A 72,089-nucleotide genomic window follows, 5' to 3' on the forward strand; every position below is an offset into this window, starting at 1 on the left:
GGAGCTAGTACCTCCCCATATATATGTATGGAGTGGGGTTTGCAACTGAAAATAAATAATGTGTTCCCAACAAGCTAGGTGAAGGACGGCTTCACACACACTTATCTCTCAGAACTGAGCATGTGGAGAGACGTTCGTTCATCTAGCACCAAGGGAACGGGTTGCAGGAGAAACTTTTACTCTGGATTCTCAATCTGTTTCCTATTGCCGGTTTGAATTTCCTGCAGTTTTCTCTGTAATTTCGAGTTAGAGCTAAAACGTCACCTTATATATGTATGGAGTGGGGTTTGCAAGTGAAAAGAACCATTGTGTTCCCAACAAGCCAGGTGAAGGACGGCTTTCACACACACTTATTTCTCAGAAGGGAACATGTGGAGAGACGTTCGTTCATCTAGCACAAAGGGAATGGGTTGCAGGAGAAACTTTTAGCCTGGTTTCTCAGGCTGTTTCCTAGTGCCGGTTTGAAGTTCCTGCAGTTTTCACTGTAAAATCGAGTTGGGGATAGTACCTCCCCATATATATGTATGGAGAGATGTTTGCAACTGAAAAGAAACTTTGTGTTCCCAGCAAACTAGGTGAAAGACGGCTTTCACACACACATTTCTCTCAGAATTGGCATGTGGATAGAAGTTCGTTCATCTAGCACCAAGGGAACGTTATGCAGGAGAAACTTTTACTCAGGTTTCTCAGTCTGTTTCCTAGTGCCAGTTTGAAGTTCCTGCAGTTTTCACTGTAAAACCGAGTTGGAGCTTGTACCTCCCCATATATATGTATGGAGTGTAGTTTGCAACTGAAAAGAAAATTTGTGTTCCCAACAAGCTAGTTGAAGTACGGCTTCACACACACTTATCTCTCAGAACTGAGCATGTGGAGACACGTTCGGTCAGCTAGCACCAAGGGAAATGTTTGCAGGTGAAATTTTACTCTGTTTTCTCCGTCTTTTCTTAGTGCCGGTTTGAATTTCCTGCAGTTTTCACTGTAAAACCGAGTTGGAACTAGTACCTCCCCATATATATGTATGGAGTTGAGTATGCCACTTAAAAGAATCTTTGTGTTCCCAATAAGCTAGGTGAAGGACGGCTTTCAAACACACTTATCTCTCAGAATTGAGCATGTTGAGTTACGTTCGTTAATCTAGCAACAAGGGAACGGTTTACAGGAGAAACTATTACTCTGGTTTCTCAGTTTGTTTCCTAGTACCGGTTTGAATTTCCTGCAGTTTTTACTGTAAAACCGAGTTGGAGCTTCTACATCCCCATATATATGTATGGATAGTTGTTTGCAACTGAAAATCAACTTTGTGTTCCCAACTAGCTAGGAGAAGGCCTGCTTTCACACAACATTTCTCTCAGAACTGAGCATGTGGATAGACGTTCGTTCATCTAGCAACAATGGAACGGGTTGCTGAGGAAATTTTTACTCTGGTTTCTCAGTTTGTTTCCTAGTGCCGGTTTGATTTTCCTGCAGTTTTTAATGTAAAACCGAGTTGGAGCTTGTACCTCCGCATATATATGTATGGATTGGCGTTTGCAACTGAAAATCAACATTGTGTTCCCAACAATCTAGGAGAAGGACTGCTTTCACACACACTTATCCCTCGGAACTGAGCATGTGGATAGACGTTCGTTCATCTAGCACCAAGGGAACGGGTTGCACGAGAAAATTTTACTCTGGTTTCTCAGTCTGTTTCCTAGTGCCGGTTTGAAGTTCCTGCAGTTTTCACTGTAAAACCGAGTTGGAGCTTGTACCTCCCCATATATATGTATGGAGTGTAGTTTGCAACTGAAAAGAAACTTTGTGTTCCCAACAAGCTAGTTGAAGGACGACTTTCACACACACTTATCTCTCAGAACTGAGCATTTGGAGAGACGTTCCTTCATCTAGCACCAAGGGAACGGGTTGCAGGAGAAACTTTAAATGTGGTTTCTCATTCTGTTTCCTATTGCCGGTTTGAAGTTCCTGCAGTTTTCACTGTAAAACCGAGTTGGAGCTGGTACCTCCCCATATAAATGTATGGAATGGAGTTTGCTACTGAAAAGAAACTTAGATTTCCCAACAAGCTAGGTGAAGGACGGTTTTCACACAGAATTATCTCTCAGAACTGAGCGTGAGGAGAGACGTTCGTTCATTTAGCACCAAGGTAAAGGGTTGCAGGGGAATCTTTTACTCTGTTTTCTCATTCTGTTTCCAAATGCCGGTTTGTAGTTCCTGCAGTTATCACTGTAAAACAGTGTTGGAGCTAGTACCTCCCCACATATATGTATGGAGTGGTGTTTGCAACTGAAAATCAACATTGTGTTCCCAACAAGCTAGGAGAAGGACTGCTTTCACACACACTTATCTCTCAGAACTAAGCATGTGGAGAGACGTTCGTTCATCTAGCACCAAGGGAACGGGTTGCAGGAGAAACTTTTACTCTGGATTCTCAATCCGTTTCCTAGTGCCGGTTTGAAATTCCTGCAGTTTTCACTGTAAAACCGAGTTGGAGCTAGTACCACCCCATATATATGAATGGAGTTGAGTTTGCAATTTAAAAGATTCTTTGTGTTCCCAACAAGCTAGTTGAAGGACGGCTTTGAAACACACTTATCTCTCAGAACTGAGCATGTGGATTGACTTTCGTTAATCTAGCAACAAGGGAACCGCTTGCAGGAGAAACTTTTACTCTGGTTTCTCAGTTTGTTTCCTAGTGCCGGTTTGAATTTCCTGCAGTTTTTACTGTAAAAAGGAGTTGGAGATTGTACCTCCCCATATATATTTATGGATAGGATTTTGCAACTGAAAATAAACTTTGTGTTCCCAACAAGCTAGGAGAAGGACTGCTTTCACACAACATTTCTCTCAGAACTGAGCATGTGGATTGACGTTCGTTCATCTAGCACCAAGGGAACGGTTTGCAGGAGAAACTTTTACTCTGGTTTCTCCGTCTTTTCTTAGTGCCGGTTTGAATTTCCTGCAGTTTTCACTGTAAAACCGAGTTGGAGCTTGTACTTCCCCATATATATGTATGGATTGCCGTATGCTACTGAAAATCAACATTGTGTTCCCAACAAGCTAGGAGAAGGACTGCTTTCACACACACTTATCCCACAGAACTGAGCAGGTGGAGAGACTTTCGTTCATCTATCACCAAGGGAACGGGTTGCAGGAGAAACTTTTTCCCTGGTTTCTCAATCTGTTTCCTAGTGCCTGTTTGAAGTTCCTGCAGTTTTCACTGTAAAACCGAGTTGAAGCTTGTACCTCCCCATATATATGTATGGAGTGGAGTTTGCAACTGAAAAGAAACTTTGTGTTCCCAACAAGCTAGATTAAGGACGGCTTTCACACACACTTATCTCTCAGAACTGACCATGTGAAGAGATTTTCGTTCATCTAGCACCAAGGGAACGGGATGCAGGGAAAATTTAACTCTGATTTCTCAGTCTGTTTCCTAGTGCTCTTTTGAAGTTATTGCAGTTTTCACTGTAAAACCGAGTTGGAGCTAGTTCCTCCCCATATATAAGTATGGAGTGGAGTTTGCAACTGAAAAGAAACATTGTGTTCCCAACAAGCTATGTGAAAGACGGCTTTCAAACACCCTTATCTCTCAGAACTGAGAATGTGGAGAGACGTTCGTTCATCTAGCACCAAGGGAACGGGTTGCAGGAGAAACTTTTACTCTGGTATCTCAGTCTGTTTCCTAGTGCCGGTTTGAAGATACTGTAGTTTTCAGTATAAAAAATAGTCGGTGCTTGTACCTCCCCATATATATGTATGGAGTGGAGTTTGCAACTAAAAATAAACTTTGTGTTCCCAACAAGCAACGTGAAAGACTGCATACACACACTCTTATCTTTCAGAACTGAGAATGTGGAGAGACGTTCGTTCATCTAGCACCAAGGGAACGGGTTGCAGGAGACTTTTACTCTGGGTTCTCAGTCTGTTTCCTAGTGCCGGTTTGAAATTCCTGCAGTTTTCACTGTAAAACCGTGTTGGAGCTTGTACCTCCCGATATATACGTATGGATTGGAGTTTGCAACTGAAAAGATGCATTGTATCCCTACAAGCTAGGTGAAGGACGGCTTTCACACACTCTTAACTCTCAGAACTGAGCATGTGGAGAGACGTTCGTTCATCTAGCACCAAAGGAACGGTATGTAGGAGAAACTTATAGTCTGGTTTCTCAGTCTGTTTCCTAGTGCCGGTTTGAAGTTCCTGCAGTTTTCACTGTAAAACCGATTTGGAGTTATTACCTCCCCATATATATATATGGAGTGGAGTTTGCAACTGAAAATGAATTTTTTTTTCCCAACAAGCTAGGTGAAGGTCGGCTTTCACACACACTTATATCTCAGAACAGACCATGTGGAGAGACGTTCTTTCATCTAGCCCCAAGGAAACGGGTTGCAGGAGAAACTTTTACTCTGGTTTCTCAGTCTGTTTCCTAGTGCCGGTGAGAAGTTCCTGCATTTTTCACAGTAAAACCGAGTTGGAGATAGTACCTCCCCATATATATGTATGGAGTGGAGTTTGCAACTGAAAAGAAACTTTGTGTTCCCAACAAGCTTGGTGAAGGACTGCTTTCACACACACTTATCTCTCAGAACTGAGCATGTGGAGAGACGTTCGTTCATCTAGCAACAAGGGATCGGGTTGCAGGAGAAACTTTTACTCTGGTGTCTCAGTCTGTTTCCTAGTGCCGGTTTGAAGTTCCTGCAGTTTTCACTGTGAAACCGAGTTGGAGCTAGTACCTCACCATATATATGTATGGAGTGGAGTTTGCAACTGAAAAGAACTTTGTGTTCCCAACAACCTAGGTGAAGGACGGCTTTCACACACACTTATATCTCAGAACTGAGCATGTGGAGAGACTTTCGTTTATCTAGCACCAAAGGAACGGGTTGCAGGAGAAAGTTTAACTCTGGTTTGTCAGTCTGTTTCCTAGTGCCGGTTTGAAGTTCCTGCAGTTTTCACTGTGAAACAGAGTTGGAGCTTGTACTCCCCCACATATATGTATGGAATGGAGTTTGCTACTGAAAAGAAACATTGTGTTCCCAACTAGCTAGTTGAAGGACGGCTTTCACACACACTTATCTCTCAGAACTGAGCATGTGGAGAGACTTTCGTTCATCTAGCACCAAGGGAACGGGTTGCAGGAGAAACATTTTATCTGGTTTCTCACTCTGGTTCCTAGTGCCGGGTTGAAGTTCCTGCAGTTTTCACTGTAAAACCGAATTGGTGCTTGTACCTCCCCATATATATGTATGGAGTGGAGTTTGCAACTGAAAAGAAAATTTGTGTTCCCAACAAGCTAGGTGAAGGACGGCTTTAACACACAATTATCTCTCAGAACAGAGCATGTGGAGAGACGTTCGTTCATCTAGCACCAAGGGAAAGGGTTGCAGGAGAAACTTTTACTCTGCTTTCTCAGTCTGTTTCCTAGTGCCTGTTGGAAGTTCCTGCAGTTTTCACTGTAGAACAGAGTTGGAGTTAGTACCTTCCCATATATTTGTATGGAGTGGAATTTGCAACTGAAAAGAAACTTTGTATTCCCAGCAAGCTAGGTGAAGGATGGCTTTAACACACACTTATCTCTCAGATCTGAGCATGTGGAGAGACGTTCGTTCATCTAGCACCAAGGGAACTGGTTGCAGGGGAAACTTTTCTCTGGTTTCTCAGTCTTTTCTTAGTGCCGTTTTGAATTTCCTGCACTTATCACTTTAAAACCGAGTTGGAGCTAGTACCTCCCCATATATATGTATGGAGCGGAGTTTGCCACTGAAAAGAGCTTTGTGTTCCCAACAAGCTAAGTGAAGGACGGCTTTCACACACATTTATCTCTCAGAACTGAGCATGTGGAGAGAGTTTCGTTCATCTAGCACCAAGGGAACTAGTTGCAGGGGAAACTTTTCTCTGGTTTCTCAGTCTTTTCTTAGTGCCGTTTTGAATTTCCTGCACTTATCACTGTAAAACCGAGTTGGAACTTGTACCTCCCCATATATATGTATGGAGTGGAGATTGCTACTGAAAAGAATCTTTCTGTTCCCAACAAGCTAGGTTAAAGACGGCTTTCAAACACACTTATCTCTCAGAACTGAGCATGTGGAGAGACGTTCGTGGATTTAGCACCAAGGGAACGGGTTGCAGGGGAAACTTTTACTCTGGTTTCTCAGACTGTTTCCTAGTGCCGGTTTGAAGAACCTGCAGTTTTCACTGTAAAACCGAGTTGGAGCCTGTTCCTCCCCATATATATATATGAATTGGTGTTTGCAACTGAAAAGAAGCTTTGTGTTCCCAACAAGCTAGATGAAAGACGGCTTTAAAACACCTTTATCTTTCAGAACTGAGAATGTGGAGAGACGTTCGTTCATCTAGCACCAAGGGAACGGGATGCAGGAGAAACTTTTACTCTGAATTCTCAGTCTGTTTCCTAGTGCCGGTTTGAAGTTCCTGCAGTTTTCACTGTAAAACCGAGTTGGAGCTTGTACCTCCCCATATGTACGTATGGAGTGGAGTTTGCAACTGAAAAGAAACTTTGTGTTCCCAACAATCTAAGTGAAGGACGGCTTTCACACACACTTTTCTCTCAGAACTGAGCATGTGGAGAGACGTTCGTTCATCTAGCACCAAGGGAACGGGTGGCAGGAGAAACTTTTTTTCTGTTATCTCAGTCTGTTTCCTAGTGTCGGTTTGAAGTTCCTGTAGTTCTCACTGTAAAATAGATTTCTAACTAGAACCTCCGCATATATAATTATGGATTGGGGTTTGCAACTGAAAAGAAAATTTGTGTTCGAAACAAGCTAGGTGAAGGACGGCTTTCACACACTCTTATCTCTCAGAACTGAGCATGTGGAGAGACGTTCGTTCATCTAGCACCAAAGGAACGGTATGCAGGAGAATTTTATTGTCTGGTTTCTCACTCTGTTTCCTAGTGCCGGTTTGAAGTTCCTGCAGTTTTCACTGTAAATCTGTGTTGGAGCTAGTACCACCCCATATATATGTATGGAGTGGAGTTTGCAACTGAAAATGAATTTTTTGTTCCCAACAAGCTAGGTGAAATTCGGGTTTCACACACACTTATCTCTCAGAACATACCACATGGAGAGACGTTCGTTCATCTAGCCCCAAGGAAACGGGTTGCAGGAGAAACTTTTACTCTGGTTTCTCAGTCTGTTTCCTAGTGCCGGTGAGAAGTTCCTGCATTTTTCACAGTAAAACCTAGTTGGAGATAGTACGTCCCCATATATATGTATGGAGTGGAGTTTGCAAATGAAAAGAAACTTTGTGTTCCCTACAAGCTAGGTGAAGGACTGCTTTCACACACACTTATCTCTCAGAACTGAGCATGTGGAGAGACGTTCGTTCATCTATCAACAAGGGAACGTGTTGCAGGAGAAACTTTTACTCTGGTTTCTCAGTCTGTTTCCTAGTGCCGGTTTGAAGTTCCTGCAGTTTTCACTGTAAATCCGTGTTGGAGCTAGTACCTCACCATGTATATATTTATGGAGTGGAGTTTGCAAGTGAAAAGAAACTTTGTGTTCCCAACAAACTAGGTGAAGGACGGCTTTCACACACACTTATATCTCAGATCTGAGCATGTGGAGAAACGTTCGTTCATCTAGCACCAAGGGAACGGGTTGCAGGAGAAAGTTTTACTCTGGTTTCTCAGTCTGTTTCCTAGTGCCGGTTTGAAGTTCCTGCATTTTTCACTGTAAAACCGAGTTGAAGCTTGTACTCCCCCATATATATGTATGGAGTGGAGTTTGCAACTGAAAAGAAAATTTGTGTTCCCAACTAGCAATTTGAAGGACGGCTTTCACACACACTTATCCCTCAGAACTGAGCATGTGGAGAGACGTTCGTTCATCTAGCACCAAGGGAACGGGTTGCAGTGAAGCTTTTACTCTTGTTTCTCAATCTCTTTCCTAGTGCCGGTTGGAAGTTCCTGCAGTTTTCACTGTAAAAGCGAGTTGGAGCTTGTACCTCCCCATATATATGTATGGAGTGGAGTTTGCAACTGAAAAGAAACTTTGTGTTCCCAACAAGCTAGGTGAACGACGGCTTTCACACACACATATCTCTCAGAACTGAGCATGTGGAGAGACGTTCGTTCATCTAGCACAAAGGGAACGGGTTGCAGGGGAAACATTTACTCTTGTTTCTCAGTCTGTTTCCTAGTTCCTTTTTTATTTTCCTGCAGTTTTCACTGTAAAGCCGAGTTGGAGATAGTACCTCCCCATATATATGTATGGAGTGGATTTTGCCACTCAAAAGAATCTTTGTGTTCCCAACATGCTAGGTGAAGAATGGCTTTCACACACACATATCTCTCAGAACTGAGCATGTGGAGAGACTTTCGTTCATCTAGCACCAAGGGAACGGGTTGCAGGAGAAACATTTAACCTGGTTTCTCAGTCTGTTTCCTAGTGCCGGTTTGAAGTTCCTGCAGTTTTCACTGTAAAACAGAGTTGGTGCTTGTACCTCCCCATATATATGTATGGAGTGGAGTTTCCAACTGAAAAGAAACTTTGTGTTCCCAACAATCTAGGTGAAGGACGGCTTTCACACACAATTATCTCCCAGAACTGAGCATGTGGAGAGACTTTCGTTCATCTAGCACCAAGGAAACGGGATGCAGGGGAAATTTTTACTCTGGTTTCTCAGTCTGTTTCCTAGTGACGGTTTGAATTTCCTGCAGGTTTTACTGTAAAACCGATTTGGAGTTACTACCATCCCATATATATGTATGGATTGGAGTTTGCAACTGAAAAGAAACTTTACGTTCCCAACAAGCTAGGTGTAGGACGTCTTTCACACACACTTATCTCTCAGAACTGAGCATGTGGAAAGACGTTCGTTCATCTAGCACCAAGGGAACGCTCTTGCAGGAGAAACTTTTACTCTAGTTTCTCAGTCTCTTTCCTAGTGCCGGTTTGATTTTCCTGCAGTTTTCACTATAAAACCTAGTTGGAGCTTGTACTTCCCCATATATATGTATGGAGTGGGGTTTGCAACTGAAAAGAAACTTTGTGTTCACAACAAGCTAGGTGTAGGATGGCTTTCACACACACTTATCTCTCAGAACTGAGCATGTGGAGAGACGTTCGTTCATCTAGCACCAAGGGAACGGGTTGAAGGAGAAAGTTTTCTCTGGTTTCTCAGTCTGTTTCCTACTGCCGGTTTGAAGTTCCTGCATTTCTCACTGTAAAATAGAGTTGGAACTAGAACTCCCGCATATATATGTATGCAGTGGAGTTTGCAAATGGAAAGAAGCTTTGAGTTCCCAACAAGCTAGGTGAAGGACGGCTTTCACAAACACTTATCTCTCAGAACTGAGCATGTGGAGAGACTTTCGTTCATCTAGCACCAAGGGAAAAGTTTGCAGGGGAAACTTTTACTCTGTTTCCTCAGTCTGTTTTCTAGTGCCGGTTTGAAGATCCTGCAGTTTTCACTGTAAATATAGTCGGAGCTTGTACTTTCCCATATATATGTATGGACTGGAATTTGCCACTGAAAAGATACTTTGTGTTCCAACAAGCTAGGTGAAGGACGGCTTTCACACACACTTATCTCTCAGAACTAAGCATGTGGAGAGACGTTCGTTCATCTAGCATCAAGGCAACGGGTTGCAGGATATACTTTTACTCTGGTTTCTCAGTCTGTTTCTAAGTGCCTGTTTGAATTTCCTGCAGTTTTCACTGTAAAACCGAGTTGGAGCTAGTATCTCCCCATATATATGTATGGAGTGGATTTTGCCACTGAAAAGAATCTTTGTTTTCCCAACAAGCTATGTGAAGGAAGGCTTTCAAACACCCTTATCTCTCAGAACTAAGCATGTGGAGAGACGTTCGTTCATCTAGCACCAAGGGAACGGGATGCAGGGAAAATTTAACTCTGATTTCTCAGTCTGTTTCCTAGTGCTCTTTTGAAGTTATTGCAGTTTTCACTGTAAAACCGAGTTGGAGCTAGTTCCTCCCCATATATAAGTATGGAGTGGAGTTTGCAACTGAAAAGAAACATTGTGTTCCCAACAAGCTATGTGAAAGACGGCTTTCAAACACCCTTATCTCTCAGAACTGAGCATGTGGAGAGACTTTCGTTCATCTATCACCAAAGGAAAGGGTTGCAGGAGAAACTTTTACTCTGGTATCTCAGTCTGTTTCCTAGTGCCGGTTTGAAGATACTGTAGTTTTCAGTATAAAAAATAGTCGGTGCTTGTACCTCCCCATATATATGTATGGAGTGGAGTTTGCAACTAAAAATAAACTTTGTGTTCCCAACAAGCAACGTGAAGGACTGCTTACACACACTCTTATCTTTCAGAACTGAGAATGTGGAGAGACGTTCGTTCATCTAGCACCAAGGGAACGGGTTGCAGGAGACTTTTACTCTGGGTTCTCAGTCTGTTTCCTAGTGCCGTTTTGAAATTCCTGCAGTTTTCACTGTAAAACCGTGTTGGAGCTTGTACCTCCCGATATATACGTATGGATTGGAGTTTGCAACTGAAAAGATGCATTGTATCCCTACAAGCTAGGTGAAGGACGGCTTTCACACACTCTTAACTCTCAGAACTGAGCATGTGGAGAGACGTTCGTTCATCTAGCACCAAAGGAACGGTATGTAGGAGAAACTTATAGTCTGGTTTCTCAGTCTGTTTCCTAGTGCCGGTTTGAAGTTCCTGCAGTTTTCATTGTAAAACCGAGTTGGATCTTGTACCTCCCCATATATTTGTATGGAGTGGAGTTTGCCACTGAAAAGAAACTTTGTGTTCCCAACAAGATAGGTGAAGGACGGCTTTCACACACACTTTTCTCTCAGAACTGAGCATGTGGAGAGACGTTCGTTCATTTAGCACAAAGGGAACGGGTTGAAGGAGAAACTTTACTCTGGTCTCTCAGTCTGTTTCCTAGTGCCGGTTTGAAGTTCCTGCATTTCTCACTGTAAAATAGAGTTGGAACTAGAACTCCCGCATATATATGTATGCAGTGGAGTTTGCAAATGGAAAGAAGCTTTGAGTTCCCAACAAGCTAGGTGAAGGACGGCTTTCACAAACACTTATCTCTCAGAACTGAGCATGTGGAGAGACTTTCGTTCATCTAGCACCAAGGGAACAGTTTGCAGGGGAAACTTTTACTCTGTTTCCTCAGTCTGTTTTCTAGTGCCGGTTAGAAGATCCTGCAGTTTTCACTGTAAATATAGTCGGAGCTTGTACTTTCCCATATATATGTATGGATTGGACTATGCCACTGAAAAGATACTTTGTGTTCCAACAAGCTAGCTGAAGGACGGCTTTCACACACACTTATCTCTCAGAACTAAGCATGTGGAGAGACGTTCGTTCATCTAGCACCAAGGGAACGGGTTGCAGTGAAACTTTTACTCTTGTTTCTCAATCTCTTTCCTAGTGCCGGTTGGAAGTTCCTGCAGTTTTCACTGTAAAAGCGAGTTGGAGCTTGTACCTCCCCATATATATGTATGGAGTGGAGTTTGCAACTGAAAAGAAACTTTGTGTTCCCAACAAGCTAGGTGAACGACGGCTTTCACACACACATATCTCTCAGAACTGAGCATGTGGAGAGACGTTCGTTCATCTAGCACAAAGGGAACGGGTTGCAGGAGAAACAATTACTCTTGTTTCTCAGTCTGTTTCCTAGTGCCTTTTTTATTTTCCTGCAGTTTTCACTGTAAAACCGAGTTGGAGCTAGTACCTCCCCATATATATGTATGGAGTGGATTTTGCCACTCAAAAGAATATTTGTGTTCCCAACAAGCTAGGTGAAGGACGGCTTTCACACACACTTATCTCTCAGAACTGAGCATGAGGAGAGACGTTCGGTCATCTAGCACCAAAGTAACGGGTTGCAGGAGAAACTTTTACTCTGGTGTCTCAGTCTGTTTCCTAGTGCCGGTTTGAAGTTCCTGCAGTTTTCATTGTAAAACCGAGTTGGAGCTTGTACCTCCCCATATATTTGTATGGAGTGGAGTTTGCCACTGAAAAGAAACTTTGTGTTCCCAACAAGATAGGTGAAGGACGGCTTTCACACACACTTTTCTCTCAGAACTGAGCATGTGGAGAGACGTTCGTTCATTTAGCACAAAGGGAACGGGTTGAAGGAGAAACTTTACTCTGGTCTCTCAGTCTGTTTCCTAGTGCCGGTTTGAAGTTCCTGCATTTCTCACTGTAAAATAGAGTTGGAACTAGAACTCCCGCATATATATGTATGCAGTGGAGTTTGCAAATGGAAAGAAGCTTTGAGTTCCCAACAAGCTAGGTGAAGGACGGCTTTCACAAACACTTATCTCTCAGAACTGAGCATGTGGAGAGACTTTCGTTCATCTAGCACCAAGGGAACAGTTTGCAGGGGAAACTTTTACTCTGTTTCCTCAGTCTGTTTTCTAGTGCCGGTTTGAAGATCCTGCAGTTTTCACTGTAAATATAGTCGGAGCTTGTACTTTCCCATATATATGTATGGATTGGAATTTGCCACTGAAAAGATACTTTGTGTTCCAACAAGCTAGGTGAAGGAAGGCTTTCACACACACTTATCTCTCAGGACTAAGCATGTGGAGAGACGTTCGTTCATCTAGCATCAAGGCAACGGGTTGCAGGAGATACTTTTACTCTGGTTTCTCAGTCTGTTTCTAAGTGCCAGTTTGAATTTCCTGCAGTTTTCACTGTAAAACCGAGTTGGAGCTAGTATCTACCCATATATATGTATGGAGTGGATTTTGCCACTGAAAAGAATCTTTGTTTTCCCAACAAGCTATGTGAAGGACGGCTTTCACACACCCTTATCTCTCAGAACTGAGCATGTGGAGAGACCTTCGTTCATCTAGCACCAAGGGAACGGGTTGCAGGTACAACCTTTACTCTGGTTTCTCAGTCTGTTTCCTAGTGCCGCTTTGAAGTTCCTGCAGTTTTCACTGTAAAACAGAGTTGGAGCAAGTACCTCCCCATATATATGTATGGAGTGGAGTTTGCAACTGAAAAGAAACTTTGTGTTCCCAACAATCTAGGTGAAACACGGAATTAACACACACTTATCTCTCTGAACTGAGCATGTGAAGAGACTTTCGGTCATCTAACACCAAGGTAAAGTGTTGCAGGAGAAACTGTTACTCTGGTTTCTCAGTCTGTTTCCTAGTGCCGGTTTGAAGTTCCTGCAGTTTTCATTGTAAAACAGATTTGGAGCTTGTACCACCCCATATATTTGTATGCAGTGGATTTTGCAACTGAAAAGAAACTTTGTGTTCCCAACAAGCTAGGTGAAGGACGGCTTTGACACACACTTATCTCTCAGAACTTAGCATGTGGAGAGACTTTCGTTCATCTAGCACCAAGGGAAAGGGATGCAGGAGAAACTTTTACTCTGGATTCTCAGTCTGTTTCCTAGTGCATGTTTTAAGTTCCTGCAGTTCTCACGGTAAAACCGAGTTGGAGCTAGTACCTCCCCATAAAAATGTATGGATTGGAGTTGAAAACTGAAAAGAAACTTTGTGTTCCAAACAATCTAGGTGAAGGACGTCTTTCACACACACTTATCTCTCAGAACTGAGCATGTGGAGAGACGTTCGTTCATCTAGCACCAAGGGAACGGATTGCAGGAGAAACTTTTTCTCTGGTTTCTCAGTCTGTTTCCTAGTGCCGTTTTGAATTTCCTGCAGGTTTTACTGTAAATCCGATTTGGATCTAGTACCTCCCCATATATATGTATCGATTGGTGTTTGCAACTAAAAATATACATTGAGTTCCCAACAAGCTAGGTGAAAGACTGCTTTCACACACACTTATCTCTCAGTACTGAGCATGTGGAGAGACATTCTTTCATCCAGCACCAAGGGAAATGTTTCCAGGAGAAACTTTACTTTTGTTTCTCAATCTGTTTCCTAGTGCCAGTTTGAAGTTCCTGCAGTTTTCACTGTAAAAGCGAGTTGGAGCTTGTACCTCACCATATATATGTATGAAGTGGATTTTGCAACTGAAAAGAAACTTTGTTTTCCCAACAAGCTAGGTGAAGGACTGCTTTCACTCACATTTATCTCTCAGAACTGAGCATGTGGAGAGACCTTCGTTCATCTAGCACCAAGGGAACGGATTGCAGGAGCAACCTTTACGCTGGTTTCTCAGTCTGTTTCCTAGTGCCGGTTTGAAGTACCTGCAGTTTTCACTGTAAAACAGATTTGGAGCAAGTACCTCCCCATATATATGTATGGAGTGGAGTTTGCAACTGAAAAGTAATTTGTGTTCCCAACAAGCTAGGTGAAACACGGAATTAACACACACTTATCTCTCAGAACTGAGCATGTGGAGAGACGTTCGGTCATATAGCACCAATGTAACGGGTTGCAGGGGAATCTTTTACTCTGTTTTCTCAGTCTGTTCCCTAGTTCCGGTTTGAAGTTCCTGCAATTTTCATTGTAAAACCGAGTTGGAGCTATACCTCCCCATATATTTGTATGGAGTGGAGTTTGCCACTGAAAAGAAACTTTGTGTTCCCAACAAGCTAGGTGAAGGACGGCTTTCACACACACTTATCTCTCAGAACTGAGCATGTGGTGAGACGTTCGTTCATCTAGCACCAAGGGAACGGGATGCAGGAGCAACTTTTTCTCTGGTTTCTCAGTCTTTTTCCTAGTGCCGGTTTGATTTTCCTGCATTTTTTACTGTAAAACCGAGTTGGAGCTAGTACCTCCCCTTATATATGTATGAATTGGAATTTGCAACTGAAAAGAAACATTGTGTCCCAACAAGCTAGGTGAAGGACTGCTTTCACTCACATTTATCTCTCAGAACTGAGCACGTGGAGAGACGTTCTTTCATCTAGCAAAAAGGGAACGGCTTGCAGGAAAATCTATTACTCTGTTTTCTCAGTCTTTTTCCTAGTGCCGGTTTGAAGTTCCTGCAGTTTTTACTGAAAATCTGAGTTTAAGCTTGTACCTCCCCATATATATGTATGGAGTGGAGTTTGCAACTGAAAAGAAACTTTGTGTTCCCAACAAGCTAGGTGAAGTACGGCTTTCACACACACTTATCTTTCAGAACTAAGCATGTGGTGAGACTTTCGTTCATCTAGCACTAAGGGAACGGGTTGCAGGAGAAACTTTTACTCTGGTTTCTCAGTCTGTTTCTTGAGTCGGTTTGAATTTCCTGTAGTTTTTACTGTAAAACCGAGTTGGAGCTAGTACCTCCCCATATATATGTATGGATTGAAGTTTGCAACTGAAAATAAACATTGTGTTCCCAACAAGATAGGTGAAGAACTGCTTTCACACACACTTACCTCTCAGAACTGAGCATGTGGAGAGACGTTCGTTCATCTAGCACTAAGGGAACGGGTTGCAGGAGAAAGTTTTACTCTGGTTTCTCAGTCTGTTTCCTAGTGCCGGTTTGATGTTCCTGCAGTTTTCACTGTAAAACCGAGTTGGAGCTTGTACCTCCCCATATATATGTATGGAGTGGGGTTTGCAACTGAAAAGAAACTTTGTGTTCCCAAAAATCTAGGTGAAGGACGGCTTTCACACACAGTATTCTCTCAGAACTGAGCATGTGGAGAGATTTTCATTCATCTAGCACCAAGGGAACGGGTTGCAGGAGAAACATTTACTCTGGATTCTCAGTCTTTTCTTTGTGCCGGTTTGAATTTCCTGCAGTTTTCACTGTAAAACCGACTTGGAACTAGTACCTCCCCATATTTATTTATGGAGTGAAGTTTGCCACTGAAAAGAAACTTTGTGTTCCCAACAAGCTAGGTGAAGGACGGCTTTCACACACACTTATCTCTGAGAACTGAGCATGTGGATAGACATTCGTTCATTTTGCACAAAGGGAACGGGTAGCAGGAGAAACTTTTACTCTGGTTTCTCAATCTTTTCTTAGTGCCGGTTTGATTTTCCTGCAGTTTTCACTGTCAAACCGATTTGGAGCTAGTACTTCCCCATATATATGTATGGAGTGGAGTTTGCCACTGAAAAGAAACATTGTTTTCCCAACAAGCTAGGGGAAGGACGGCTTTCACACACACTTATCTCTCAGAACTGAGCATGTGGAGAGACGTTCGTCCATCTAGCACCAAGGGAACGGGATGCAGGAGAAACTTTTACTCTGGTTTCTCAGTCTTTTTCCTAGTGCCGGTTTGATTTTCCTGCATTTTTTACTGTAAAACCGAGTTGGAGCTAGTACCTCCCCTTATATATGTATGAATTGGAATTTGCAACTGAAAAGAAACATTGTGTCCCAACAAGCTAGGTGAAGGACTGCTTTCACTCACATTTATCTCTCAGAACTGAGCACGTGGAGAGACGTTCGTTCATCTAGCAAAAAGGGAACGGCTTGCAGGAAAATCTATTACTCTGTTTTCTCAGTCTTTTTCCTAGTGCCGGTTTGAAGTTCCTGCAGTTTTTACTGAAAATCTGAGTTTAAGCTTGTACCTCCCCATATATATGTTTGGAGTGGAGTTTGCAACTGAAAAGGAACTTTGTGTTCCCAACAAGCTAGGTGAAGTACGGCTTTCACACACACTTATCTTTCAGAACTAAGCATGTGGTGAGACTTTCGTTCATCTAGCACTAAGGGAACGGGTTGCAGGAGAAACTTTTACTCTGGTTTCTCAGTCTGTTTCTTGAGTCGGTTTGAATTTCCTGTAGTTTTTACTGTAAAACCGAGTTGGAGCTAGTACCTCCCCATATATATGTATGGATTGAAGTTTGCAACTGAAAATAAACATTGTGTTCCCAACAAGATAGGTGAAGAACTGCTTTCACACACACTTATCTCTCAGAACTGAGCATGTGGAGAGACGTTCGTTCATCTAGCACCAAGGGAACGGATTGCAGGAGAAACTTTTTCTCTGGTTTCTCAGTCTGTTTCCTAGTGCCGTTTTGAATTTCCTGCAGGTTTTACTGTAAATCCGATTTGGATCTAGTACCTCCCCATATATATGTATCGATTGGTGTTTGCAACTAAAAATATACATTGAGTTCCCAACAAGCTAGGTGAAAGACTGCTTTCACACACACTTATCTCTCAGTACTGAGCATGTGGAGAGACATTCTTTCATCCAGCACCAAGGGAAATGTTTCCAGGAGAAACTTTACTTTTGTTTCTCAATCTGTTTCCTAGTGCCAGTTTGAAGTTCCTGCAGTTTTCACTGTAAAAGCGAGTTGGAGCTTGTACCTCACCATATATATGTATGAAGTGGATTTTGCAACTGAAAAGAAACTTTGTTTTCCCAACAAGCTAGGTGAAGGACTGCTTTCACTCACATTTATCTCTCAGAACTGAGCATGTGGAGAGACCTTCGTTCATCTAGCACCAAGGGAACGGATTGCAGGAGCAACCTTTACGCTGGTTTCTCAGTCTGTTTCCTAGTGCCGGTTTGAAGTACCTGCAGTTTTCACTGTAAAACAGATTTGGAGCAAGTACCTCCCCATATATATGTATGGAGTGGAGTTTGCAACTGAAAAGTAATTTGTGTTCCCAACAAGCTAGGTGAAACACGGAATTAACACACACTTATCTCTCAGAACTGAGCATGTGGAGAGACGTTCGGTCATATAGCACCAATGTAACGGGTTGCAGGGGAATCTTTTACTCTGTTTTCTCAGTCTGTTCCCTAGTTCCGGTTTGAAGTTCCTGCAATTTTCATTGTAAAACCGAGTTGGAGCTATACCTCCCCATATATTTGTATGGAGTGGAGTTTGCCACTGAAAAGAAACTTTGTGTTCCCAACAAGCTAGGTGAAGGACGGCTTTCACACACACTTATCTCTCAGAACTGAGCATGTGGTGAGACGTTCGTTCATCTAGCACCAAGGGAACGGGATGCAGGAGCAACTTTTTCTCTGGTTTCTCAGTCTTTTTCCTAGTGCCGGTTTGATTTTCCTGCATTTTTTACTGTAAAACCGAGTTGGAGCTAGTACCTCCCCTTATATATGTATGAATTGGAATTTGCAACTGAAAAGAAACATTGTGTCCCAACAAGCTAGGTGAAGGACTGCTTTCACTCACATTTATCTCTCAGAACTGAGCACGTGGAGAGACGTTCTTTCATCTAGCAAAAAGGGAACGGCTTGCAGGAAAATCTATTACTCTGTTTTCTCAGTCTTTTTCCTAGTGCCGGTTTGAAGTTCCTGCAGTTTTTACTGAAAATCTGAGTTTAAGCTTGTACCTCCCCATATATATGTATGGAGTGGAGTTTGCAACTGAAAAGAAACTTTGTGTTCCCAACAAGCTAGGTGAAGTACGGCTTTCACACACACTTATCTTTCAGAACTAAGCATGTGGTGAGACTTTCGTTCATCTAGCACTAAGGGAACGGGTTGCAGGAGAAACTTTTACTCTGGTTTCTCAGTCTGTTTCTTGAGTCGGTTTGAATTTCCTGTAGTTTTTACTGTAAAACCGAGTTGGAGCTAGTACCTCCCCATATATATGTATGGATTGAAGTTTGCAACTGAAAATAAACATTGTGTTCCCAACAAGATAGGTGAAGAACTGCTTTCACACACACTTACCTCTCAGAACTGAGCATGTGGAGAGACGTTCGTTCATCTAGCACTAAGGGAACGGGTTGCAGGAGAAAGTTTTACTCTGGTTTCTCAGTCTGTTTCCTAGTGCCGGTTTGATGTTCCTGCAGTTTTCACTGTAAAACCGAGTTGGAGCTTGTACCTCCCCATATATATGTATGGAGTGGGGTTTGCAACTGAAAAGAAACTTTGTGTTCCCAAAAATCTAGGTGAAGGACGGCTTTCACACACAGTATTCTCTCAGAACTGAGCATGTGGAGAGATTTTCATTCATCTAGCACCAAGGGAACGGGTTGCAGGAGAAACATTTACTCTGGATTCTCAGTCTTTTCTTTGTGCCGGTTTGAATTTCCTGCAGTTTTCACTGTAAAACCGACTTGGAACTAGTACCTCCCCATATTTATTTATGGAGTGAAGTTTGCCACTGAAAAGAAACTTTGTGTTCCCAACAAGCTAGGTGAAGGACGGCTTTCACACACACTTATCTCTGAGAACTGAGCATGTGGATAGACATTCGTTCATTTTGCACAAAGGGAACGGGTAGCAGGAGAAACTTTTACTCTGGTTTCTCAATCTTTTCTTAGTGCCGGTTTGATTTTCCTGCAGTTTTCACTGTCAAACCGATTTGGAGCTAGTACTTCCCCATATATATGTATGGAGTGGAGTTTGCCACTGAAAAGAAACATTGTTTTCCCAACAAGCTAGGGGAAGGACGGCTTTCACACACACTTATCTCTCAGAACTGAGCATGTGGAGAGACGTTCGTCCATCTAGCACCAAGGGAACGGGATGCAGGAGAAACTTTTACTCTGGTTTCTCAGTCTTTTTCCTAGTGCCGGTTTGATTTTCCTGCATTTTTTACTGTAAAACCGAGTTGGAGCTAGTACCTCCCCTTATATATGTATGAATTGGAATTTGCAACTGAAAAGAAACATTGTGTCCCAACAAGCTAGGTGAAGGACTGCTTTCACTCACATTTATCTCTCAGAACTGAGCACGTGGAGAGACGTTCGTTCATCTAGCAAAAAGGGAACGGCTTGCAGGAAAATCTATTACTCTGTTTTCTCAGTCTTTTTCCTAGTGCCGGTTTGAAGTTCCTGCAGTTTTTACTGAAAATCTGAGTTTAAGCTTGTACCTCCCCATATATATGTTTGGAGTGGAGTTTGCAACTGAAAAGGAACTTTGTGTTCCCAACAAGCTAGGTGAAGTACGGCTTTCACACACACTTATCTTTCAGAACTAAGCATGTGGTGAGACTTTCGTTCATCTAGCACTAAGGGAACGGGTTGCAGGAGAAACTTTTACTCTGGTTTCTCAGTCTGTTTCTTGAGTCGGTTTGAATTTCCTGTAGTTTTTACTGTAAAACCGAGTTGGAGCTAGTACCTCCCCATATATATGTATGGATTGAAGTTTGCAACTGAAAATAAACATTGTGTTCCCAACAAGATAGGTGAAGAACTGCTTTCACACACACTTATCTCTCAGAACTGAGCATGTGGAGAGACGTTCGTTCATCTAGCACCAAGGGAACGGATTGCAGGAGAAACTTTTTCTCTGGTTTCTCAGTCTGTTTCCTAGTGCCGTTTTGAATTTCCTGCAGGTTTTACTGTAAATCCGATTTGGATCTAGTACCTCCCCATATATATGTATCGATTGGTGTTTGCAACTAAAAATATACATTGAGTTCCCAACAAGCTAGGTGAAAGACTGCTTTCACACACACTTATCTCTCAGTACTGAGCATGTGGAGAGACATTCTTTCATCCAGCACCAAGGGAAATGTTTCCAGGAGAAACTTTACTTTTGTTTCTCAATCTGTTTCCTAGTGCCAGTTTGAAGTTCCTGCAGTTTTCACTGTAAAAGCGAGTTGGAGCTTGTACCTCACCATATATATGTATGAAGTGGATTTTGCAACTGAAAAGAAACTTTGTTTTCCCAACAAGCTAGGTGAAGGACTGCTTTCACTCACATTTATCTCTCAGAACTGAGCATGTGGAGAGACCTTCGTTCATCTAGCACCAAGGGAACGGATTGCAGGAGCAACCTTTACGCTGGTTTCTCAGTCTGTTTCCTAGTGCCGGTTTGAAGTACCTGCAGTTTTCACTGTAAAACAGATTTGGAGCAAGTACCTCCCCATATATATGTATGGAGTGGAGTTTGCAACTGAAAAGTAATTTGTGTTCCCAACAAGCTAGGTGAAACACGGAATTAACACACACTTATCTCTCAGAACTGAGCATGTGGAGAGACGTTCGGTCATATAGCACCAATGTAACGGGTTGCAGGGGAATCTTTTACTCTGTTTTCTCAGTCTGTTCCCTAGTTCCGGTTTGAAGTTCCTGCAATTTTCATTGTAAAACCGAGTTGGAGCTATACCTCCCCATATATTTGTATGGAGTGGAGTTTGCCACTGAAAAGAAACTTTGTGTTCCCAACAAGCTAGGTGAAGGACGGCTTTCACACACACTTATCTCTCAGAACTGAGCATGTGGTGAGACGTTCGTTCATCTAGCACCAAGGGAACGGGATGCAGGAGCAACTTTTTCTCTGGTTTCTCAGTCTTTTTCCTAGTGCCGGTTTGATTTTCCTGCATTTTTTACTGAAAATCTGAGTTTAAGCTTGTACCTCCCCATATATATGTATGGAGTGGAGTTTGCAACTGAAAAGAAACTTTGTGTTCCCAACAAGCTAGGTGAAGTACGGCTTTCACACACACTTATCTTTCAGAACTAAGCATGTGGTGAGACTTTCGTTCATCTAGCACTAAGGGAACGGGTTGCAGGAGAAACTTTTACTCTGGTTTCTCAGTCTGTTTCTTGAGTCGGTTTGAATTTCCTGTAGTTTTTACTGTAAAACCGAGTTGGAGCTAGTACCTCCCCATATATATGTATGGATTGAAGTTTGCAACTGAAAATAAACATTGTGTTCCCAACAAGATAGGTGAAGAACTGCTTTCACACACACTTACCTCTCAGAACTGAGCATGTGGAGAGACGTTCGTTCATCTAGCACTAAGGGAACGGGTTGCAGGAGAAAGTTTTACTCTGGTTTCTCAGTCTGTTTCCTAGTGCCGGTTTGATGTTCCTGCAGTTTTCACTGTAAAACCGAGTTGGAGCTTGTACCTCCCCATATATATGTATGGAGTGGGGTTTGCAACTGAAAAGAAACTTTGTGTTCCCAAAAATCTAGGTGAAGGACGGCTTTCACACACAGTATTCTCTCAGAACTGAGCATGTGGAGAGATTTTCATTCATCTAGCACCAAGGGAACGGGTTGCAGGAGAAACATTTACTCTGGATTCTCAGTCTTTTCTTTGTGCCGGTTTGAATTTCCTGCAGTTTTCACTGTAAAACCGACTTGGAACTAGTACCTCCCCATATTTATTTATGGAGTGAAGTTTGCCACTGAAAAGAAACTTTGTGTTCCCAACAAGCTAGGTGAAGGACGGCTTTCACACACACTTATCTCTGAGAACTGAGCATGTGGATAGACATTCGTTCATTTTGCACAAAGGGAACGGGTAGCAGGAGAAACTTTTACTCTGGTTTCTCAATCTTTTCTTAGTGCCGGTTTGATTTTCCTGCAGTTTTCACTGTCAAACCGATTTGGAGCTAGTACTTCCCCATATATATGTATGGAGTGGAGTTTGCCACTGAAAAGAAACATTGTTTTCCCAACAAGCTAGGGGAAGGACGGCTTTCACACACACTTATCTCTCAGAACTGAGCATGTGGAGAGACGTTCGTCCATCTAGCACCAAGGGAACGGGATGCAGGAGAAACTTTTACTCTGGTTTCTCAGTCTTTTTCCTAGTGCCGGTTTGATTTTCCTGCATTTTTTACTGTAAAACCGAGTTGGAGCTAGTACCTCCCCTTATATATGTATGAATTGGAATTTGCAACTGAAAAGAAACATTGTGTCCCAACAAGCTAGGTGAAGGACTGCTTTCACTCACATTTATCTCTCAGAACTGAGCACGTGGAGAGACGTTCGTTCATCTAGCAAAAAGGGAACGGCTTGCAGGAAAATCTATTACTCTGTTTTCTCAGTCTTTTTCCTAGTGCCGGTTTGAAGTTCCTGCAGTTTTTACTGAAAATCTGAGTTTAAGCTTGTACCTCCCCATATATATGTTTGGAGTGGAGTTTGCAACTGAAAAGGAACTTTGTGTTCCCAACAAGCTAGGTGAAGTACGGCTTTCACACACACTTATCTTTCAGAACTAAGCATGTGGTGAGACTTTCGTTCATCTAGCACTAAGGGAACGGGTTGCAGGAGAAACTTTTACTCTGGTTTCTCAGTCTGTTTCTTGAGTCGGTTTGAATTTCCTGTAGTTTTTACTGTAAAACCGAGTTGGAGCTAGTACCTCCCCATATATATGTATGGATTGAAGTTTGCAACTGAAAATAAACATTGTGTTCCCAACAAGATAGGTGAAGAACTGCTTTCACACACACTTATCTCTCAGAACTGAGCATGTGGAGAGACGTTCGTTCATCTAGCACCAAGGGAACGGATTGCAGGAGAAACTTTTTCTCTGGTTTCTCAGTCTGTTTCCTAGTGCCGTTTTGAATTTCCTGCAGGTTTTACTGTAAATCCGATTTGGATCTAGTACCTCCCCATATATATGTATCGATTGGTGTTTGCAACTAAAAATATACATTGAGTTCCCAACAAGCTAGGTGAAAGACTGCTTTCACACACACTTATCTCTCAGTACTGAGCATGTGGAGAGACATTCTTTCATCCAGCACCAAGGGAAATGTTTCCAGGAGAAACTTTACTTTTGTTTCTCAATCTGTTTCCTAGTGCCAGTTTGAAGTTCCTGCAGTTTTCACTGTAAAAGCGAGTTGGAGCTTGTACCTCACCATATATATGTATGAAGTGGATTTTGCAACTGAAAAGAAACTTTGTTTTCCCAACAAGCTAGGTGAAGGACTGCTTTCACTCACATTTATCTCTCAGAACTGAGCATGTGGAGAGACCTTCGTTCATCTAGCACCAAGGGAACGGATTGCAGGAGCAACCTTTACGCTGGTTTCTCAGTCTGTTTCCTAGTGCCGGTTTGAAGTACCTGCAGTTTTCACTGTAAAACAGATTTGGAGCAAGTACCTCCCCATATATATGTATGGAGTGGAGTTTGCAACTGAAAAGTAATTTGTGTTCCCAACAAGCTAGGTGAAACACGGAATTAACACACACTTATCTCTCAGAACTGAGCATGTGGAGAGACGTTCGGTCATATAGCACCAATGTAACGGGTTGCAGGGGAATCTTTTACTCTGTTTTCTCAGTCTGTTCCCTAGTTCCGGTTTGAAGTTCCTGCAATTTTCATTGTAAAACCGAGTTGGAGCTATACCTCCCCATATATTTGTATGGAGTGGAGTTTGCCACTGAAAAGAAACTTTGTGTTCCCAACAAGCTAGGTGAAGGACGGCTTTCACACACACTTATCTCTCAGAACTGAGCATGTGGTGAGACGTTCGTTCATCTAGCACCAAGGGAACGGGATGCAGGAGCAACTTTTTCTCTGGTTTCTCAGTCTTTTTCCTAGTGCCGGTTTGATTTTCCTGCATTTTTTACTGAAAATCTGAGTTTAAGCTTGTACCTCCCCATATATATGTATGGAGTGGAGTTTGCAACTGAAAAGAAACTTTGTGTTCCCAACAAGCTAGGTGAAGTACGGCTTTCACACACACTTATCTTTCAGAACTAAGCATGTGGTGAGACTTTCGTTCATCTAGCACTAAGGGAACGGGTTGCAGGAGAAACTTTTACTCTGGTTTCTCAGTCTGTTTCTTGAGTCGGTTTGAATTTCCTGTAGTTTTTACTGTAAAACCGAGTTGGAGCTAGTACCTCCCCATATATATGTATGGATTGAAGTTTGCAACTGAAAATAAACATTGTGTTCCCAACAAGATAGGTGAAGAACTGCTTTCACACACACTTACCTCTCAGAACTGAGCATGTGGAGAGACGTTCGTTCATCTAGCACTAAGGGAACGGGTTGCAGGAGAAAGTTTTACTCTGGTTTCTCAGTCTGTTTCCTAGTGCCGGTTTGATGTTCCTGCAGTTTTCACTGTAAAACCGAGTTGGAGCTTGTACCTCCCCATATATATGTATGGAGTGGGGTTTGCAACTGAAAAGAAACTTTGTGTTCCCAAAAATCTAGGTGAAGGACGGCTTTCACACACAGTATTCTCTCAGAACTGAGCATGTGGAGAGATTTTCATTCATCTAGCACCAAGGGAACGGGTTGCAGGAGAAACATTTACTCTGGATTCTCAGTCTTTTCTTTGTGCCGGTTTGAATTTCCTGCAGTTTTCACTGTAAAACCGACTTGGAACTAGTACCTCACCATATTTATTTATGGAGTGAAGTTTGCCACTGAAAAGAAACTTTGTGTTCCCAACAAGCTAGGTGAAGGACGGCTTTCACACACACTTATCTCTGAGAACTGAGCATGTGGATAGACATTCGTTCATTTATCACAAAGGGAACGGGTAGCAGGAGAAACTTTTACTCTGGTTTCTCAATCTTTTCTTAGTGCCGGTTTGATTTTCCTGCAGTTTTCACTGTCAAACCGATTTGGAGCTAGTACTTCCCCATATATATGTATGGAGTGGAGTTTGCCACTGAAAAGAAACATTGTTTTCCCAACAAGCTAGGGGAAGTACGGCTTTCACACACACTTATCTCTCAGAACTGAGCATGTGGAGAGACGTTCGTCCATCTAGCACCAAGGGAACGGGTTGCAGGAGAAAGTTTTACTCTGGTTTCTCAGTCTGTTTCCTAGTGCCGGTTAGAATTTCCTGCAGTTTTCACTGTAAAACCGAGTTGGAGATTGTACCTCCCCATATTTATTTATGGAGTGGGTTTTGCAACTGAAAAGAAACTTTGTGTTCCCAAAAATCTAGGTGAAGGACGGCTTTCACACACACTAATCTCTCAGAACTAAGCATGTGGAGAGACGTTCGTCCATCAAGCACCATGGGAACGGGTTGCAGGAGAAACTTTTACTCTGGTTTCTCAGTCTGTTTCCTAGTGCCGGTATGAATTTCCTACAGTTTTCAGTGTAAAACCGTTTTGTATCTAGTACCTCCCCATATATATGTATGGAGTGGTGTTTGCCAATGAAAAGAAACATTGTGTTCCCAACAAGCGAGGTGAAGGACGGCTTTCACACACACTTATCTCTCAGAATTGAGCATGTGGAGTGACTTTCGTTCATCTAGCACAAAGGGAACGGGTTGCAGGAGAAATTTTTACTCTGGATTCTCAGTCTGTTTCCTAGTGCCGGTGTGAAATTCCTGCAGTTTTCACTGTAAAACCGAGTTGGAGCTAGTACCACCCAATATATAAGTATGGAGTGGAGTTTGCAACTGAAAACAAACTTTGTTTTCCCAACTAGCTAGGTGAAGGACGGCTATCACACACACTTATCTCTCAGAACTGAGCATGTGGAGAGACGTTCGTTCATTTAGCAACAAGGGAACGGGTTTCAGGAGAAACTTTTACTATGGTTTCTCAGTCTGTTTCCTAGTGCTTGTTTGAATTTCCTGCAGTTTTCACTGTAAAACCGAGTTGGAGCTAGTAACTCCCCATATATATGTATGGAGTGGAGTTTGCAACTGAAAAGAAACTTTGTGTTCCCAAAATTATAGGTGAAGTACGGCTTTCACACACACTTTTCTCTCAGAACTGAGCATGTGGAGAGACTTTCGTTCACCTAGCAACAAGGGAATGGGTTGCAGGGGAAACTATTACTCTGGTTTCTCAGTCTGTTTCCTAGTGCCGTTTTGAAGTTCCTGCAGTTTTCACTGTAAAACCGAGTTGGAGCTTGTACCTCCCGTATATATGTATGGAGTGGAGTTTTCCACTGAAAAGAAACTTTGTGTTCCCAACAAGCTAGTTGAAGGACGGCTTTCACACACACTTATTTCTCAGAACTGAGTATGTGGAGAGACGTTCGTTCATCTAGCTCAAATTGAACGGGTTGCAGGAGAAACATTTACTCTGTATTCTCAGTCTGTTTCCTAGTGCCGGTGTGAAGTTCCTGCATTTTTCACTGTAAAACCGTGTTGGAGCTAGTACCTCCCCATATATATGTATGGAGTGGAGTTTGCAACTGAAAAGGAACTTTGTGTTCCCAACAAGCTATGTGAAGGACGGCTTTCACACACACTTATTTCTCAGAACTGAGCATGTGGAGAGACTTTCGTTCAACTAGCATCAAGGGAACGGTTTGCAGGGGAAATTTTACTCTCGTTTCTCAGTCTTTTCTTAGTGCCGGTTTGAATTTCCTGCAGTTTTCACTGTAAAACCGAGTTGGAGCTAGTACATCCCCATATATATGTATGGAGTGGAGTTTGCAACTGAAAAGAAACATTGTGTTCCCAAGAAGCTAGGTGAAGGACGGCTTTCACACACACATATCTCTCAGAAATTAGCATGTTGAGAGACTTTCGTTCATCTAGCACAAAGGGAACAGGTTGGAGGAGAAACTTTTACTCTGGTTTCTCAGTCTGTTACCTAGTGCCGGTGTGAAATTCCTGCAGTTTTCACTGTAAAACTTAGTTGGAGTTAGAACCTCCCCATATATAATTATGGAGTGGAGTTTGCAACTGAAAAGAAACTTTGTGTTCCCAACAAGATAGGTGAAGGACGGCTTTCACACACACATATCTCTCAGAACTGAGCATTTGGAGAGACGTTCGTTCATCTAGCACAAAGGAAACGGGTTGCAGGAGAAACTTTTACTCTGGTTTCTCAGTCTGTTTCCTAGTGCCGGTATGATGTTCCTGCAGTTTTCACTGTAAAACAGAGTTGGATCTAGTACCACTCCATATATATATATGGAGTGGAGTTTGCAACTGAAAAGGAGCTTTTTGTTCCCAACAAGCTAGATGAAGGACGGCTTTCACACACACTTATCTCTCAGAACTGAGCATGTGGAGAGACGTTCGTTCACCTAGCACAAACGGAACGGGTTGCAGGAGTAACTTTTACTCTGGTTTCTCAGTCTGTTTCCTAGTGCCGGTTTGAATTTCGTGCAGTTTTCACTGTAAAACCGAGATGGAGCTAGTTCCTCCCCATTTATATGTATGGAGTGGAGTTTGCCACTGAAAAGAAACATTGTGTTCCCAACAAGCTATGTGAAGGACGGCTTTCGCACACACTTATCTCTCAGAACTGAGCATGTTTAGTGACATTCGTTCATCTAGCACAAAGGGAAAGGGTTTCAGGAGAAACTATTACTCTGGTATCTCAATCTGTTTCCTAGTGCTGGTGTGAAAATCCTGCAGTTTTCACTGTAAAACCGAGTTGGAGCAAGTACCACCCCATATATAATTATGGAGTGGAGTTTGCAACTGAAAAGAAGCATTGTGTTCCCAAAAAGCTAGTTGAAGTACGGCTTTCACACACACTTATCTCTCAGAACTGAGCATGTGGAGAGACGTTCGTTCACCTAGCACCAAGGGAACGGGTTGCAGAGGAAACTTTTACTCTGGTTTCTCAGTCTGTTTCCTAGTGCCGATTTGAAATTCCTGCAGTTTTCACTGTAAAACCTAGTTGGAGCTATTACCACCCCATATATATTTATGGAGTGGAGTTTTCCACTGAAAAGAAACTTTGTGTTCCCAACAAGCTAGTTGAAGGACGGCTTTCACACACACTTATCTCTCAGAACTGAGCATGTGGAGAGACGTTTGTTCACCTAGCACTAAGGGAACGGGTTGCAGAGGAAACTTTTACTCTGGTTTCTCATTCTGTTTCCCAGAGCCGGTTTGAAGTTCCTGCAGTTTTCACTGTAAAACCGAGTTGGAGCTTGTACCTCCCCATATATATGTATGGAGTGGTGTTTTCAACTGAAAAGAAACTTTGTGTTCCCAAAATTCTAGGTGAAGGACGGCTTTCACACACACTAATCTCTCAGAACTGAGCATGTGGAGAGACGTTCGTTCAGCTAGCACCAAGGGAACGGGTTGCAGGAGAAACTTTTACTCCGGTTTCTCAGTCTGTTTCCTAGTGCCGGTTTGTAGTTCCTGCAGTTCTCACTGTAAAATAGAGTTGGAACTAGAACTAACGCATATATATGTATGGAATGGATTTTGCAACTGAAAAGAAACTTTGTGTTCCCAACAAGCTAGGTGAAGGACGGCTTTCACACACACTTATTTCTAATAACTGAGCATGTGGAGAGACATTCATTCATCTAGCACCAAGGGAACGGGTTGCAGGGGAAAATTTATCAGTGGTTTCTCAGTATGTTTCCTAGTGCCGGTTTGAAGTTCCTGCAGTTTTCTCTCTAAATCCGAGTTGGAGCTAAAACCTCACTTTATATATGTATGGAGTGGAATTTGCAATTGAAAAGAACCTTTTTGTTCCCAACAAGCTAGGTGAAGTACGCCTTTCACACACACTTATCTCTCAGAACTGAGCATGTGGAGAGACGTTCGTTCATCTAGCACCAAGGGAACGGGATGCAGGAGAAACTTTTACTCTGGTTTCTCAGTCTGATTCCTAGTGCCGGTTTGAAGTTCCTGCAGTTTTCACTGTAAAATCTTGTTGGAGCTAGTACCTCCCCATATATATGTATGGAGATGTATTTGCAACTGAAAAGAAATTTTGTGTTCCGAACAAGCTGGTGAAAGTCGGCTTTCACACACACAATTCTCTCATAATTGAGCATGTGGAGAGACGTTCGTTCATCCAACACCAAGGGAAAATTTTGCAGGAGAAACTTTTTCTGTGGTTTCTCAGTCTGTTTCCTATTGCCGGTTTGAAGTTCCTGCAGTTTTCTCTGTAAATTCGAGTTGGAACTAGAACCTCACCTTATATATGAATGGAGTGGAGTTTGCAAGTGAAAAGAACCTTTGTGTTCCCAACAAGCTAGGTGAAGGACGGCTTTCACACACACTTATCTCTCAGAACTGAGCATGTGGAGAGACGTTCGTTCATCTAGCACCAAGGGAACGGTTTGCAGGAGAAACTTTTACTCTGGTTTCTCAGTCTGATTCCTAGTGCCGGTTTGAAGTTACTGCAGTTTTCACTGTAAATCCGAGTTGGAGATAGTACATCCCCACATATATGTATGGATAGGAGTTTGCAAATTAAAAGAAACTTTGTGTTCCCAAAAAGCTAGGTGAAGGACGGCTTTCAAACACACTTATCTCTCTGAACGGAGCATGTGGAGAAAAGATCGTTCATCTAGCACCAAGGGAACGGGTTGAAGGAGAATCTTTTACTCTGGTTTCTCAGTGTGTTTCCTAATGCCGGTTTGAAGTTCCTGCAATTTTCACTGTAAAATCGAGTTGGAGCTAGTACCTCCCCATATATATTTATGGAATGGAATATGCCACTGAAAAGAATCTTTGTGTTCCCAACAAGCTAGGTGAATTACGGCTTTCACACACACTTATCTCTCAGAACTCAGCATGTGGAGAGACTTTCGTTCATTTAGCACCAAGGGAACGGGTTGCAGGAGAAACTTTTACGCTCGTTTCTCAGTCTGTTTCTTAGTGCCAGTTTGAATTTCCTGCAGTTTTCACTGTAAAACAGAGTTGGAGCTAGTACCTCACCATACATATGTATGGAGTGGAGTTTGCCAATGGAATGAAACTTTGTGTTCCCAACAAGCTAGGTGAAGGACGGCTTTCACACACCTTTATATCTCAGAACTGAGCATGTGGAGAGACATTCGTTCATCTAGCACAAATGAAAGGTTTGCAGGAGAAATTTTTACTCTGGTTTCTCAGACTGTTTCCTAGTGCCGGTGTGAAGTTCCTGCAGTTTTCACTGTAAAACCGAGTTGGAGCTTGTACCTCCCTATATATATGTATGGAGTGGTGTTTTCAACTGAAAAGAAACTTTTTGTTCCCAAAATTCTAGGTGAAGGACGGCTTTCACACACACTAATCTCTCAGAACTGAGCATGTGGAGAGACGTTCGTTCAGCTAGCACCAAGGGAACGGGTTGCAGGAGAAACTTTTACTCCGGTTTCTCAGTCTGTTTCCTAGTGCCGGTTTGTAGTTCCTGCAGTTCTCACTGTAAAATAGAGTTGGAACTAGAACTAACGCATATATATGTATGGAATGGATTTTGCAACTGAAAAGAAACTTTGTGTTCCCAACAAGCTAGGTGAAGGACGGCTTTCACACACACTTATTTCTAATAACTGAGCATGTGGAGAGACATTCATTCATCTAGCACCAAGGGAACGGGTTGCAGGGGAAAATTTATCAGTGGTTTCTCAGTATGTTTCCTAGTGCCGGTTTGAAGTTCCTGCAGTTTTCTCTCTAAATCCGAGTTGGAGCTAAAACCTCACTTTATATATGTATGGAGTGGAATTTGCAATTGAAAAGAACCTTTTTGTTCCCAACAAGCTAGGTGAAGTACGCCTTTCACACACACTTATCTCTCAGAACTGAGCATGTGGAGAGACGTTCGTTCATCTAGCACCAAGGGAACGGGATGCAGGAGAAACTTTTACTCTGGTTTCTCAGTCTGATTCCTAGTGCCGGTTTGAAGTTCCTGCAGTTTTCACTGTAAAATCTTGTTTGAGCTAGTACCTCCCCATATATATGTATGGAGATGTATTTGCAACTGAAAAGAAACTTTGTGTTCCGAACAAGCTGGTGAAAGTCGGCTTTCACACACACAATTCTCTCATAATTGAGCATGTGGAGAGACGTTCGTTCATCCAACACCAAGGGAAAATGTTGCAGGAGAAACTTTTTCTGTGGTTTCTCAGTCTGTTTCCTATTGCCGGTTTGAAGTTCCTGCAGTTTTCTCTGTAAATTCGAGTTGGAACTAGAACCTCACCTTATATATGAATGGAGTGGAGTTTGCAAGTGAAAAGAACCTTTGTGTTCCCAACAAGCTAGGTGAAGGACGGCTTTCACACACACTTATCTCTCAGAACTGAGCATGTGGAGAGACGTTCGTTCATCTAGCACCAAGGGAACGGGTTGCAGGAGAAACTTTTACTCTGGTTTCTCAGTCTGATTCCTAGTGCCGGTTTGAAGTTCCTGCAGTTTTCACTGTAAATCCGAGTTGGAGATAGTACATCCCCACATATATGTATGGATAGGAGTTTGCAAATTAAAAGAAACTTTGTGTTCCAAAAAGCTAGGTGAAGGACGGCTTTCAAACACACTTATCTCTCTGAACGGAGCATGTGGAGAAAAGATCGTTCATCTAGCACCAAGGGAACGGGTTGAAGGAGAATCTTTTACTCTGGTTTCTCAGTGTGTTTCCTAGTGCCGGTTTGAAGTTCCTGCAATTTTCACTGTAAAATCGAGTTGGAGCTAGTACCTCCCCATATATATTTATGGAATGGAATATGCCACTGAAAAGACACTTTGTGTTCCCAAAAAGCTAGGTGAATTACGGCTTTCACACACACTTATCTCTCAGAACTCAGCATGTGGAGAGACTTTCGTTCATTTAGCACCAAGGGAACGGGTTGCAGGAGAAACTTTTACTCTCGTTTCTCAGTCTGTTTCTTAGTGCCAGTTTGAATTTCCTACAGTTTTCACTGTAAAACAGAGTTGGAGCTAGTACCTCACCATACATATGTATGGAGTGGAGTTTGCCACTGGAATGAAACTTTGTGTTCCCAACAAGCTAGGTGAAGGACGGCTTTCACACACCTTTATATCTCAGAACTGAGCATGTGGAGAGACATTCGTTCATCTAGCACAAATGAAAGGTTTGCAGGAGAAATTTTTACTCTGGTTTCTCAGACTGTTTCCTAGTGCCGGTGTGAAGTTCCTGCAGTTTTCACTGTAAAACCGAGTTGGAGCTAGTACCTCCCAATATATATGTATGGAGAGGTGTTTGCAACTGAAAAGAAACTATGTGTTCCCAACAAGCTAGGTGAAGGACGGCTTTCATACACAATTTTCTCTCAGAACTGAGCATGTGGATAGACGTTCGTTCATCTAGCACAAAGGGAATGGTTTGCAGGAGAAACTATTACTCTGGTTTCTCAGTCTGTTTCCTAGTGCCGGTTTAAAGTTCCTGCAGTTTTCACTGTAAAATCGAGTTGGAGCTTGTACCTCCCCATATATATGTATGGAGAGGTGTTTGCAACTGAAAAGAAACTTTGTGTTCCCAACAAGCTAGGTGAAAGACGGCTTTCACACACACATTTCTCTCAGAATTGAGCATGTGGGGAGACGTTCGTTCATCCAACACCAAGGGAACAGGTTGCAGGAGAAACTTTTACTCTGGTTTCTCAGTCTGTTTCCTAGTGCCGGTTTGAAGTTCCTGCAGTTTTCACTGTAAAACTGAGTTGGAGTTAGTACCTTCCCATATATACGTATGGAGTGGAGATTGCATCTGAAAAGAAACTCTGTGTTCCCAACAAGCTAGTTGAAGGACGGCTTTCACACACACTTATCTCTCAGAACTGAGCATTTGGAGAGACGTAAGTTCATCTAGCACCAAGGGAATGGGTTGCAGGAGAAACTTTTACTCTGGTTTCTCAATCTGTTTCCAAGTGCCGGTTTGAAGTTCCTGCAGTTTTCACTGTAAAACCGAGTTGGAGCTGGTACATCCCCTTATAAATGTATGGAATGGAGTTTGCTACTGAAAAGAAACTTTGTGTTCTGAACAAGCTAGGTGAAGGACGGCTTTCACACAATCTTATCTCTCAGAACTGAGCATGAGGAGAGACTTTCGTTCATCTAGCACCAAAGGAAAGGGTTGCAGGGGTAACTTTTACTCTTGTTTCTCAGTGTGTTTCCAAGGGCCGGTTTGAAGTTCCTGCAGTTTTCACTGTAAAACCGTGTTGGAGCTAGTACCTCCCCACATATATGTATGGAGTGGAGTTTGCAACTGAAAAGAAACTTTGTGTTCCCAACATGCTAGGTGAAGGACGGCTTTCAAACACACTTATCTCTCAGAACTGAACATGTGGAGAGACGTTCGTTCACCTAGCACCAATGGAAAGGGTTGCAGTAGAAAATTTTACACTGAATTCTTAGTATTTTTCCAAGTGCTTTTTTGAAGTTCCTGCAGTTTTCACTGTAAAACTGAGTTGAAGCTTGTACCTCCCCATATATACTTATGGAGTAGAGTTTGCAACTTAAAAGTAACTTTGTGTTCCCAACAAGCTAGGTGAAGGACGGGTTTCACACACACTTAGATCTCAGAACTGAGCATGTGGAGAGACGTTCGTTCATTTTGGACGAAGTTAACGGGTTGCAGGGGAAAATTTTACTCCGGTTTCTCAGTCTGTTTCCTAGTGCCGGTTTGTTGTTCCTGCAGTTCTCACTGTAAAATAGGGTTGGAACTAGAACTAACGCATATATATGTATGGAATGGATTTTGCAACTGAAAAGAAACTTTGTGTTCCCAACAAGCTAGGTGAAGGACGGCTTTCACACAGACTTATTTGTAATAACAGAGCATGTGGAGAGACATTCGTTCATCTAGCACCAAGGGAACGGGTTGCAGGAGAAAATTTATCTGTGGATTCTCAGTCTGTTTCCTAGTGCCGGTTTGAAGTTCCTGCAGTTTTCTCTCTAAATCCGAGTTGGAGCTAAAACCTCACCTTAAATATGTATGGAGTGGAATTTGCAAGTGAAAAGAACCTTTTTGTTCCCAACAAGCTAGGTGAAGGACGGCTTTCACACAATCTTATCTCTCAGAACTGAGCATGAGGAGAGACTTTCGTTCATCTAGCACCAAAGGAAAGGGTTGCAGGAGTAACTTTTACTCTTGTTTCTCAGTGTGTTTCCAAGGGCCGGTTTGAAGTTCCTGCAGTTTTCACTGTAAAACCGTGTTGGAGCTAGTACCTCCCCACATATATGTATGGAGTGGAGTTTGCAACTGAAAAGAAACTTTGTGTTCCCAACATGCTAGGTGAAGGACGGCTTTCAAACACACTTATCTCTCAGAACTGAACATGTGGAGAGACGTTCGTTCACCTAGCACCAATGGAAAGGGTTGCAGTAGAAAATTTTACACTGAATTCTTAGTATTTTTCCAAGTGCTTTTTTGAAGTTCCTGCAGTTTTCACTGTAAAACTGAGTTGAAGCATGTACCTCCCCATATATACTTATGGAGTAGAGTTTGCAACTTAAAAGAAACTTTGTGTTCCCAACAAGCTAGGTGAAGGACGGGTTTCACACACACTTAGACCTCAGAACTGAGCATGTGGAGAGACGTTCGTTCATTTTGGACGAAGTTAACGGGTTGCAGGGGAAAATTTTACTCCGGTTTCTCAGTCTGTTTCCTAGTGCCGGTTTGTTGTTCCTGCAGTTCTCACTGTAAAATAGGGTTGGAACTAGAACTAACGCATATATATGTATGGAATGGATTTTGCAACTGAAAAGAAACTTTGTGTTCCCAACAAGCTAGGTGAAGGACGGCTTTCACACAGACTTATTTGTAATAACAGAGCATGTGGAGAGACATTCGTTCATCTAGCACCAAGGGAACGGGTTGCAGGAGAAAATTTATCTGTGGATTCTCAGTCTGTTTCCTAGTGCCGGTTTGAAGTTCCTGCAGTTTTCTCTCTAAATCCGAGTTGGAGCTAAAACCTCACCTTAAATATGTATGGAGTGGAATTTGCAAGTGAAAAGAACCTTTTTGTTCCCAACAAGCTAGGTGAAGGACGGCTTTCACACAATCTTATCTCTCAGAACTGAGCATGAGGAGAGACTTTCGTTCATCTAGCACCAAAGGAAAGGGTTGCAGGAGTAACTTTTACTCTTGTTTCTCAGTGTGTTTCCAAGGGCCGGTTTGAAGTTCCTGCAGTTTTCACTGTAAAACCGTGTTGGAGCTAGTACCTCCCCACATATATGTATGGAGTGGAGTTTGCAACTGAAAAGAAACTTTGTGTTCCCAACATGCTAGGTGAAGGACGGCTTTCAAACACACTTATCTCTCAGAACTGAGCATGTGGAGAGACGTTCGTTCATCTAGCAACGAGGGAACGGTTTGCAGGAGAAACTTTTACTCTGGTTTCTAAGTCTGCTTCTTATTGCCGGTTTGAAGTTCCTGCAGTTTTCTCTGTAAATCCGACTTGGATCTAAAACCTCCCCTTATATATATATGGATTGGAGTTTGCAATTGAAAAGAACCATTGTGTTCCCAACAAGCTAGGTGAAGGACGGCTTTCACACACACTAATTTCTCAGAACTGAGCATGTGGAAGGACGTTCGTTCATCTAGCACCAAGGGAATGGGTTGCAGGAGAAATTTTTACTCTAGTTTCTCAGTCTGTTTCCTAGAGTCGGTTTGAAGTTCCTGCAGTTTTCACTGTACAACCGAGTTGGAGCTATACCTCCCGACATATATTTATGGAGTTTAGTTTGAAACTGAAAAGAAACTTTGTGTTCCCAACAAGCAAGGTGAAGGACGGCTTTCATACAAACTTATCTCTCAGAACTAAGCATGTGGAGAGACGTTCGTTCATCTAGCACCAAGGGAACGGTTTGCAGGAGAAACTTTTACTCTGGTTTCTAAGTCTGTTTCCTAGTGCCGGTTTGAATTTCCTGCAGTTTTCACTGTAAAACCTAGTTGGAGCTTGTACCACCCATATATATGTATGGAGTGGAGTTTGCAACTGAAAAGAAAATTTGTGTTCCCAAAAATCTAGGTGAAGAACGGCTTTCACACACAAATATCTCTCAGAACTGAGCATGTGGAGAGACGTTCGTTCATCTAGCACCAAGGGAACGGGTTGCAGGAGAAACTTTTACTCTGGTTTCTCAGTCTGTTTCCTAGTGACGGTTTGAAATTCCTGCAGTTTTCACTGTAAAACTGATTTCGAGCTAGTACCTCCCCATATATATGTATGGAGTGGAGTTGGCAACTGAAAAGAAACTTTGTGTTCCCAACAATCTATTTGAAGGACGGCTTTCACACACACTTATCTCTCAGAACTGAGCATGTGGAGAGACGTTCGTTCACCTAGCACCAAGGGAACGGGATGCAGTAGAAATTTTTACTCTGGTTTCTCAGTCTGTTTCCTAGTGCCAGTTTGAAGTTCCTGCATTTCTCACTGTAAAATGGAGTTGGAAATAGAACCTCCGCATATATATGTATGCAGTGGAGTTTGCAAGTGAAAAGAACCTTTGTGTTCCCAACAAGCTAGGTGAAGGATGGCTTTCACACACACTTTTCTCTCAGAACTGAGCATGTGGAGAGACGTTCGTTCATCTAACACCAAGGGAAGGGGTTGCAGGGGAAATATTTACTCTGGATTCTCAGTCTCTTTCCTAGTGCTGGTTTGATGTTCCTGCAGTTTTCACTTTATAAGCGAGTTGGAACTTGTACCTCCCCACATATATGTATGGAATGGAATTTGCAACTGAAAAGAAACTTTGTGTTCCCAACAAGCTAGCTGAAGGACGGCTTTCACACAAACTTATCTATCAGAACTGAGCATGTGGAGAGACGTTCGTTCATCTAGCACCAAGGGAACGGTTTGCAGGACAAAGTATTACTCTGGTTTCTCAGTCTTTTTCCTATTGCCCGTTTGAATTTCCTGCAGTTTTCACTGTAAAACAGAGTTGGGGCTAATACCTCCCCATATATACGTATGGAGTGGAATTTGCAAGTGAAAAGAAACTTTGTGTTCCCAACAAGCTAGGTGAAGTACGGCTTTCACACCCACTTGTCTCTCAGAACTGAGCATGTGAAGAGACTTTCGTTCATCTAGCACCAAGGTAACGGGTTGCAGGAGGAACTTTTACTCTGGTTTTTCAGTCTGTTTCCTAGTGCCGGTTTGAAGTTCCTGCAGTTCTCACTGTAAAATAGAGTTGGAAATAGAACATCCGCATATATATGCATGGAGTGGAGTTTGCAACTGAAAAGAAACTTTGTGTTCCCAACAATCTAGGTGAAGGACGGCTTTCACACACACTTATGTCTCAGAACTGAGCATGTGGAGAGACGTTCATTCATCTAGCCCCAAGGGAACTGGTTGCAGGAGAAACTTTTACTCTTGTTTCTCAATCTGTTTCCTACTGCCTGTTTGAATTTCCTGCAGTTTTCTCTGTAAATCCGACTTGGGGCTAAAACCTCCCCTTATATATGTATTGAGTGGAGTTTGCAAGTTAAAAGAACCTTTGTGTTCCCAACAAGCTAGTTGAAGGACGGCTTTCACACACACTTTTCTCTCAGAACTGAGCATGTGGAGAGACGTTCATTCATCTAGCATCAAGGGAACTGGTTGCAGGAGAAATTTTTACTCTATTTTCTCAGTCTGTTTCCTATTGCCCGTTTGAATTTCCTGCAGTTTTCACTGTAAAAACGAGTTAGAGCTAGTACTTTCCCATATATATGTATGGAGTGGAGTTTGCCGCTGAAAAGAATCTTTGTGTTCCCAACATGCTAGGTGAAGTACGGCTTTCACACACACTTAACTCTCAGAACTGAGCATGTGGAGAGACTTTCGTTCATCTAGCACAAAGGGAATGGGTTGAAGGGGAAAATTTTACTCTGGTTTCTCAGTCTGTTTCCTAGTGCCGGTTTTAAATTCCTGCAGTTTTCACTGTAAAAATGAGTTAGAGCTAGTACCTCCCCATATATATTTATGTAGTGGAGTTTGCACCTGAAAAGAAACTTTGTGTTCCCAACAATCTATTTGAAGTACGGCTTTCACACACTTATCTCTCAGAACTGAGCATGTGGAGAGACGTTCGTTCATCTAGCACCAAGGGAACGGGATGCAGGGAAACTTTTACTCTGGTTTCTCAGTCTGTATAATAGTGCCGGGTTGATGTTATTGCAGTTTTCACTGTAAAACCGAGTTGGAACTAGTACCTCCGCATATATATGTATTTGGTGGAGTTTGCAATAGAAAAGGAACTTTGAGTTCCCAACATGCTAGGTGAAGGACGGCTTTCACACACTCTTATCTCTCAGAACTGAGCATGTGGAGAGACGTTCGTTCATCTAGCTCCAAGGGAACGGGTTGCAGGTGTAACATTTACTCTGGGCTCTCAGTCTTTTTCCTAGTGCCGGTTAGAAGTTCCTGCAGTTTTCACTGTAAAACCGAGTTGGAGCTACTACCTCTCCATATATATTTATAGAGTGGAGTTTGCAACTGAAAAAAACTTTTTATTCCCAACAAGATAGGTGAAGGACGGCTTTCACACACACTTATCTCTCAGAACTGAGCATGTGGAGAGACTTTCTTTCATCTAGCAACAAGGGAACGGGTTGCAGGAGAAACTTTTACTCTGGTTTCTCAGTCTGTTTCCTAGTGCCGGTTTGAAGATCCTGCAGTTTTCACTGTAAAACAGAGTTGGAGCTAGTACCTCCCCATATATATGTATGGAGGGGAGTTTGCAACTGTAAAGAATCTTTATTTTCCAAACAAGCTAGGTGGAGGACGGCTTTCAAACACACTTATCTCTCAGAACTGAGCATGTGGAGAGACGTTCGTTCATCTAGCACCAAGGGAACGGGATGCAGGGGAAAATTTTACTCTGGATTCTCAGTCTGTTTCCTAGTGCCGGTTTCAAGTTCCTGCAGTTTTCACTGTAAAACCGAGTTGGAGTTAGTACCTCCCCAAATAAACGTATGGAATGGAGATTGCAACTGAAAAGAAACTTTGTGTTCCCAACAAGCTTGTTGAAGGACGGCTTTCACACACACACATCTCTCAGAACTGAGCATGTGGACAGACGTTCGTTCATCTAGCACCAAGGGAACGGATTGCAGGAGAAATTTTACTCTGGATTCTCAATCTGTTTCCTAGTGCGGGTTTGAATTTCCTGCAGTTTTCACTGTAAAACAGAGTTGGATCTAGTACCTCCCCATATATATGTATGGAGTGGACTTTGCAACTGAAAAGAAACTTTGTGTTCCCAACAAGCAAGGTGAAGTACCGCTTTCACACACACTTATCTCTCAGAACTGAGCATGTGAAGAGACGTTCGTTCATCTAGCAACAAGGGAACGGGTTGCAGGAGAAACTTTTACTCTGGATTCTGAGTCTGTTTCCTAGTGCCGGTTTGAAGTTCCTGCAGTTTTCACAGTAAAACCGAGCTGGAGCTAGGACCTCCCCATATATACGTATGGAGTGGAGTTTACAAGTGAAAAGAACCTTTGTGTTCCCAACAAGCTAGGTGAAGAACGGCTTTAACACACACTTATCTCTCAGAACTGAGTATGTGGAGAGACGTTCGTTCATCTAGCATCAAGGGAACGGGTTGCAGGAGAAATTTTTACTCTATTTTCTCAGTCTGTTTCCTATTGCCCGTTTGAATTTCCTGCAGTTTTCACTGTAAAAACGAGTTAGAGCTAGTACCTTCCCATATATATGTATGGAGTGGAGTTTGCCGCTGAAAAGAAACATTGTGTTCCCAACTAGCTAGTTGAAGTACGGCTTTCACACACTTATCTCTCAGAACTGAGCATGTGGAGAGACGTTCGTTCATCTAGCACCAAGGGAACGGGATGCAGGGAAACTTTTACTCTGGTTTCTCAGTCTGTTTAATAGTGCCGGTTTGATGTTATTGCAGTTTTCACTGTAAAACTGAGTTGGAGCTAGTACCTCCGCATATATATTTATTTGGCGGAGTTTGCAATAGAAAAGGGACTTTGAGTTCCCAACATGCTAGGTGAAGGACGGCTTTCACACACTCTTATCTCTCAGTAATGAGTATGTGGAGAGACGTTCGTTCATCTAGCACCAAGGGAATGGGATGTAGGAGAAACTATTACTCTGGTTTCTCAGTCTGTTTCCTAGTTCCGGTTTTAAGTTCCTGCAGATTTCACTGTAAAACCGAGTTGTAGCTAGAACCTCCCCCTATATATGTAAGGAGTGGAGTTTGCAACTGAATATAAACATTTTGTTCCCAACAAGCTAGGTGAATGTCGGCTTTCACACACATTTTTCTCTCAGAACTGAGCATGTGAAGAGACGTTCGTTCATCTAGCACCAAGGGAACGGGTTGCAGGAGAAACTTTTACTCTGGTTTCTCAGTCTGTTTCCTACTACCCGTTTGAATTTCCTGCAGTTTTCACTGTAAAACTGAGTTAGAGCTAGTACCTCCCCATATATATGTATGTAGAGGAGGTTGCAACTGAAAAGAAACTTTGTGTTCCCAACAATCTATTTGAAGTATGGCTTTCACAAACTTATCTATCAGAACTGAGCATGTGGAGAGACGTTCGTTCATCTAGCACCAAGGGAACGGGATGCAGGGAAACTTTTACTCTGGTTTCTCAGTCTGTTTCCTAGTGCTGGTTTGATGTTATTGCAGTTTTCACTGTAAAACCGAGTTGGAGCTTGTACCTCCCCATATATATTTATTTGGTGGGGTTTGCAGTAGAAAAGGAACTTTGAGTTCCCAACACGCTAGGTGAAGGACGGCTTTCACACACTCTTATCTCTCAGAACTGAGCATGTGTAGAGACGTACGTTCATCTAGCTCCAAGGGAACGGGTTGCAGGTGTAACATTTACTCTGGGCTCTCAGTCTTTTTCCTAGCGCCGGTTAGAAGTTCCTGCAGTTTTCACTGTAAAACCGAGTTGGAGCTACTACCTCTCCATATATATTTATAGAGTGGAGTTTGCAACTGAAAAAATCTTTGTATTCCCAACAAGCTAGGTGAAGTACGGCTTTCACACCCACTTGTCTCTCAGAACTGAGCATGTGAAGAGACTTTCGTTCATCTAGCACCAAGGTAACGGGTTGCAGGAGGAACTTTTACTCTGGTTTTTCAGTCTGTTTCCTAGTGCCGGTTTGAAGTTCCTGCAGTTCTCACTGTAAAATAGAGTTGGAAATAGAACATCCGCATATATATGCATGGAGTGGAGTTTGCAACTGAAAAGAAACTTTGTGTTCCCAACAATCTAGGTGAAGGACGGCTTTCACACACACTTATGTCTCAGAACTGAGCATGTGGAGAGACGTTCATTCATCTAGCACCAAGGGAACTGGTTGCAGGAGAAACTTTTACTCTTGTTTCTCAATCTGTTTCCTACTGCCTGTTTGAATTTCCTGCAGTTTTCTCTGTAAATCCGACTTGGGGCTAAAACCTCCCCTTATATATGTATTGAGTGGAGTTTGCAAGTTAAAAGAACCTTTGTGTTCCCAACAAGCTAGTTGAAGGACGGCTTTCACACACACTTTTCTCTCAGAACTGAGCATGTGGAGAGACGTTCATTCATCTAGCATCAAGGGAACTGGTTGCAGGAGAAATTTTTACTCTATTTTCTCAGTCTGTTTCCTATTGCCCGTTTGAATTTCCTGCAGTTTTCACTGTAAAAACGAGTTAGAGCTAGTACTTTCCCATATATATGTATGGAGTGGAGTTTGCCGCTGAAAAGAATCTTTGTGTTCCCAACATGCTAGGTGAAGTACGGCTTTCACACACACTTAACTCTCAGAACTGAGCATGTGGAGAGACTTTCGTTCATCTAGCACAAAGGGAATGGGTTGAAGGGGAAAATTTTACTCTGGATTCTCAGTCTGTTTCCTAGTGCCGGTTTTAAATTCCTGCAGTTTTCACTGTAAAAATGAGTTAGAGCTAGTACCTCCCCATATATATTTATGTAGTGGAGTTTGCACCTGAAAAGAAACTTTGTGTTCCCAACAATCTATTTGAAGTACGGCTTTCACACACTTATCTCTCAGAACTGAGCATGTGGAGAGACGTTCGTTCATCTAGCACCAAGGGAACGGGATGCAGGGAAACTTTTACTCTGGTTTCTCAGTCTGTATAATAGTGCCGGGTTGATGTTATTGCAGTTTTCACTGTAAAACCGAGTTGGAATTAGTACCTCCGCATATATATGTATTTGGTGGAGTTTGCAATAGAAAAGGAACTTTGAGTTCCCAACATGCTAGGTGAAGGACGGCTTTCACACACTCTTATCTCTCAGAACTGAGCATGTGGAGAGACGTTCGTTCATCTAGCTCCAAGGGAACGGGTTGCAGGTGTAACATTTACTCTGGGCTCTCAGTCTTTTTCCTAGTGCCGGTTAGAAGTTCCTGCAGTTTTCACTGTAAAACCGAGTTGGAGCTACTACCTCTCCATATATATTTATAGAGTGGAGTTTGCAACTGAAAAAAACTTTTTATTCCCAACAAGATAGGTGAAGGACGGCTTTCACACACACTTATCTCTCAGAACTGAGCATGTGGAGAGACTTTCTTTCATCTAGCAACAAGGGAACGGGTTGCAGGAGAAACTTTTACTCTGGTTTCTCAGTCTGTTTCCTAGTGCCGGTTTGAAGATCCTGCAGTTTTCACTGTAAAACAGAGTTGGAGCTAGTACCTCCCCATATATATGTATGGAGGGGAGTTTGCAACTGTAAAGAATCTTTATTTTCCAAACAAGCTAGGTGGAGGACGGCTTTCAAACACACTTATCTCTCAGAACTGAGCATGTGGAGAGACGTTCGTTCATCTAGCACCAAGGGAACGGGATGCAGGGGAAAATTTTACTCTGGATTCTCAGTCTGTTTCCTAGTGCCGGTTTCAAGTTCCTGCAGTTTTCACTGTAAAACCGAGTTGGAGTTAGTACCTCCCCAAATAAACGTATGGAATGGAGATTGCAACTGAAAAGAAACTTTGTGTTCCCAACAAGTTTGTTGAAGGACGGCTTTCACACACACACATCTCTCAGAACTGAGCATGTGGACAGACGTTCGTTCATCTAGCACCAAGGGAACGTGTTGCAGGAGAAATTTTTACTCTGGTTTCTCAGTCTGTTTCCTAGTGCCGGTTTGAATTTCCTGCAGTTTTCACTGTAAAACAGATTGGGAGCTAGTACCTCCCCATATATATGTATGGAGTGGAGTTTGCAACTGAAAAAAACTTTGTGTTCCCAACAAGCTAGGTGGAGAACGGCTTTCAAACACACATATCTCTCAGAACTGAGCATGTGAAGAGACGTTCGTTCATCTAGCAACAAGGGAACGGGTTGCAGGAGAAACTTTTACTCTGGATTCTCAGTCTGTTTCCTAGTGCCGGTTTGAAGTTCCTGCAGTTTTCACAGTAAAACCGAGCTGGAGCTAGGACCTCCCCATATATACGTATGGAGTGGAGTTTACAAGTGAAAAGAACCTTTGTGTTCCCAACAAGCTAGGTGAAGAACGGCTTTAACACACACTTATCTCTCAGAACTGAGTATGTGGAGAGACGTTCGTTCATCTAGCATCAAGGGAACGGGTTGCAGGAGAAATTTTTACTCTATTTTCTCAGTCTGTTTCCTATTGCCCGTTTGAATTTCCTGCAGTTTTCACTGTAAAAACGAGTTAGAGCTAGTACCTTCCCATATATATGTATGGAGTGGAGTTTGCCGCTGAAAAGAAACTTTGTGTTCCCAACAATCTATTTGAAGTACGGCTTTCACACACTTATCTCTCAGAACTGAGCATGTGGAGAGACGTTCGTTCATCTAGCACCAAGGGAACGGGATGCAGGGAAACTTTTACTCTGGTTTCTCAGTCTGTTTAATAGTGCCGGTTTGATGTTATTGCAGTTTTCACTGTAAAACTGAGTTGGAGCTAGTACCTCCGCATATATATTTATTTGGCGGAGTTTGCAATAGAAAAGGGACTTTGAGTTCCCAACATGCTAGGTGAAGGACGGCTTTCACACACTCTTATCTCTCAGTAATGAGTATGTGGAGAGACGTTCGTTCATCTAGCACCAAGGGAATGGGATGTAGGAGAAACTTTTACTCTGGTTTCTCAGTCTGTTTCCTAGTTCCGGTTTTAAGTTCCTGCAGATTTCACTGTAAAACCGAGTTGTAGCTAGAACCTCCCCCTATATATGTAAGGAGTGGAGTTTGCAACTGAATATAAACATTTTGTTCCCAACAAGCTAGGTGAATGTCGGCTTTCACACACATTTTTCTCTCAGAACTGAGCATGTGGAGAGACGTTCGTTCATCTAGCACCAAGGGAACGGGTTGCAGGAGAAACTTTTACTCTGGTTTCTCAGTCTGTTTCCTACTACCCGTTTGAATTTCCTGCAGTTTTCACTGTAAAACTGAGTTAGAGCTAGTACCTCCCCATATATATGTATGTAGAGGAGGTTGCAACTGAAAAGAAACTTTGTGTTCCCAACAATCTATTTGAAGTATGGCTTTCACAAACTTATCTATCAGAACTGAGCATGTGGAGAGACGTTCGTTCATCTAGCACCAAGGGAACGGGATGCAGGGAAACTTTTACTCTGGTTTCTCAGTCTGTTTCCTAGTGCTGGTTTGATGTTATTGCAGTTTTCACTGTAAAACCGAGTTGGAGCTTGTACCTCCCCATATATATTTATTTGGTGGAGTTTGCAGTAGAAAAGGAACTTTGAGTTCCCAACACGCTAGGTGAAGGACGGCTTTCACACACTCTTATCTCTCAGAACTGAGCATGTGTAGAGACGTACGTTCATCTAGCTCCAAGGGAACGGGTTGCAGGTGTAACATTTACTCTGGGCTCTCAGTCTTTTTCCTAGCGCCGGTTAGAAGTTCCTGCAGTTTTCACTGTAAAACCGAGTTGGAGCTACTACCTCTCCATATATATTTATAGAGTGGAGTTTGCAACTGAAAAAATCTTTGTATTCCCAACAAGCTAGGTGAAGGACGGCTTTCACACACACTTATCTCTCAGAACTGAGCATGTGGAGAGACTTTCTTTCATCTAGCACCAAGGGAACGTGTTGCAGGAGAAACTTTTACTCTGGTTTCTCAGTCTGTTTCCTAGTGCCGGTTTGAATTTCCTGCAGTTTTCACTGTAAAACAGATTGGGAGCTAGTACCTCCCCATATATATGTATGGAGTGGAGTTTGCAACTGAAAAGAATCTTTGTGTTCCCAACAAGCTAGGTGGAGGACGGCTTTCAAACAAACATATCTCTCAGAACTGAGCATGCGAAGAGACTTTCGTTCATCTAGCAACAAGGGAAGGGGTTGCAGGAGAAACTTTTACTCTGGATTCTCAGTCTGTTTCGTAGTGCCGGTTTGAAGTTCCTGCAGTTTTCACAGTAAAACCGAGCTGGAGCTAGGACCTCCCCATATATACGTATGGAGTGGAGTTTACAAGTGAAAAGAACCTTTGTGTTCCCAACAAGCTAGGTGAAGAACGGCTTTAACACACACTTATCTCTCAGAACTGAGTATGTGGAGAGACGTTCGTTCATCTAGCATCAAGGGAACGGGTTGGAGGAGAAATTTTTACTCTATTTTCTCAGTCTGTTTCCTATTGCCCGTTTGAATTTCCTGCAGTTTTCACTGTAAAAACGAGTTAGAGCTAGTACCTTCCCATATATATGTATGGAGTGTTGTTTGCCGCTGAAAAGAAACTTTGTGTTCCCAACATGCTAGGTGAAGTACGGCTTTCACACACACTTATCTCTCAGAAAAGAGCATGTGGAGAGACGTTCGTTCATCTAGCACAAAGGGAATGGGTTGAAGGGGAAAATTTTACTCTGGTTTCTCAGTCTGTTTCCTAGTGCCGGTTTGAAATTCCTGCAGTTTTCACTGTAAAAATGAGTTAGAGCTAGTACCTCCCCATATATATGTATGTAGTGGAGTTTGCAACTGAAAAGAAACTTTGTGTTCCCAACAATCTATTTGAAGTACGGCTTTCACACACTTATCTCTCAGAACTGAGCATGTGGAGAGACGTTCGTTCATCTAGCACCAAGGGAACGGGATGCAGGGAAACTTTTACTCTGGTTTCTCAGTCTGTTTAATAGTGCCGTTTGATGTTATTGCAGTTTTCACTGTAAAACCGAGTTGGAGCTAGTACCTCCGCATGTATATGTATTTGGCGGAGTTTGCAATAGAAAAGGAACTTTGAGTTCCCAACATGCTAGGTGAAGGACGGCTTTCACACACTCTTATCTCTCAGTAATGAGTATGTGGAGAGACGTTCGTTCATCTAGCACCAAGGGAATGGGATGCAGGAGAAACTTTTACTCTGGTTTCTCAGTCTGTTTCCTAGTTCCGGTTTTAAGTTCCTGCAGATTTCACTGTAAAACCGAGTTGTAGCTAGAACCTCCCCCTATATATGTAAGGAGTGGAGTTTGCAACTGAAGATAAACATTTTGTTCCCAACAAGCTAGGTGAATGTCGGCTTTCACACACATTTTTCTCTCAGAACTGAGCATGTGGAGAAACGTTCGTTCATCTAGCACCAAGGGAACGGGTTGCAGGAGAAACTTTTACTCTGGTTTCTCAGTCTGTTTCCTATTGACCGTTTGAATTTCCTGCAGTTTTCACTGTAAAACTGAGTTAGAGCTAGTACCTCCCCATATATATGTATGTAGTGGAGGTTGCAACTGAAAAGAAACTTTGTGTTCCCAACAATCTATTTGAAGTATTGCTTTCACACACTTATCTCTCAGAACTCAGCATGTGGAGAGACGTTCGTTCATCTAGCACCAAGGGAACGGGATGCAGGGAAACTTTTACTCTGGTTTCTCAGTCTGTTTCCTAGTGCCGGGTTGATGTTATTGCAGTTTTCACTGTAAAACCGATTTGGAGCTTGTACCTCCCCATATATATGTATTTGGTGGAGTTTGCAACAGAAAAGGAACTTTGAGTTCCCAACACGCTAGGTGAAGGACGGCTTTCACTCACTCTTATCTCTCAGAACTGAGCATGTGGAGAGACGTACGTTCATCTAGCTCCAAGGGAACGGGTTGCAGGTGTAACATTTACTCTGGGCTCTCAGTCTTTTTCCTAGTGCCGGTTAGAAGTTCCTGCAGTTTTCACTGTAAAACCGAGTTGGAGCTACTACCTCTCCATATATATTTATAGAGTGGAGTTTGCAACTGAAAAAAACTTTGTATTCCCAACAAGCTAGGTGAAGGACGGCTTTCACACACACTTATCTCTCAGAACTGAGCATGTGGAGAGACTTTCTTTCATCTAGCAACAAGGGAACGGGTTGCAGGAGAAACTTTTACTCTGGTTTCTCAGTCTGTTTCCTAGTGCCGGTTTGAAGTTCCTGCAGTTTTCACTGTAAAACCGAGTTGGAGCTAGTACCTCCCCATATATATGTATGGAGGGGAGTTTGCAACTGTAAAGAATCTTTATTTTCCAAACAAGCTAGGTGGAGGACGGCTTTCAAACACACTTATCTCTCAGAACTGAGCATGTGGAGAGACGTTCGTTCATCTATCACCAAGGGAACGGGTTGCAGGGGAATATTTTACTCTGGTTTCTCAGTCTGTTTCCTAGTGCCGGTTTGAAGTTCCTGCAGTTTACACTGTAAAACCTAGTTGGAGCTTGTACCACCCATATATATATAAGGAGTGGAATTTTCAACTGAAAAGAAAATTTGTGTTCCCAACAAGCTAGGTGAAGGACGGCTTTCACCCACACATATCTCTCAGAATTGAGCATGTGGAGAGACGTTCGTTCATCTAGCTCTAAGGGAAGGGGTTGCAGGAGAAACTTTTACTCTGGTTTCTAAGTCTGATTCCATGTGCCGGTTTGAAGTTCCTGCAGTTTTCACAGTAAAACAGAGTTGGAGCTAGTACCTCCCCTTATATATGTATGGAGAGGAGTTTGCCACTGAAAAGAAACTTTGTGTTCCCAACAAGCTATGTGAAGGACGGCTTTCACACACACTTATCTCTCAGAACTGAGCATGTGGAGAGACTTTCGTTCACCTAGCACCAAGGGAACGGGTTGCAGTAGAAACTTTTACTCTGGTTTCTCAGTCTGTTTCCTAGTGCCAGTTTGAATTTCCTGCAGTTCTCACTGTAAAATGGAGTTGGAACTAGAACCTCCGCATATGTATGTATGGAGTGGAGTTTGCAAGTGAAAAGAACCTTTGTGTTCCCAACAAGCTAGGTGAAGGACGGCTTTCACCCACACATATCTCTCAGAATTGAGCATGTGGAGAGACGTTCGTTCATCTAGCTCTAAGGGAAGGGGTTGCAGGAGAAACTTTTACTCGGGTTTCTCAGTCTCTTTCCTAGTGCCGGTTTGAAGATCCTGCAGTTTGCACTGTAAAAGCGAGTTGGTGCTGGTACCTCCCCACATATATGTATGGAATGGGGTTTGCAACTGAAAAAACTTTGTGTTCCCAACAAGCTAGCTGAAGGACGGCTTTCACACACACTTATCTCTCAGAACTGAGCATGTGGAGAGACGTTCGTTCATCTAGCAACGAGGGAACTGTTTGAAGGAGAAACTTTTACTCTGGTTTCTAAGTCTGTTTCTTATTGCCGGTTTGAAGTTCCTGCAGTTTTCTCTGTAAATCCGACTTGGATCTAAAACCTCCCCTTATATATATATGGATTGGAGTTTGCAATTGAAAAGAACCTTTGTGTTCCCAACAAGCTAGGTGAAGGACGGCTTTCACACACACTAATTTCTCAGAACTGAGCATGTGGAGAGACGTTCGTTCATCTAGCACCAAGGGAATGGGTTGCAGGGAAACTTTTACTCTGGTTTCTCAGTCTGTTTCCTAGTGCCGGGTTGATGTTATTGCAGTTTTCACTGTAAAACCGATTTGGAGCTTGTACCTCCCCATATATATGTATTTGGTGGAGTTTGCAACAGAAAAGGAACTTTGAGTTCCCAACACGCTAGGTTAAGGACGGCTTTCACTCACTCTTATCTCTCAGAACTGAGCATGTGGAGAGACGTACGTTCATCTAGCTCCAAGGGAACGGGTTGCAGGTGTAACATTTACTCTGGGCTCTCAGTCTTTTTCCTAGTGCCAGTTTGAATTTCCTGCAGTTCTCACTGTAAGATGGAGTTGGAACTAGAACCTCCGCATATATATGTATGGAGTGGAGTTTGCAAGTGAAAAGAACCTTTGTGTTCCCAACAAGCTAGGTGAAGGACGGCTTCCACCCACACATATCTCTCAGAATTGAGCATGTGGAGAGACGTTCGTTCATCTAGCTCTAAGGGAAGGGGTTGCAGGAGAAACTTTTACTCGGGTTTATCAGTCTCTTTCCTAGTGCCGGTTTGAAGTTCCTGCAGTTTTCACTGTAAAAGCGAGTTGGTGCTGGTACCTCCCCACATATATGTATGGAATGGAGTTTGCAACTGAAAAAACTTTGTGTTCCCAACAAGCTAGCTGAAGGACGGCTTTCACACACACTTATCTCTCAGAACTGAGCATGTGGAGAGACGTTCGTTCATCTAGCAACGAGGGAACTGTTTGCAGGAGAAACTTTTACTCTGGTTTCTAAGTCTGTTTCTTATTGCCGGTTTGAATTTCCTGCAGTTTTCTCTGTAAATCCGACTTGGATCTAAAACCTCCCCTTATATATATATGGATTGGAGTTTGCAATTGAAAAGAACCTTTGTGTTCCCAACAAGCTAGCTGAAGGACGGCTTTCACACACACTAATTTCTCAGAACTGAGCATGTGGAGAGACGTTCGTTCATCTAGCACCAAGGGAACGGGTTGCAGGAGAAATTTTTACTCTAGTTTCTCAGTCTGTTTCCTAGAGTCGGTTTGAAGTTCCTGCAGTTTTCACTGTACAACCGAGTTGGAGCTATACCTCCCCACATATATGTATGGAGTTTAGTTTGAAACTGAAAAGAAACTTTGTGTTCCCAACAAGCAAGGTGAAGGACGGCTTTCATACAAACTTATCTCTCAGAACTAAGCATGTGGAGAGACGTTCGTTCATCTAGCACCAAGGGAACGGTTTGCAGGAGAAACTTTTACTCTGGATTCTAAGTCTGTTTCCTAGTGCCGGTTTGAATTTCCTGCAGTTTTCACTGTAAAAGCTAGTTGGAGCTTGTACCACCCATATATATGTATGGAGTGGAGTTTGCAACTGAAAAGAAAATTTGTGTTCCCAAAAATCTAGGTGAAGAACGGCTTTCACACACACATATCTCTCAGAACTGAGCATGTGGAGAGACGTTCGTTCATCTAGCACCAAGGGAACGGGTTGCAGGAGAAACTTTTACTCTGGTTTCTCAGTCTGTTTCCTAGTGACGGTAAGAAATTCCTGCAGTTTTCACTGTAAAACTGATTTCGAGCTAGTACCTCCCCATATATATGTATGGAGTGGAGTTGGCAACTGAAAAGAAACTTTGTGTTCCCAACAATTTATTTGAAGTACGGCTTTTACAGACAATTATCTCTCAGAACTGAGCATGTGGAGAGACGTTCGTTCATCTAGCACCAAGGGAACGGGATGCAGGGAAACTTTTACTCTGGTTTCTCAGTCTGTTTCCTAGTGCCAGTTTGAAGTTATTGCAGTTTTCACTGTAAAACGGAGTTGGAGCTAGTACCTCCCCATATATATGTACTTGGTGGAGTTTGCAATAGAATAGGAACTTTGTGTTCCCAACCAGCTAGGTGAAGGACGGCTTTCACACACTCTTATCTCTCAGAACTGAGCTTGTGGAGAGACGTTCGTTCATCTAGCACCAATGGAACCGGTTGCAGGACAAACTTTTACTCTGGTTTCTAAGTCTGTTTCCAAGTGCCGGGTTGAAGTTCCTGCAGTTTTCACTGTAAAACCGAGTTGGAGCTTATACCCCCCATATATATTTATGGAGTGGAGTTTGCAACTTAAAAGAAACTTTGTGTTCCCAACAAGCAAGTTGTAGGACGGCTTTCACACACACTTATCTCTCAGAACTGAGTATGTGGAGAGACTTTCATTCATCTAGCACCAAGGGAACGTGTTGCATCAGAAACTTTTACTCTGGTTTCTCAGTCTGTTTCCTAGTGCTGGTTTGAAGTTCCTGCAGTTTTCACTGTAAAACCGAGTTGGAGCTTGTACCTCCCCATATATATGTTTTTGGTGGAGTTTGCAACAGAAAAGGAACTTTGAGTTCCCAACACGCTAGGTTAAGGACGGCTTTCACTCACTCTTATCTCTCAGAACTGAGCATGTGGAGAGACGTACCTTCATCTAGCTCCAAGGGAACGGGTTGCAGGTGTAACATTTACTCTGGGCTCTCAGTCTTTTTCCTAGTGCCAGTTTGAATTTCCTGCAGTTCTCACTGTAAGATGGAGTTGGAACTAGAACCTCCGCATATATATGTATGGAGTGGAGTTTGCAAGTGAAAAGAACCTTTGTGTTCCCAACAAGCTAGGTGAAGAACGGCTTCCACCCACACATATCTCTCAGAATTGAGCATGTGGAGAGACGTTCGTTCATCTAGCTCTAAGGGAAGGGGTTGCAGGAGAAACTTTTACTCGGGTTTATCAGTCTCTTTCCTAGTGCCGGTTTGAAGTTCCTGCAGTTTTCACTGTAAAAGCGAGTTGGTGCTGGTACCTCCCCACATATATGTATGGAATGGAGTTTGCAACTGAAAAAACTTTGTGTTCCCAACAAGCTAGCTGAAGGACGGCTTTCACACACACTTATCTCTCAGAACTGAGCACGTGGAGAGACGTTCGTTCACCTAGCAACGAGGGAACTGTTTGCAGGAGAAACTTTTACTCTGGTTTCTAAGTCTGTTTCTTATTGCCGGTTTGAATTTCCTGCAGTTTTCTCTGTAAATCCGACTTGGATCTAAAACCTCCCCTTATATATATATGGATTGGAGTTTGCAATTGAAAAGAACCTTTGTGTTCCCAACAAGCTAGGTGAAGGACGGCTTTCACACACACTAATTTCTCAGAACTGAGCATGTGGAGAGACGTTCGTTCATCTAGCACCAAGGGAACGGGTTGCAGGAGAAATTTTTACTCTAGTTTCTCAGTCTGTTTCCTAGAGTCGGTTTGAAGTTCCTGCAGTTTTCACTGTACAACCGAGTTGGAGCTATACCTCCCCACATATATGTATGGAGTTTAGTTTGAAACTGAAAAGAAACTTTGTGTTCCCAACAAGCAAGGTGAAGGACGGCTTTCATACAAACTTATCTCTCAGAACTAAGCATGTGGAGAGACGTTCGTTCATCTAGCACCAAGGGAACGGTTTGCAGGAGAAACTTTTACTCTGGATTCTAAGTCTGTTTCCTAGTGCCGGTTTGAATTTCCTGCAGTTTTCACTGTAAAAGCTAGTTGGAGCTTGTACCACCCATATATATGTATGGAGTGGAGTTTGCAACTGAAAAGAAAATTTGTGTTCCCAAAAATCTAGGTGAAGAACGGCTTTCACACACACATATCTCTCAGAACTGAGCATGTGGAGAGACGTTCGTTCATCTAGCACCAATGGAACCGGTTGCAGGACAAACTTTTACTCTGGTTTCTAAGTCTGTTTCCAAGTGCCGGGTTGAAGTTCCTGCAGTTTTCACTGTAAAACCGAGTTGGAGCTTATACCCCCCATATATATTTATGGAGTGGAGTTTGCAACTTAAAAGAAACTTTGTGTTCCCAACAAGCAAGTTGTAGGACGGCTTTCACACACACTTATCTCTCAGAACTGAGTATGTGGAGAGACTTTCATTCATCTAGCACCAAGGGAACGTGTTGCATCAGAAACTATTACTCTGGTTTCTCAGTCTGTTTATTAGTGCTGGTTTGAAGTTCCTGCAGTTTTCACTGTAAAACCGAGTTGGAGCTTGTACTCCACCATATATATGTATGGAGTGGAGTTTGCAACTGAAAAGAAACTTTGTGTTCCCAACAAGCTAGTTGGAGGACGGCTTTCAAACACACTTATCTCTCAGATCTAAGCATGTGGAGAGACGTTCGTTCATCTAGCACCAAGGGAACGGGTTGCAGGAGAAACTTTTACTCTGGATTCTCAGTCAGTTTCCTAGTGCCGGTTTGAAGTTCCTGCAGTTTTCACTGTAAAACCGAGTGGGAGCTAGTACCTCCCCATATATACGTATGGAGTGGAGTTTGCAAGTGAAAAGAACCTATGTGTTCCCAACAAGCTAGTTGAAGGACGGCTTTCACACACACTTATCTCTCAGAACTGAGCATGTGGAGAGACGTTCGTTCACCTAGCACCAAGGGAACGGGATGCAGTAGAAACTTTTACTCTGGTTTCTCAGTCTGTTTCCTAGTGCCAGTTTGAAGTTCCTGCAGTTCTCACTGTAAAATGGAGTTGGAAATAGAACCTCCGCATATATATGTATGGAGTGGAGTTTGCAAGTGAAAAGTACCTTTGTGTTCCCAACAAGCTAGGTGAAGGATGGCTTTCACACACACTTATCTCTCAGAACTGAGCATGTGGAGAGACTTTCTTTCATCTAGCAACAAGGGAACGGGTTGCAGGAGAAACTTTTACTCTGGTTTCTCAGTCTGTTTCCTAGTGCCGGTTTGAAGTTCCTGCAGTTTTCACTGTAAAACCGAGTTGGAGCTAGTACCTCCCCATATATATGTATGGAGGGGAGTTTGCAACTGTAAAGAATCTTTATTTTCCAAACAAGCTAGGTGGAGGACGGCTTTCAAACACACTTATCTCTCAGAACTGAGCATGTGGAGAGACGTTCGTTCATCTATCACCAAGGGAACGGGTTGCAGGGGAAAATTTTACTCTGGTTTCTCAGTCTGTTTCCTAGTGCCGGTTTGAAGTTCCTGCAGTTTGCACTGTAAAACCTAGTTGGAGCTTGTACCACCCATATATATGCATGGATTGGATTTTGCAACTGAAAAGAAAATTTGTTTTCCCAAAAATCTAGGTGAAGAACGGCTTTCACACACACTTATCTCTCAGATCTGAGCATGTGGAGAGAAGTTCGTTCATCTAGCACCAAGGGAACGGGTTGCAGGAGAAACTTTACTCTGGTTTCTCAGTCTTTTTCCTAGTGCCGGTTTGAAGATCCTGCAGTTTTCACTGTTAAACCGAGTTGGAGCTTGTACCTCCCCATATATATGTAAGGAGTGGAATTTTCTACTGAAAAGAAAATTTGTGTTCCCAACAAGCTAGGTGAAGGACGGCTTTCACCCACACATATCTCTCAGAATTGAGCATGTGGAGAGACGTTCGTTCATCTAGCTCTAAGGGAAGGGGTTGCAGGAGAAACTTTTACTCTGGTTTCTAAGTCTGATTCCATGTGCCGGTTTGAATTTCCTGCAGTTCTCACTGTAAAATGGAGTTGGAACTAGAACCTCCGCCTATATATGTATGGAGAGGAGTTTGCAAGTGAAAAGAACCTTTGTGTTCCCAACAAGCTAGGTGAAGGACGGCTTTCACCCACACATATCTCTCAGAATTGAGCATGTGGAGAGACGTTCGTTCATCTAGCTCTAAGTGAAGGGGTTGCAGGAGAAACTTTTACTCGGGTTTCTCAGTCTCTTTCCTAGTGCCGGTTTGAAGTTCCTGCAGTTTTCACTGTAAAAGCGAGTTGGTGCTGGTAACTCCCCACATATATGTATGGAATGGAGTTTGCAACTGAAAAAACTTTGTGTTCCCAACAAGCTAGCTGAAGGACGGCTTTCACACACACTTATCTCTCAGAACTGAGCATGTGGAGAGACGTTCGTTCATCTAGCAACGAGGGAACTGTTTGCAGGAGAAACTTTTACTCTGGTTTCTAAGTCTGTTTCTTATTTCCGGTTTGAAGTTCCTGCAGTTTTCTCTGTAAATCCGACTTGGATCTAAAACCTCCCCTTATATATATATGGATTGGAGTTTGCAATTGAAAAGAACCTTTGTGTTCCCAACAAGCTAGGTGAAGGACGGCTTTCACACACACTAATTTCTCAGAACTGAGCATGTGGAGAGACGTTCGTTCATCTAGCACCAAGGGAACGGGTTGCAGGAGAAACTTTTACTCTGGTTTCTCAGTCTGTTTCCTAGTGACGGTATGAAATTCCTGCAGTTTTCACTGTAAAACAGATTTCGAGCTAGTACCTCCCCATATATATGTATGGAGTGGAGTTGGCAACTGAAAAGAAACTTTGTGTTCCCAACAATCTATTTGAAGTACGGCTTTTACAGATAATTATCTCTCAGAACTGAGCATGTGGAGAGACGTTCGTTCATCTAGCACCAAGGGAACGGGATGCAGGGAAACTTTTACTCTGGTTTCTCAGTCTGTTTAATAGTGCCGGTTTGATGTTATTGCAGTTTTCACAGTAAAACCGAGTTGGAGCTAGTACCTCCGCATATATATGTATTTGGCGGAGTTTGCAATAGAAAAGGAACTTTCAGTTCCCAAAATGCTAGGTGAAGGACTGCTTTCACACACTCTTATCTCTCAGTAATGAGTATGTGGAGAGACGTTCGTTCATCTAGCACCAAGGGAATGGGATGCAGGAGAAACTTTTACTCTGGTTTCTCAGTCTGTTTCCTAGTTCCGGTTTTAAGTTCCTGCAGATTTCACTGTTAAACCGAGTTGTAGATAGAACCTCCCCCTATATATGTAAGGAGTGGAGTTTGCAACTGAAAAGAAAATTTGTGTTCCGAACAAGCTAGGTGAAGGACGGCTTTCACCCACACATATCTCTCAGAACTGAGCATGTGGAGAGACGTTCGTTCACCTAGCACCAAGGGAACGGGTTGCTGTAGAAACTTTTACTCTGGTTTCTCAGTCTGTTTCCTAGTGCCAGTTTGAATTTCCTGCAGTTCTCACTGTAAAATGGAGTTGGAACTAGAACCTCCGCATATATATGTATGGAGTGGAGTTTGCAAGTGAAAAGAACCTTTGTGTTCCCAACAAGCTAGGTGAAGGACGGCTTTCACCCACACATATCTCTCAGAATTGAGCATGTGGAGAGACGTTCGTTCATCTAGCACCAAGGGAACGGGATGCAGGGAAACTTTTACTCTGGTTTCTCAGTCTGTTTCCTAGTGCCAGTTTGAAGTTATTGCAGTTTTCACTGTAAAACGGAGTTGGAGCTAGTACCTCCCCATATATATGTACTTGGTGGAGTTTGCAATAGAATAGGAACTTTGTGTTCCCAACCAGCTAGGTGAAGGACGGTTTTCACACACACTAATTTCTCAGAACTGAGCATGTGGAGAGACGTTCGTTCATCTAGCACCAATGGAACCGGTTGCAGGACAAACTTTTACTCTGGTTTCTAAGTCTGTTTCCAAGTGCCGGGTTGAAGTTCCTGCAGTTTTCACTGTAAAACCGAGTTGGAGCTTATACCCCCATATATATTTATGGAGTGGAGTTTGCAACTTAAAAGAAACTTTGTGTTCCCAAGAAGATATTTGAAGGACGGCTTTCACACACACTTATCTCTCAGAACTGAGCATGTGGAGAGACGTTCGTTCACCTAGCACCAAGGGAACGGGATGCAGTAGAAACTTTACTCGGGTTTCTCAGTCTGTTTCCTAGTGCCAGTTTGAAGTTCCTGCAGTTCTCACTGTAAAATGGAGTTGGAAATAGAACCTCCGCATATATATGTATGGAGTGGAGTTTGCAAGTTAAAAGAACCTTTGTGTTCCCAACAAGCTAGGTGAAGGATGGCTTTCACACACACTTATCTCTCAGAACTGAGCATGTGGAGAGACTTTCTTTCATCTAGCAACAAGGGAACGGGTTGCAGGAGAAACTTTTTCTCTGGTTTCTCAGTCTGTTTCCTAGTGCCGGTTTGAAGTTCCTGCAGTTTTCACTGTAAAACCGAGTTGGAGCTAGTACCTCCCCATATATATGTATGGAGGGGAGTTTGCAACTGTAAAGAATCTTTATTTTCCAAACAAGCTAGGTGGAGGATGGCTTTCAAACACACTTATCTCTCAGAACTGAGCATGTGGAGAGACGTTCGTTCATCTATCACCAAGGGAACGGGTTGCAGGGGAAAATTTTACTCTGGTTTCTCAGTCTGTTTCCTAGTGCCGGTTTGAAGTTCCTGCAGTTTGCACTGTAAAACCTAGTTGGAGCTTGTACCACCCATATATATGTATGGATTGGATTTTGCAACTGAAAAGAAAATTTGTGTTCCCAAAAATCTAGGTGAAGAACGGCTTTCACACACACTTATCTCTCAGATCTGAGCATGTGGAGAGAAGTTCGTTCATCTAGCACCAAGGGAACGGGTTGCAGGAGAAACTTTACTCTGGTTTCTCAGTCTTTTTCCTAGTGCCGGGTTGAAGATCCTGCAGTTTTCACTGTTAAACCGAGTTGGAGCTTGTACCTCCCCATATATATGTAAGGAGTGGAATTTTCTACTGAAAAGAAAATTTGTGTTCCCAACAAGCTAGGTGAAGGACGGCTTTCACCCACACATATCTCTCAGAATTGAGCATGTGGAGAGACGTTCGTTCATCTAGCTCTAAGGGAAGGGGTTGCAGGAGAAACTTTTACTCTGGTTTCTAAGTCTGATTCCATGTGCCGGTTTGAAGTTCCTGCAGTTTTCACAGTAAAATAGAGTTGGAGCTAGTACCTCCCCTTATATATGTATGGAGAGGAGTTTGCCACTGAAAAGAAATTTTGTGTTCCCAACAAGCTATGTGAAGGACGGCTTTCACACACACTTATCTCTCAGAACTGAGCATGTGGAGAGACTTTCGTTCACCTAGCACCAAGGGAACGGGTTGCAGTAGAAACTTTTACTCTGGTTTCTCAGTCTGTTTCCTAGTGCCAGTTTGAATTTTCTGCAGTTCTCACTGTAAAATGGAGTTGGAACTAGAACCTCCGCCTATATATGTATGGAGAGGAGTTTGCAAGTGAAAAGAACCTTTGTGTTCCCAACAAGCTAGGTGAAGGACGGCTTTCACAAACACATATCTCTCAGAATTGAGCATGTGGGGAGACGTTCGTTCATCTAGCTATAAGGGAAGGGGTTGCAGGAGAAACTTTTACTCGGGTTTCTCAGTCTCTTTCCTAGTGCCGGTTTGAAGTTCCTGCAGTTTTCACTGTAAAAGCGAGTTGGTGCTGGTACCTCCCCACATATATGTATGGAATGGAGTTTGCAACTGAAAAAACTTTGTGTTCCCAACAAGCTAGCTGAAGGACGGCTTTCACACACACTTGTCTCTCAGAACTGAGCATGTGGAGAGACGTTCGTTCATCTAACAACGAGGGAACTGTTTGCAGGAGAAACTTTTACTCTGGTTTCTAAGTCTGTTTCCAAGTGCCGGGTTGAAGTTCCTGCAGTTTTCACTGTAAAACCGAGTTGGAGCTTATACCCCCCATATATATTTATGGAGTGGAGTTTGCAACTGAAGATAAACATTTTGTTCCCAACAAGCTAGGTGAATGTCGGCTTTCACACACATTTTTCTCTCAGAACTGAGCATGTGGAGAAACGTTCGTTCATCTAGCACCAAGGGAACGGGTTGCAGGAGAAACTTTTACTCTGGTTTCTCAGTCTGTTTCCTATTGACCGTTTGAATTTCCTGCAGTTTTCACTGTAAAACTGAGTTAGAGCTAGTACCTCCCCATATATATGTATGTAGTGGAGGTTGCAACTGAAAAGAAACTTTGTGTTCCCAACAATCTATTTGAAGTATGGCTTTCACACACTTATCTCTCAGAACTCAGCATGTGGAGAGACGTTCGTTCATCTAGCACCAAGGGAACGGGATGCAGGGAAACTTTTACTCTGGTTTCTCAGTCTGTTTCCTAGTGCCGGGTTGATGTTATTGCAGTTTTCACTGTAAAACCGATTTGGAGCTTGTACCTCCCCATATATATGTATTTGGTGGAGTTTGCAACAGAAAAGGAACTTTGAGTTCCCAACACGCTAGGTGAAGGACGGCTTTCACTCACTCTTATCTCTCAGAACTGAGCATGTGGAGAGACGTACGTTCATCTAGCTCCAAGGGAACGGGTTGCAGGTGTAACATTTACTCTGGGCTCTCAGTCTTTTTCCTAGTGCCGGTTAGAAGTTCCTGCAGTTTTCACTGTAAAACCGAGTTGGAGCTACTACCTCTCCATATATATTTATAGAGTGGAGTTTGCAACTGAAAAAAACTTTGTATTCCCAACAAGCTAGGTGAAGGACGGCTTTCACACACACTTATCTCTCAGAACTGAGCATGTGGAGAGACTTTCTTTCATCTAGCAACAAGGGAACGGGTTGCAGGAGAAACTTTTACTCTGGTTTCTCAGTCTGTTTCCTAGTGCCGGTTTGAAGTTCCTGCAGTTTTCACTGTAAAACCGAGTTGGAGCTAGTACCTCCCCATATATATGTATGGAGGGGAGTTTGCAACTGTAAAGAATCTTTATTTTCCAAACAAGCTAGGTGGAGGACGGCTTTCAAACACACTTATCTCTCAGAACTGAGCATGTGGAGAGACGTTCGTTCATCTAACACCAAGGGAACGGGTTGCAGGGGAATATTTTACTCTGGTTTCTCAGTCTGTTTCCTAGTGCCGGTTTGAAGTTCCTGCAGTTTACACTGTAAAACCTAGTTGGAGCTTGTACCACCCATATATATATAAGGAGTGGAATTTTCAACTGAAAAGAAAATTTGTGTTCCCAACAAGCTAGGTGAAGGACGGCTTTCACCCACACATATCTCTCAGAATTGAGCATGTGGAGAGACGTTCGTTCATCTAGCTCTAAGGGAAGGGGTTGCAGGAGAAACTTTTACTCTGGTTTCTAAGTCTGATTCCATGTGCCGGTTTGAAGTTCCTGCAGTTTTCACAGTAAAACAGAGTTGGAGCTAGTACCTCCCCTTATATATGTATGGAGAGGAGTTTGCCACTGAAAAGAAACTTTGTGTTCCCAACAAGCTATGTGAAGGACGGCTTTCACACACACTTATCTCTCAGAACTGAGCATGTGGAGAGACTTTCGTTCACCTAGCACCAAGGGAACGGGTTGCAGTAGAAACTTTTACTCTGGTTTCTCAGTCTGTTTCCTAGTGCCAGTTTGAATTTCCTGCAGTTCTCACTGTAAAATGGAGTTGGAACTAGAACCTCCGCATATGTATGTATGGAGTGGAGTTTGCAAGTGAAAAGAACCTTTGTGTTCCCAACAAGCTAGGTGAAGGACGGCTTTCACCCACACATATCTCTCAGAATTGAGCATGTGGAGAGACGTTCGTTCATCTAGCTCTAAGGGAAGGGGTTGCAGGAGAAACTTTTACTCGGGTTTCTCAGTCTCTTTCCTAGTGCCGGTTTGAAGATCCTGCAGTTTGCACTGTAAAAGCGAGTTGGTGCTGGTACCTCCCCACATATATGTATGGAATGGGGTTTGCAACTGAAAAAACTTTGTGTTCCCAACAAGCTAGCTGAAGGACGGCTTTCACACACACTTATCTCTCAGAACTGAGCATGTGGAGAGACGTTCGTTCATCTAGCAACGAGGGAACTGTTTGAAGGAGAAACTTTTACTCTGGTTTCTAAGTCTGTTTCTTATTGCCGGTTTGAAGTTCCTGCAGTTTTCTCTGTAAATCCGACTTGGATCTAAAACCTCCCCTTATATATATTTGGATTGGAGTTTGCAATTGAAAAGAACCTTTGTGTTCCCAACAAGCTAGGTGAAGGACGGCTTTCACACACACTAATTTCTCAGAACTGAGCATGTGGAGAGACGTTCGTTCATCTAGCACCAAGGGAACGGGTTGCAGGGAAACTTTTACTCTGGTTTCTCAGTCTGTTTCCTAGTGCCGGGTTGATGTTATTGCAGTTTTCACTGTAAAACCGATTTGGAGCTTGTACCTCCCCATATATATGTATTTGGTGGAGTTTGCAACAGAAAAGGAACTTTGAGTTCCCAACACGCTAGGTTAAGGACGGCTTTCACTCACTCTTATCTCTCAGAACTGAGCATGTGGAGAGACGTACGTTCATCTAGCTCCAAGGGAAAGGGGTTGCAGGTGTAACATTTACTCTGGGCTCTCAGTCTTTTTCCTAGTGCCAGTTTGAATTTCCTGCAGTTCTCACTGTAAGATGGAGTTGGAACTAGAACCTCCGCATATATATGTATGGAGTGGAGTTTGCAAGTGAAAAGAACCTTTGTGTTCCCAACAAGCTAGGTGAAGGACGGCTTCCACCCACACATATCTCTCAGAATTGAGCATGTGGAGAGACGTTCGTTCATCTAGCTCTAAGGGAAGGGGTTGCAGGAGAAACTTTTACTCGGGTTTATCAGTCTCTTTCCTAGTGCCGGTTTGAAGTTCCTGCAGTTTTCACTGTAAAAGCGAGTTGGTGCTGGTACCTCCCCACATATATGTATGGAATGGAGTTTGCAACTGAAAAAACTTTGTGTTCCCAACAAGCTAGCTGAAGGACGGCTTTCACACACACTTATCTCTCAGAACTGAGCATGTGGAGAGACGTTCGTTCATCTAGCAACGAGGGAACTGTTTGCAGGAGAAACTTTTACTCTGGTTTCTAAGTCTGTTTCTTATTGCCGGTTTGAATTTCCTGCAGTTTTCTCTGTAAATCCGACTTGGATCTAAAACCTCCCCTTATATATATATGGATTGGAGTTTGCAATTGAAAAGAACCTTTGTGTTCCCAACAAGCTAGCTGAAGGACGGCTTTCACACACACTAATTTCTCAGAACTGAGCATGTGGAGAGACGTTCATTCATCTAGCACCAAGGGAACGGGTTGCAGGAGAAATTTTTACTCTAGTTTCTCAGTCTGTTTCCTAGAGTCGGTTTGAAGTTCCTGCAGTTTTCACTGTACAACCGAGTTGGAGCTATACCTCCCCACATATATGTATGGAGTTTAGTTTGAAACTGAAAAGAAACTTTGTGTTCCCAACAAGCAAGGTGAAGGACGGCTTTCATACAAACTTATCTCTCAGAACTAAGCATGTGGAGAGACGTTCGTTCATCTAGCACCAAGGGAACGGTTTGCAGGAGAAACTTTTACTCTGGATTCTAAGTCTGTTTCCTAGTGCCGGTTTGAATTTCCTGCAGTTTTCACTGTAAAAGCTAGTTGGAGCTTGTACCACCCATATATATGTATGGAGTGGAGTTTGCAACTGAAAAGAAAATTTGTGTTCCCAAAAATCTAGGTGAAGAACGGCTTTCACACACACATATCTCTCAGAACTGAGCATGTGGAGAGACGTTCGTTCATCTAGCACCAAGGGAACGGGTTGCAGGAGAAACTTTTACTCTGGTTTCTCAGTCTGTTTCCTAGTGACGGTAAGAAATTCCTGCAGTTTTCACTGTAAAACTGATTTCGAGCTAGTACCTCCCCATATATATGTATGGAGTGGAGTTGGCAACTGAAAAGAAACTTTGTGTTCCCAACAATTTATTTGAAGTACGGCTTTTACAGACAATTATCTCTCAGAACTGAGCATGTGGAGAGACGTTCGTTCATCTAGCACCAAGGGAACGGGATGCAGGGAAACTTTTACTCTGGTTTCTCAGTCTGTTTCCTAGTGCCAGTTTGAAGTTATTGCAGTTTTCACTGTAAAACGGAGTTGGAGCTAGTACCTCCCCATATATATGTACTTGGTGGAGTTTGCAATAGAATAGGAACTTTGTGTTCCCAACCAGCTAGGTGAAGGACGGCTTTCACACACTCTTATCTCTCAGAACTGAGCTTGTGGAGAGACGTTCGTTCATCTAGCACCAATGGAACCGGTTGCAGGACAAACTTTTACTCTGGTTTCTAAGTCTGTTTCCAAGTGCCGGGTTGAAGTTCCTGCAGTTTTCACTGTAAAACCGAGTTGGAGCTTATACCCCCCATATATATTTATGGAGTGGAGTTTGCAACTTAAAAGAAACTTTGTGTTCCCAACAAGCAAGTTGTAGGACGGCTTTCACACACACTTATCTCTCAGAACTGAGTATGTGGAGAGACTTTCATTCATCTAGCACCAAGGGAACGTGTTGCATCAGAAACTTTTACTCTGGTTTCTCAGTCTGTTTCCTAGTGCTGGTTTGAAGTTCCTGCAGTTTTCACTGTAAAACCGAGTTGGAGCTTGTACCTCCCCATATATATGTATTTGGTGGAGTTTGCAACAGAAAAGGAACTTTGAGTTCCCAACACGCTAGGTTAAGGACGGCTTTCACTCACTCTTATCTCTCAGAACTGAGCATGTGGAGAGACGTACGTTCATCTAGCTCCAAGGGAACGGGTTGCAGGTGTAACATTTACTCTGGGCTCTCAGTCTTTTTCCTAGTTCCAGTTTGAATTTCCTGCAGTTCTCACTGTAAGATGGAGTTGGAACTAGAACCTCCGCATATATATGTATGGAGTGGAGTTTGCAAGTGAAAAGAACCTTTGTGTTCCCAACAAGCTAGGTGAAGAACGGCTTCCACCCACACATATCTCTCAGAATTGAGCATGTGGAGAGACGTTCGTTCATCTAGCTCTAAGGGAAGGGGTTGCAGGAGAAACTTTTACTCGGGTTTATCAGTCTCTTTCCTAGTGCCGGTTTGAAGTTCCTGCAGTTTTCACTGTAAAAGCGAGTTGGTGCTGGTACCTCCCCACATATATGTATGGAATGGAGTTTGCAACTGAAAAAACTTTGTGTTCCCAACAAGCTAGCTGAAGGACGGCTTTCACACACACTTATCTCTCAGAACTGAGCATGTGGAGAGACGTTCGTTCATCTAGCAACGAGGGAACTGTTTGCAGGAGAAACTTTTACTCTGGTTTCTAAGTCTGTTTCTTATTGCCGGTTTGAATTTCCTGCAGTTTTCTCTGTAAATCCGACTTGGATCTAAAACCTCCCCTTATATATATATGGATTGGAGTTTGCAATTGAAAAGAACCTTTGTGTTCCCAACAAGCTAGGTGAAGGACGGCTTTCACACACACTAATTTCTCAGAACTGAGCATGTGGAGAGACGTTCGTTCATCTAGCACCAAGGGAACGGGTTGCAGGAGAAATTTTTACTCTAGTTTCTCAGTCTGTTTCCTGGAGTCGGTGTGAAGTTCCTGCAGTTTTCACTGTACAACCGAGTTGGAGCTATACCTCCCCACATATATGTATGGAGTTTAATTTGAAACTGAAAAGAAACTTTGTGTTCCCAACAAGCAAGGTGAAGGACGGCTTTCATACAAACTTATCTCTCAGAACTAAGCATGTGGAGAGACGTTCGTTCATCTAGCACCAAGGGAACGGTTTGCAGGAGAAACTTTTACTCTGGATTCTAAGTCTGTTTCCTAGTGCCGGTTTGAATTTCCTGCAGTTTTCACTGTAAAAGCTAGTTGGAGCTTGTACCACCCATATATATGTATGGAGTGGAGTTTGCAACTGAAAAGAAAATTTGTGTTCCCAAAAATCTAGGTGAAGAACGGCTTTCACACACACATATCTCTCAGAACTGAGCATGTGGAGAGACGTTCGTTCATCTAGCACCAAGGGAACGGGTTGCAGGAGAAACTTTTACTCTGGTTTCTCAGTCTGTTTCCTAGTGACGGTAAGAAATTCCTGCAGTTTTCACTGTAAAACTGATTTCGAGCTAGTACCTCCCCATATATATGTATGGAGTGGAGTTGGCAACTGAAAAGAAACTTTGTGTTCCCAACAATTTATTTGAAGTACGGCTTTTACAGACAATTATCTCTCAGAACTGAGCATGTGGAGAGACGTTCGTTCATCTAGCACCAAGGGAACGGGATGCAGGGAAACTTTTACTCTGGTTTCTCAGTCTGTTTCCTAGTGCCAGTTTGAAGTTATTGCAGTTTTCACTGTAAAACGGAGTTGGAGCTAGTACCTCCCCATATATATGTACTTGGTGGAGTTTGCAATAGAATAGGAACTTTGTGTTCCCAACCAGCTAGGTGAAGGACGGCTTTCACACACTCTTATCTCTCAGAACTGAGCTTGTGGAGAGACGTTCGTTCATCTAGCACCAATGGAACCGGTTGCAGGACAAACTTTTACTCTGGTTTCTAAGTCTGTTTCCAAGTGCCGGGTTGAAGTTCCTGCAGTTTTCACTGTAAAACAGAGTTGGAGCTTATACCCCCCATATATATTTATGGAGTGGAGTTTGCAACTTAAAAGAAACTTTGTGTTCCCAACAAGCAAGTTGTAGGACGGCTTTCACACACACTTATCTCTCAGAACTGAGTATGTGGAGAGACTTTCATTCATCTAGCACCAAGGGAACGTGTTGCATCAGAAACTATTACTCTGGTTTCTCAGTCTGTTTCCTAGTGCTGGTTTGAAGTTCCTGCAGTTTTCACTGTAAAACCGAGTTGGAGCTTGTACTCCACCATATATATGTATGGAGTGGAGTTTGCAACTGAAAAGAAACTTTGTGTTCCCAACAAGCTAGTTGGAGGACGGCTTTCAAACACACTTATCTCTCAGATCTAAGCATGTGGAGAGACGTTCGTTCATCTAGCACCAAGGGAACGGGTTGCAGGAGAAACTTTTACTCTGGATTCTCAGTCAGTTTCCTAGTGCCGGTTTGAAGTTCCTGCAGTTTTCACTGTAAAACCGAGTGGGAGCTAGTACCTCCCCATATATACGTATGGAGTGGAGTTTGCAAGTGAAAAGAACCTATGTGTTCCCAACAAGCTAGTTGAAGGACGGCTTTCACACACACTTATCTCTCAGAACTGAGCATGTGGAGAGACGTTCGTTCACCTAGCACCAAGGGAACGGGATGCAGTAGAAACTTTTACTCTGGTTTCTCAGTCTGTTTCCTAGTGCCAGTTTGAAGTTCCTGCAGTTCTCACTGTAAAATGGAGTTGGAAATAGAACCTCCGCATATATATGTATGGAGTGGAGTTTGCAAGTGAAAAGTACCTTTGTGTTCCCAACAAGCTAGGTGAAGGATGGCTTTCACACACACTTATCTCTCAGAACTGAGCATGTGGAGAGACTTTCTTTCATCTAGCAACAAGGGAACAGGTTGCAGGAGAAACTTTTACTCTGGTTTCTCAGTCTGTTTCCTAGTGCCGGTTTGAAGTTCCTGCAGTTTTCACTGTAAAACCGAGTTGGAGCTAGTACCTCCCCATATATATGTATGGAGGGGAGTTTGCAACTGTAAAGAATCTTTATTTTCCAAACAAGCTAGGTGGAGGACGGCTTTCAAACACACTTATCTCTCAGAACTGAGCATGTGGAGAGACGTTCGTTCATCTATCACCAAGGGAACGGGTTGCAGGGGAAAATTTTACTCTGGTTTCTCAGTCTGTTTCCTAGTGCCGGTTTGAAGTTCCTGCAGTTTGCACTGTAAAACCTAGTTGGAGCTTGTACCACCCATATATATGTATGGATTGGATTTTGCAACTGAAAAGAAAATTTGTTTTCCCAAAAATCTAGGTGAAGAACGGCTTTCACACACACTTATCTCTCAGATCTGAGCATGTGGAGAGAAGTTCGTTCATCTAGCACCAAGGGAACGGGTTGCAGGAGAAACTTTACTCTGGTTTCTCAGTCTTTTTCCTAGTGCCGGTTTGAAGATCCTGCAGTTTTCACTGTTAAACCGAGTTGGAGCTTGTACCTCCCCATATATATGTAAGGAGTGGAATTTTCTACTGAAAAGAAAATTTGTGTTCCCAACAAGCTAGGTGAAGGACGGCTTTCACCCACACATATCTCTCAGAATTGAGCATGTGGAGAGACGTTCGTTCATCTAGCTCTAAGGGAAGGGGTTGCAGGAGAAACTTTTACTCTGGTTTCTAAGTCTGATTCCATGTGCCGGTTTGAATTTCCTGCAGTTCTCACTGTAAAATGGAGTTGGAACTAGAACCTCCGCCTATATATGTATGGAGAGGAGTTTGCAAGTGAAAAGAACCTTTGTGTTCCCAACAAGCTAGGTGAAGGACGGCTTTCACCCACACATATCTCTCAGAATTGAGCATGTGGAGAGACGTTCGTTCATCTAGCTCTAAGTGAAGGGGTTGCAGGAGAAACTTTTACTCGGGTTTCTCAGTCTCTTTCCTAGTGCCGGTTTGAAGTTCCTGCAGTTTTCACTGTAAAAGCGAGTTGGTGCTGGTAACTCCCCACATATATGTATGGAATGGAGTTTGCAACTGAAAAAACTTTGTGTTCCCAACAAGCTAGCTGAAGGACGGCTTTCACACACACTTATCTCTCAGAACTGAGCATGTGGAGAGACGTTCGTTCATCTAGCAACGAGGGAACTGTTTGCAGGAGAAACTTTTACTCTGGTTTCTAAGTCTGTTTCTTATTTCCGGTTTGAAGTTCCTGCAGTTTTCTCTGTAAATCCGACTTGGATCTAAAACCTCCCCTTATATATATATGGATTGGAGTTTGCAATTGAAAAGAACCTTTGTGTTCCCAACAAGCTAGGTGAAGGACGGCTTTCACACACACTAATTTCTCAGAACTGAGCATGTGGAGAGACGTTCGTTCATCTAGCACCAAGGGAACGGGTTGCAGGTGAAATTTTTACTCTAGTTTCTCAGTCTGTTTCCTAGAGTCGGTTTGAAGTTCCTGCAGTTTTCACTGTACAACCGAGTTGGAGCTATACCTCCCCACATATATGTATGGAGTTTAGTTTGAAACTGAAAAGAAATTTGTGTTCCCAACAAGCAAGGTGAAGGACGGCTTTCATACAAACTTATCTCTCAGAACTAAGCATGTGGAGAGACGTTCGTTCATCTAGCACCAAGGGAACGGTTTGCAGGAGAAACTTTTACTCTGGTTTCTAAGTCTGTTTCCTAGTGCCGGTTTGAATTTCCTGCAGTTTTCACTGTAAAACCTAGTTGGAGCTTGTACCACCCATATATATGTATGGAGTGGAGTTTGCAACTGAAAAGAAAATTTGTGTTCCCAAAAATCTAGGTGAAGAACGGCTTTCACACACACATATCTCTCAGAACTGAGCATGTGGAGAGACGTTCGTTCATCTAGCACCAAGGGAACGGGTTGCAGGAGAAACTTTTACTCTGGTTTCTCAGTCTGTTTCCTAGTGACGGTATGAAATTCCTGCAGTTTTCACTGTAAAACAGATTTCGAGCTAGTACCTCCCCATATATATGTATGGAGTGGAGTTGGCAACTGAAAAGAAACTTTGTGTTCCCAACAATCTATTTGAAGTACGGCTTTTACAGACAATTATCTCTCAGAACTGAGCATGTGGAGAGACGTTCGTTCATCTAGCACCAAGGGAACGGGATGCAGGGAAACTTTTACTCTGGTTTCTCAGTTTGTTTAATAGTGCCGGTTTGATGTTATTGCAGTTTTCACAGTAAAACCGAGTTGGAGCTAGTACCTCCGCATATATATGTATTTGGCGGAGTTTGCAATAGAAAAGGAACTTTCAGTTCCCAAAATGCTAGGTGAAGGACTGCTTTCACACACTCTTATCTCTCAGTAATGAGTATGTGGAGAGACGTTCGTTCATCTAGCACCAAGGGAATGGGATGCAGGAGAAACTTTTACTCTGGTTTCTCAGTCTGTTTCCTAGTTCCGGTTTTAAGTTCCTGCAGATTTCACTGTTAAACCGAGTTGTAGATAGAACCTCCCCCTATATATGTAAGGAGTGGAGTTTGCAACTGAAAAGAAAATTTGTGTTCCGAACAAGCTAGGTGAAGGACGGCTTTCACCCACACATATCTCTCAGAACTGAGCATGTGGAGAGACGTTCGTTCACCTAGCACCAAGGGAACGGGTTGCTGTAGAAACTTTTACTCTGGTTTCTCAGTCTGTTTCCTAGTGCCAGTTTGAATTTCCTGCAGTTCTCACTGTAAAATGGAGTTGGAACTAGAACCTCCGCATATATATGTATGGAGTGGAGTTTGCAATTGAAAAGAACCTTTGTGTTCCCAACAAGCTAGGTGAAGGACGGCTTTCACCCACACATATCTCTCAGAATTGAGCATGTGGAGAGACGTTCGTTCATCTAGCACCAAGGGAACGGGATGCAGGGAAACTTTTACTCTGGTTTCTCAGTCTGTTTCCTAGTGCCAGTTTGAAGTTATTGCAGTTTTCACTGTAAAACGGAGTTGGAGCTAGTACCTCCCCATATATATGTACTTGGTGGAGTTTGCAATAGAATAGGAACTTTGTGTTCCCAACCAGCTAGGTGAAGGACGGTTTTCACACACACTAATTTCTCAGAACTGAGCATGTGGAGAGACGTTCGTTCATCTAGCACCAATGGAACCGGTTGCAGGACAAACTTTTACTCTGGTTTCTAAGTCTGTTTCCAAGTGCCGGGTTGAAGTTCCTGCAGTTTTCACTGTAAAACCGAGTTGGAGCTTATACCCCCATATATATTTATGGAGTGGAGTTTGCAACTTAAAAGAAACTTTGTGTTCCCAAGAAGATATTTGAAGGACGGCTTTCACACACACTTATCTCTCAGAACTGAGCATGTGGAGAGACGTTCGTTCACCTAGCACCAAGGGAACGGGATGCAGTAGAAACTTTACTCTGGTTTCTCAGTCTGTTTCCTAGTGCCAGTTTGAAGTTCCTGCAGTTCTCACTGTAAAATGGAGTTGGAAATAGAACCTCCGCATATATATGTATGGAGTGGAGTTTGCAAGTTAAAAGAACCTTTGTGTTCCCAACAAGCTAGGTGAAGGATGGCTTTCACACACACTTATCTCTCAGAACTGAGCATGTGGAGAGACTTTCTTTCATCTAGCAACAAGGGAACGGGTTGCAGGAGAAACTTTTTCTCTGGTTTCTCAGTCTGTTTCCTAGTGCCGGTTTGAAGTTCCTGCAGTTTTCACTGTAAAACCGAGTTGGAGCTAGTACCTCCCCATATATATGTATGGAGGGGAGTTTGCAACTGTAAAGAATCTTTATTTTCCAAACAAGCTAGGTGGAGGATGGCTTTCAAACACACTTATCTCTCAGAACTGAGCATGTGGAGAGACGTTCGTTCATCTATCACCAAGGGAACGGGTTGCAGGGGAAAATTTTACTCTGGTTTCTCAGTCTGTTTCCTAGTGCCGGTTTGAAGTTCCTGCAGTTTGCACTGTAAAACCTAGTTGGAGCTTGTACCACCCATATATATGTATGGATTGGATTTTGCAACTGAAAAGAAAATTTGTGTTCCCAAAAATCTAGGTGAAGAACGGCTTTCACACACACTTATCTCTCAGATCTGAGCATGTGGAGAGAAGTTCGTTCATCTAGCACCAAGGGAACGGGTTGCAGGAGAAACTTTACTCTGGTTTCTCAGTCTTTTTCCTAGTGCCGGGTTGAAGATCCTGCAGTTTTCACTGTTAAACCGAGTTGGAGCTTGTACCTCCCCATATATATGTAAGGAGTGGAATTTTCTACTGAAAAGAAAATTTGTGTTCCCAACAAGCTAGGTGAAGGACGGCTTTCACCCACACATATCTCTCAGAATTGAGCATGTGGAGAGACTTTCGTTCATCTAGCTCTAAGGGAAGGGGTTGCAGGAGAAACTTTTACTCTGGTTTCTAAGTCTGATTCCATGTGCCGGTTTGAAGTTCCTGCAGTTTTCACAGTAAAATAGAGTTGGAGCTAGTACCTCCCCTTATATATGTATGGAGAGGAGTTTGCCACTGAAAAGAAACTTTGTGTTCCCAACAAGCTATGTGAAGGACGGCTTTCACACACACTTATCTCTCAGAACTGAGCATGTGGAGAGACTTTCGTTCACCTAGCACCAAGGGAACGGGTTGCAGTAGAAACTTTTACTCTGGTTTCTCATTCTGTTTCCTAGTGCCAGTTTGAATTTTCTGCAGTTCTCACTGTAAAATGGAGTTGGAACTAGAACCTCCGCCTATATATGTATGGAGAGGAGTTTGCAAGTGAAAAGAACCTTTGTGTTCCCAACAAGCTAGGTGAAGGACGGCTTTCACCCACACATATCTCTCAGAATTGAGCATGTGGGGAGACGTTCGTTCATCTAGCTATAAGGGAAGGGGTTGCAGGAGAAACTTTTACTCGGGTTTCTCAGTCTCTTTCCTAGTGCCGGTTTGAAGTTCCTGCAGTTTTCACTGTAAAAGCGAGTTGGTGCTGGTACCTCCCCACATATATGTATGGAATGGAGTTTGCAACTGAAAAAACTTTGTGTTCCCAACAAGCTAGCTGAAGGACGGCTTTCACACACACTTATCTCTCAGAACTGAGCATGTGGAGAGACGTTCGTTCATCTAACAACGAGGGAACTGTTTGCAGGGGAAACTTTTACTCTGGTTTCTAAGTCTGTTTCCAAGTGCCGGGTTGAAGTTCCTGCAGTTTTCACTGTAAAACCGAGTTGGAGCTTATACCCCCCATATATATTTATGGAGTGGAGTTTGCAACTTAAAAGAAACTTTGTGTTCCCAACAAGCTAGTTGTAGGACGGCTTTCACACACACTTATCTCTCAGAACTGAGTATGTGGAGAGACTTTCATTCATCTAGCACCAAGGGAACGTGTTGCATCAGAAACTTTTACTCTGGTTTCTCAGTCTGTTTCCTAGTGCCGGTTTGAAGTTCCTGCAGTTTTCACTGTAAAACCGAGTTGGAGCTTGTACTCCACCATATATATGTATGGAGTGGATTTTGCAACTGAAAAGAAACTTTGTGTTCCCAACAAGCTAGTTGGAGGACGGCTTTCAAACACACTTATCTCTCAGATCTAAGCATGTGGAGAGACGTTCGTTCATCTAGCACCAAGGGAACGGGTTGCAGGAGAAACTTTTACTCTGGATTCTCAGTTTGTTTCCTAGTGCCGGTTTGAAGTTCCTGCAGTTTTCACTGTAAAACCGAGTGGGAGCTAGTACATCCCCATATATACGTATGGAGTGGAGTTTGCAAGTGAAAAGAACCTTTGTGTTCCCAACAAGCTACGTGAAGGACGGCTTTCACACACACTTATCTCTCAGAACAGAGCATGGCGAGAGACGTTTTTCATCTAGCACCAAGGGAACGGGTTGCAGGAGAAACTTTTACTCTGGTTTCTCAGTCTGTTTCCTAGTGCCGGTTTGAAGTTCCTGCAGTTTTCACTGTAAATCCGAGTTGGAGCTAGTACCTCCCCACATATATGTATGGATTGGAGTTTGCAACTTA

The sequence above is a fragment of the Camelus dromedarius genome, chromosome 25, assembly GCF_036321535.1.
Source record: "Camelus dromedarius isolate mCamDro1 chromosome 25, mCamDro1.pat, whole genome shotgun sequence".
In the NCBI taxonomy this organism is placed as follows: Eukaryota; Metazoa; Chordata; class Mammalia; order Artiodactyla; family Camelidae; genus Camelus; species Camelus dromedarius.